General features: G+C 42.6%; 2 protein-coding genes across 2 annotated transcripts; one reads left to right on the top strand and one right to left on the bottom strand.

Annotated features, from left to right (window-relative positions):
* Positions 1-176: 176 nt before the first annotated feature.
* Positions 177-2531, bottom strand: lbx1a (ladybird homeobox 1a). Its single transcript, XM_037465974.2, has 2 exons — positions 1771-2531; positions 177-1082 (listed from the first exon to the last, which is right to left on the bottom strand). The coding sequence occupies exons 1-2, from the start codon at positions 2075-2077 to the stop codon at positions 577-579; spliced, it is 813 nt and encodes a 270-aa protein (XP_037321871.1). The 5' UTR covers positions 2078-2531; the 3' UTR covers positions 177-576.
* A 36634-nt stretch (positions 2532-39165) lies between these two features.
* Positions 39166-70457, top strand: slc2a15a (solute carrier family 2 member 15a). Its single transcript, XM_037464823.2, has 12 exons — positions 39166-39374; positions 44442-44540; positions 48616-48776; positions 49936-50060; positions 50845-50990; positions 53153-53285; positions 53591-53778; positions 57594-57704; positions 61538-61639; positions 62472-62547; positions 64514-64641; positions 69545-70457. Exons 1-12 carry the CDS (start codon positions 39330-39332, stop codon positions 69797-69799), a joined length of 1569 nt encoding a protein of 522 aa, XP_037320720.1. The 5' UTR covers positions 39166-39329; the 3' UTR covers positions 69800-70457.
* The last annotated feature ends 1632 nt before the right edge of the window (positions 70458-72089 follow it).

The raw sequence follows: 72089 nt of genomic DNA, 5'->3' as shown, positions 1-72089 counted from the left end.
GATTGTTTTACTCGCAGAGAATAAAAAATAAAAACACACGCAGAGGGTCGAAAGACAAGTTTACACAATCCTCCCGAACGGACGTAAAATATAAATATGACAGGGATTCCATTATTTAATATATTATTTAATTCCACGCAATGTAACACATATAGATATGCAAGAAGGCCATTGTTATTATTCGTATTTTACATTTGTACATTGTTTTGCGTTCTGTCCCAAAGGCACTTAAATGGTACAAAGCATTATAAATATAGAAATATCGGGTTTGTTTGCCCATGTTCTGCGTTTGGTCATTTGGGCTTATTAAAAAAAGATTTGCAATAAGATGCCCTTTGATAATTTCAACGTCAGATCCAGAGAGAATATGACTTGACGTGTCACGGAGGTTGTGAGCAGAAGGCGTCCCTTGTGAATATATCTCTTGAGCACGCGTGTGGTCCCGCAGAAAGCAGCGGGTCAAAAGCACCGAGGCGGTTGTAAGCTTTGCTCCGCGTCCGCGCTTGAAGGATGCAATTCGCTCTGTCCGCTAACATGGCGTTGTTTGACATTTCACACCGCTACGCAATTGTTTGTTTAGTCGTCCACGTCAATCTCGTCATTTTCATCCGCCGAGCAGCTGCCCAGCCGGTCTGTGCACCAGGACGACGCGGGCGAGGGAGACAACACGCGCGCTCTGCTGTAGTCGAGGCCCTTCGTGTTGTCGCACCGTGGCCGCGAGGAGACCCGGTCGGATACGGCCCCCGCGCCCAGAACGCCGGCCGCACACTTCTCCAGCTCGGCCAGCTTGGAGAGCTTCTCGATGGCCACGGTGCCCGCGACCTTGGCGGACTCCACGTCCGCCTTCATCTCCTCCAGGTCCCGCTTAAGCTTGGCCCGCCGGTTCTGGAACCAGGTGATGACCTGCGCGTTGGTCAGACCGAGCTGCTGGGCGATCTGGTCTCGGTCGGCCGGACTCAAATACTTCTGGTAAAGGAAGCGTTTCTCCAGCTCGTAGATCTGGTGGTTGGTGAACGCCGTGCGGGACTTTCGCCTTTTTTTGGGGTTGTTTCTTTGGCCGAAGACCGCCAGACCGTCCCGGCCTGGGAAGAAGAAACAGATTGTAGATCTGCGGGGCAAAAGCTGTTAGCCTCAAGCAACGCACCTGTGTTCTAAAACGGTTGAGCAAATTCTTCAGAGCTCAAGTAAAATTACTGAAGGAGAATAACTGTAATGTATATAAAATACTGAAATCAAAACGAAGCAAGCAGACCCGTTTCTTTATTAACATAATGGAGGTTATCTCAGAACATTTCAATTCAGTTTTTCTTCCAGCTCCTCCTTACCGGTGGCTTGTTGAGGATGTCCTCGATGCCGAAAGGCGTCAGAGGCTTCTTGGATGTGAATTTGATAATCAATTCATTCTTTGAAATATATTATTTATTGTATAATAAGAGCAATATATAATTTTGGCATATTTCAAGTTACTATTTTTTAAGAATGGTAATTTTGCTGTCTAGTTCCACAATAAATGAATGATCGATGCAACAGAAACGCAATTTTCCACTGTTGCTGCACCTTTCCTTTGCACAAATTACGCAATAATACATCGTTATAATAAACTGTAAATCAAAATTACGCTGATATGTTTCTTTCCAAACTATTATTTATTCTAATGGTAAATGTACTGGTAAACACTTCCGGTTCGACCCTCGGAAGCGCTGTAATTGTACATGTCAATACAGTGAGCGTGCACATTATTCCCGTTTAAATGAAATTCAAGTGTTTTACCCTCGGCTGCCTGCAGCACGCTGACTTCCAAGCCCTTGAAGGTTTTGCTGGCCAGCTCCTCCAGCGCGCAGAGCGGGGAGGTCTGGCTGAGCAGCGCCCGGCTGGACAGGCCGTGGCCTTCCGAGAGCAGCTTCTTGTCGGAGAAGTGTTGCGGCGTGCCGCTCAGGGAGAAGCTCCTCCTCACCGATGGCTTGTTGAGAATGTCCTCGATGCCGAAAGGCGTCAGCGGCTTGTTGGAGTTGGCCGGCGGCGGCAGCTGGTCCAACGGACTGCGCCTCCGCACGTTAGAGTCGTCCCCGGAGGTCATGGCAGCCTCACGCCTTATCGTGGTGACACCTGACCGATCGGTTATTTTATTGAGACGCAGTGCTGAGCCGGAGGAGGGAAAGGAGAAGCTGCGTGGGCGGTAAAGATGGTCCGCCGCTCGGATCACAGGTGCGTCTCTGGCCGCATGTCGCCCGCAGAGCTGCAGGCTGCACGGACACTTCTGACTCGCTGTCTCTCCGCGTCTCTGAGCCACTTTTCCTGGGTAACGACAGGCAAGGTGCGAACCGAACCCAATCAATTACAATCTCCTGCTCTGTTTCTGTCCCTCGCTCTCACTCTCGCGCTCCCCACCAAATAACTAGGAGCGGTAATTAGAGTTCACCGCGAAGGGGAAGGAGGAGTCCAAATAGAAAGTGCAATGGGCCCACTTAACAATTTCTCCTTCCTAAATTAGATCATTTGTCACAAAAAAACAACCTAATGTTTTCCCTACACGTGGTGTCATTCTCATTTGTATATGTATGCGGCGTATATAATTGGAACCGCGTTCGATCACAGCACATTTGGACAAACCACCTCTCTTCCACGTCAATCTTGGGCCTAATTAATTACGCTCAGAAAAGCGAATGATAGGAATGATTGATATTTGACACCTCCCAGTGAGGGTGGCTAAGAAGGGAGTGTGGTGGTGGGGAGTTCTTAAACAGTTCCACACTGCACTGCCTGTTCAGGCAGAGAATCTGATACCGCTCCATAATTTCTGATACATTATCATGGTCGTTTATTACTCATAGTAATAATGTAAACAGCCCGTTGTATAATAGATTTATTTACAATGTATTACATGACGTTAGATATCACATTTGATTTGTTCTTGTCACGTAAAGAAAAATAAATAATTTAAGTAACTAGTATCATTCTGTGACGCTATTTGTAACATTCATTAGAAACGGTACTATAATTGAAGCACAACATAACTTTTCAATCACTCATTTACAATTTTAATGATTAATAACAATCATAAGCACAAGCTATCACATAGTAACATTGATTTAACGCAAATAATGACCAATTAGAAGAACTTATAACACTATTTCAATGCATCCTAACAGATTATGATGCATTATATTATTTTATTACACAATTTTTCTTTAAAAAAACACATTTCATTGAGCGACTGTGAGTTGTAAATTATTATAATACATTTCAAATCCTTTGCATTGAATAATGATTTTTACTTATTGTGTATGTGTTGTGACAAACTCAACCCAGTCTCCAAAAAAAGCGTGAAATGGCTACGTTGGTCCACCGTGATAAACGTAGTCATGTCACGTTTTCCCCCAAAATAACGTTACTATGTTACGTTTCTTTTGGCCCATTCATTTACATTGCTTTGCAAATAGGTCACGTGACTATCAAGTTTCCCGGTAGCAAAAAGAAAAACATGGCGGACGGTCAGCATAATCTCCGTCAAAAACACAATATTTTAAGAAAGCATCAGCATTTGTATGCATTTCGATGGCATTTCTAGCGAGAAGTATGCGTTATTCTTTCATAATCTTCTATCAGAGACTGTAGAAGACCTTCCGTTTATTCGTTTCTGCGAAGATTTGAGTGTCTCTTTGGGAAAGCGTGGCTACGCAACGCCTTTAACGGCGCATTATTAAAAAAACACTTCCAGTGGGGGCGTTACCGTAAAGAAGCGTTCAGCCTTAAAGCCACTAATCGCCAAACAAAACAAACTCAAAGCACACGAATCACATTATGACTTTTTAAACATAAATTCCCTTACTTTTATGAGTTTTCAATGAAAGAATGCATAATTTCCGGGTGTAGGCAAGCCCGGGACATCCCGAATTATGGGCAATTTTGATTTGTCCAGCTTTTTGACAGCTCCAGTCCCGACTTCCAATCACAGCCTCCTAAGTCAATGACGCGCCTTAAACTCTCGGTTGTTGTGTGATTGCAACTTCCCCCCCCCCGAACATTACGTCTTGTTTACATGGAAAAGGGGGGCGGGGCTTCGCCTTCAGAGCGGAGCGTCATTTCTCGCTCCACACGTCTCCTCTTTTTACTGGCCAGGAAAACGGGCGACCTATCCCACGTGGGTCTGGCTCCATTCCATTGGCTCTGACGAATCCACGGAGAGGCGGGACTTATAATTTGCCCGGCAAACGGAGAGATTTGAACTCCATTGCTTGCCCTGTGCGTGAAGTGGCCGTGAGGCCTCCACTAAAGTCTCTCTCTATTTGTTCTGCTTTACTCAATAAAAGTAAAACCTTTACAGATATACTGTACACACACTAGGCTAACATAACGGAGATTCCAGGCTTCGTCCTTTATGTTTTATGGGGATAAAGCCTCTGTAAGTAGTTTTTTCCCAAGCAAATCTGAGTTTCTTCTGTTTTTTGTGTGTCCCATACAAATATCAAAATATATATACTGATTTTCACATCCAAACACACTCACTTATGTTCCCTTTTATCATGACAACAAGAAATTTCAAGATAAACCTTTTGCTTTCATAAATATGACAGTTTTAGTGTGTAAATGCCCAGCAGTGTACAGTCCGGGGGCCCCTATCGGGCCACTTGTTAGATGGTTCGATTAGTCTATCACTACTATACTTTGATCTGACGACTAATTTGCACATCATGCTCGTACCGGCATGGCTTCGCCCTTCCCAGGCATAGTTCATCATCTTCCGGGGTCCTATAGCCAGTGTTGGTAAAGTTTACTTTCTACATTAACTAGTTCAAAGTTTAGTTCACACATTTTAAAAATGAACTAGTTCAGTTCATAGTTCAAAATATTTGAAATAAGTTCACGGTTCCAAAAAATGAACTAGTTTAGTTCTTTTTTTCCATACGTTGCTGCGAGCTATTTTTTTTATTTTATTATTGCCACAGCCCAGAACCACAGACAGCAATTATTTGATCAGTTTTAACACTGAAGCTATGCATCAGATTTAATCTTCATATCCAATTTTGAATCCTTATCCAACCAGGGTTTACATTAGCATTGAGGGGACAGCATTTCCCCTTTGTTGCTTTAATGTTGCTGTCATTCACTCCACACTAGCAGCAGTTGCAGAGTTCACCCCTACACTACATTCTCAAACACATGCTGCTGGAATGGTCTTTTTTAAATAAGGTATTATAAAAAGAAAAACAGGACAGTAATCATTAAGGTGCAAATGTTTGCAAAGAAAGGTCAGATTCCTCCCATCCTCACCGACCTTGTCAGTAACTTCATAAAACTCTTTAAAATTATTATACGCCGCCTCTGCTACACTTATCAATGCGCGTTTACGGTGTGTTTTCTATAGAAATCTGGCACCCCATTGAACGACATTAACCTGAAAGAACGTGCCGTAGAAACCAGAATGAACGAGTTCACAGTAACGTTCATCGGGCATTAATACAGTACGTTCAGTTCACGTTCGCCCAAAATATCAACGAGTTCATGAACTATCGTTCAATGAACGCGTTCAGGCACAACACTGTCCCGAAAGGGCCGGGATCGCACTTCACCCAGCATGCCTCGGCCTTCACTTTTTTCACTACAGAGTTTTGTTGCACCCTGTGACTCCGGCGTTAGACTCCTTCGACTGAGTTTCAAGATGGGTTGGATGGGTTACTGACTAAAATGTATGCCCCCACCCCCTAACTGCCTCAGGGCAAGTTGTAAATATAATAAGTCAAATAAGTCAAACAAGCAAGTTGTATCTGGTTTAACCCTTTTATTCCTGTAGGCGTTTTTTAGGCCTCATGCTGGAAATTGCATTTACACACTAAAACTAGGATAACGCATGTCTGATAATAGTGACAGTGAGTCTGTCGATCAAGATGAGGATGGAGACATAGTAGAGGTTGAAAATCCTCCTTGTTGAACACCCCACAATACATTCTGTGCTCCCTCTGGCATAACATTTCTAATGATATCATGTCCCCCCCTTCAGTATTTTAAGACATTCTTCAGGTTATTGTAGGCCAGTTGAATGTGTATGCCATACAATTTGACACAAACAAGCCCTTTAAGTTTACATGTTTTGTATGTGGATTTTGTACATACAGTGTTGGTCATTTAATTTCTTTGTTTAATATTTTTGAATTTATGTTTGAATCCATTTGTGGTTAATGTGCTCAAAATGCACTACTTTCTTAATGCTTACATTGCTTGTTTGACCTATTATATTTACAAGTTGCCCTGAGGCAACAGACCTAAATCAAGTTAGGGGGTGGGGGCATATATTTTAGTCAGTAACCCATCAAACCCATCTAACAAGTGGCCCGATAGGGGCCCCCGGACTGTACACTGCTGGGCATTTACACACTAAAACTGTCATATTTATGAAAGCAAAAGGTTTATCTTGAAATGTCTTGTTGTCATGATAAAAGGGAACATAAGTGAGTGTGTTTGGTTGTGAAAATCAGTATATATATTTTGATATTTGTATGGGACACACAAAAAACAGAAGAAACTCAGATTTGCTTGGGAAAAAACTACTTACAGAGGCTTTATCCCCATAAAACATAAAGGACGAAGCCTGGAATCTCCGTTATGTTAGCCTAGTGTGTGTACAGTATATCTGTAAAGGTTTTACTTTTATTGAGTAAAGCAGAACAAATAGAGAGAGACTTTAGTGGAGGCCTCACGGCCACTTCACGCACAGGGCAAGCAATGGAGTTCAAATCTCTCCGTTTGCCGGGCAAATTATAAGTCCCGCCTCTCCGTGGATTCGTCAGAGCCAATGGAATGGAGCCAGACCCACGTGGGATAGATCGCCCGTTTTCCTGGCCAGTAAAAAGAGGAGACGTGTGGAGCGAGAAATGACGCTCCGCTCTGAAGGCGAAGCCCCGCCCCCCTTTTCCATGTAAACAAGACGTAATGTTCGGGGGGGGGGGAAGTTGCAATCACACAACACCCGAGAGTTTAAGGCGCGTCATTGACTTAGGAGGCTGTGATTGGAAGTCGGGACTGGAGCTGTCAAAAAGCTGGACAAATCAAAATTGCCCATAATTCGGGATGTCCCGGGCTTGCCTACACCCGGAAATTATGCATTCTTTCATTGAAAACTCATAAAAGTAAGGGAATTTATGTTTAAAAAGTCATAATGTGATTCGTGTGCTTTGAGTTTGTTTTGTTTGGCGATTAGTGGCTTTAAGGCTGAACGCTTCTTTACGGTAACGCCCCCACTGGAAGTGTTTTTTTAATAATGCGCCGTTAAAGGCGTTGCGTAGCCACGCTTTCCCAAAGAGACACTCAAATCTTCGCAGAAACGAATAAACGGAAGGTCTTCTACAGTCTCTGATAGAAGATTATGAAAGAATAACGCATACTTCTCGCTAGAAATGCCATCGAAATGCATACAAATGCTGATGCTTTCTTAAAATATTGTGTTTTTGACGGAGATTATGCTGACCGTCCGCCATGTTTTTCTTTTTGCTACCGGGAAACTTGATAGTCACGTGACCTATTTGCAAAGCAATGTAAATGAATGGGCCAAAAGAAACGTAACATAGTAACGTTATTTTGGGGGAAAACGTGACATGACTACGTTTATCACGGTGGACCAACGTAGCCATTTCACGCTTTTTTTGGAGACTGGGTTGCTTTTTTTCTCAGATATCACCATTGGCTACATTTTCTGACTATGGCAGCAAAGCAAATGATTGAGCCCAGGGGGCAAGGATAGTCATGTGATCATCCTCGCTCTAGCAGACTGCTGTCTTCACTGACTGTGGGCCGTGGCTGAAGTGATTTATTCATTACTGATGACCATTGTGCTGGGAGTTCCTTAATTGGGAGCGGTGCTACTCTGACCTCCCACCCCACGTCCAGCTGCAGACTAACAAATCGGCACTTAATGAACAGTTGTTTCCTCAGACCTCAACCTGTGCGGCTTGATATGGAAGGCAAGGACACTGTTCTTTATTTATGGTAGAATACCTCATAGGACTCTTAAAACAGCACTGGATTTGAAAATGAAAAACATTTTATCTTCATTTGAAGAAAAAGATTAAGTGAATACTGAACCTAAATTCCTGAAAATCAGTTATATTTCTAATAAAAAAATAAATACTATTAGTTTTTGTGCAACATTGAACATAAATATTTTTTGCCTGTAAATGCCTTGAAAATATTTTCATTTTGCAAACTAGTCACTTTCATTTACAGGTTTTCTAAAGTAGTGTTGTAGTAGTAGTAGTGTTTCTAGTCGTTTCCTACTTCCAAATTTCAGTTTTCCTTTTTTTCCTTTTACGTATTCATTTATCCATTCCGACTAAATTTCATATTTTCAGTCACCACAAACTGAATGACTGTCTTCCATAAGTTTGTATAACAGGCCATGCATGTTGACTTCTGATTCTGATTCACCTTTCTTTGACAGAATGTCACCAAAGTTTTGGAACGTCTCTTTGGGGGTTTGAGTTTGTACTGACCTTGACGGCCAGAGGGTAGGGGGCAAGGGAATGCATTATGTATATTAGTCTTTTTTACCCATCTTGTGGGGACATTAATGGCACATCTTATTTATCGGATCGATCCCAGTTTGTGTTTGTGAACGGTGAATCATCAAGGACCACCAATGTTGGTCACGGAGTCCCACAAGGTTCTGTGCTTGGACCGATTCTATTTACCCTGTATATGCTTCCTTTGGGCGACGTTATCAGAAAACACAGCATAAACTTCCATTGTTATGCGGACAATACTCAACTGTATCTATCGATCAAGCCAGAAGACACCAACCAGCTTGTTAGACTTCAGGATTGTCTTGGATGACCTGCAACTTCCTGATGTTATATTCGGAAAAAACAGAGGTTATCATGATAGGCCCAGAGCGCCTTCGAAGTCTGCTGTGACGTGATACAGTCGTGACAGCTGACTAGTTCATGCATTTGTTACTTCTAGACTGGATTACTGTAATTCTTCCATCCCATCAGGCTGCTCTTGTAAATCGCTTAAACCTCTCCAGTTGATTCAGAATGCTGCAGCATGTGTATTAACAAGAACTAAGAAATGGGATCATATAACTCCTGTATTAAATTCTCTCCACTGGCTTCCTGTTAAATCAAGAATAGAATTTAAGGTACTTCTCCTAACCTACAAGGCACTTGCTGGTGAGGCACCGTCTTATCTTAAAGAGCTTGTTACACCGTATTGCCCTACAAGGCATCTGCGCTCCGTAGACACTGGGCTACTTGTGGTTCCTAGAGTTTTAAAAAGTAGGATGGGGGCTAGAGCCTTCAGTTATCAAGCTCCTCTTTTGTGGAACCAGCTTCCACTTTCAGTCCGGGGGGCAGACTTGGTCAGTTCATTTAAGATAAAGCTTAAAACGTTCCTCTATGATATTGCTTATAGTTAGGGCTGGCTCAGGTTAGCCTGGACCAGCCCATAGTTAAGCTGCTCTAGGCTTAGACTGCCGGGGGACTTCTTAGGACACACCGAGCCCCTCTTTCACTCTCACTCTCTCCTTCCACAATCATTCATGTTTTATTAATGTACATTACTAATTCAGCTTCTTTCCGGGAGTTCTTTGTGCTTTCTCGCCTAGCAGGTCTCCGTGGATCATAGTTTCGTGCGGACCCTGGTTCTGACTCCTGGCATGGCTCTGGTGACACCTGCTGCTGCCATCATCATTTCTCTAAATATGATTCATATTACTATCATCATAAACCAACATCTTTCTGCTCTCCCTCCCCACAGAAGCCTCTGTGGATGGTGGTTGTCCCTGCAGTGGTCCTGCTGTACACTTGTTCTGCTACTTGCAATTACTTGTATCATTTCTGTTAGAGGAATTGAATGTATTGTAATTTTACATTGTTGATTCTGTACATATGACATCAATTGCAGTCTGTCCATCCCGGGAGAGGGATCCCTCCTCTGACGTTCTCCCTAAGGTTTCTTCCCTTTTTTCCCCATTGAAGGGTTTTTTCATATTTTGGGGAGTTTTTCCTGTGCTGATTTGAGGGATTCGGGACAGACGATGTTGCATGTGTATAGACCGTAAAGCCCTCTGAGGCAAACTTTTGCGATTTGCGATTTTGGGCTATACAAAGTTTAGTGCTCAGTCACATTTAAGGGACGGGATTTGTTGGTGGGGTGGGATAATGGGAATAATGCAAACTCCTCATAATGTAAATAATTACATTAGAAATTTAATGACGTTTAAGGTAATGGTTAGGTAGTTGTTATTATAAGTCTCCAAATTCTAAGTATGTAATGTTCCAAACAAGTCACAACAATATGGCTTGAAGGATAAATATACTGTCTTATAGGGCAATACAGCGTTACAAGCTCTCAAGATAAGACAGTGCCTCACCAGCAAGTGCCTTGTAGGAAGTACCTTATGGCGCGTTTCCACCGAGTGGTAGGGTACGGGTCGGGTCTGTTAACCATGATTTGGCGAGCGTTTCAACCGCCAACAGTACCCTTACTTGACTAATAATAAACACAAATAATTACCCACAAGTCATTAAAATGGGACGTTTTAAACGGTATAACCAGTAAATGGATGGAGACGTAAAAAAGGTAAGAGTACGGCCCATGTGTGTTTAGACCATCATATTGAAATATGTCAAGTGAAAACATTATGGATCAAATATGGAAAAAAAACACACTCAAGCTACTTTGACAAACGGTATTATTTCAAATGACCTCTTATGAGAAAATTCTGGAAGACATTCAAACTATAGAGTAAAAAATATTAAATCCCCTCAAATGTAAATCATATTGTTACGTTGTCGTGGTGAAATGTGGCAGCATAGTGCCTTCCCATTCATATCTGCGCCATTTAAAGCCATCATACTCTCACACTCTGGAATCCGGAAACGTTTATTGCCACTATACAGTATGTTAAACATACATGGAAATTGACTTGGCGGTTGGTGCATGACAGAACGTAGTGCAGCAATAAGATAAAAATAAAATAAAAGTAAAATAAAATATATGCTATGGGTTAGTACACTAAAGCTGTGGGTTAGTAAGTAAGAAGATACAATTAAAAATAAAGATAAAGTGCACCAGCTAAACAGAAAGTGACAAGTGAAAATGACAAAGTGAATGTACATGGGAGTGAGAGTCAGTCAGTGGGGGCCACGGGCTCTGTTGATGAGCCCGACTGCCAAAGGGGAGAAACTATTCGTGTGGCGGGAGGTCTTAGTCCTGATGGACCTCAGCCTCCTGCCAGATAGAATGGGCACAAACAGTTCATGTCCGGGGTGAGAGGGGTCGGCTACAATCTTTCTGGCCCGCTTCAAAGTCCTGGAAGCGAACAAGTCCTGGAGAGACGGCAGATTGCAGCCAATCACCCTCTCTGCAGAGTGGATGACACGCTGCAACCTGCCCTTGTCGTTGGCTGTGGCTGCAGCGTACCACACGGTGAATGAGGAGCAGAGAATGGACTCGATGATGGCTGTGTAGAAGTGCACCATCATCGTCCTTGGCAGGTTGAATTTCTTCAGCTGCCTCAGGAAGAACATCCTCTGCTGAGCCTTTTTGGTGATGGAGCCCACTTGAGGTCCTGGGTGATGATGGAGCCCAGGAAACGGAAGGAGTCCACAGTAGTGACGGGGGAGTCACACAAGGTGAGGGGGGAAGGTGGGGCTGCGTTCTTCCTGAAGTCCACGACCATCTCCACTGTCTTCAGAGCGTTGAGCTCCAGGTTGTTTTGGCTGCACCACGTCACCAGGTGGTCAGACTCCCACCTCTAGGCGGACTCCTCCCCACCAGAGATCAGTCCAATGAGGGTGGTGTCATCAGCAAACTTCAGGAGCTGGACGGACTGGTGACTGGAGGTGCAGTTGTTGGTGTACAGGGAGAAGAGCAGAGGGGCAAGAACGCAACCTTGGGGGGAAACGGTGCTGATGGACTGAGAGGCTGAGATGTGTTTCCCCAGCTTCACGTGCTGCTTCCTGTCGGACAGGAAGTCAGTGATCCACTTGCAAGTGGAATCGGGCACGTGCAGCTGGGAGAGTTTGTCCTGCAGCCGAGACAGGATGATGGTGTTGAAGGCAGAGCTGAAGTCCACAAAGAGGATCCTGGCGTAGGTTCCTGGGGAGTCCAGATGCTGGAGGATGAAGTGGAGGGCCATGTTGACAGCATCATCTACAGACCTGTTGGGAGTGGAGGGTAATCCAAAGGTGTGAGCTTCTGATGGGTTGGGGGAGGGAGGGGAGGTGGAGTTGTGGGGGATGGAGTCGGGACATTGGCTTTCAAATTTGCAGTAGAACTCATTCAGCTCGCCTGCCAGGCGGAGGTCATTCATGGAATGGGGGGTTTTCAGCTTTTAGTTTGTGAGGTGTTTAAAACCTCTCCAAACTGAAGCAGAGTCATTAGCTGAGAACTGATGTTGGAGTCTCTCCAGAGTACAGTCGTTTAGCGTCTCTCACCACCTTGCTAAATCTGTATTCAGACTCTGTGTACAAGGCTTTGTCCCCACTCCTAAATGCCTGATCCTTCTGCAGATATAGTTTTCTGAGTTCTGCTGTGAACCAGGGTTTGTCGTTGTTATAACTCACCCTAGTGCATGATGGTACACAGCTGTCCTCACAGAAGCTGATGTAGGAAGTTACATCCTCTGTGAACTCATCCAGATTGTCAGAAGCATTCCTGAAAACATCCCAGTCTGTGCAGTAAAAACATGCCTGAAGATCCTCTAGCGCCTCGCTGGTCCACTTCTTGGATTCCCTTACCACAGGTTTGCAGAGCTTTAGTTTCTGCCTGTATGCAGGAATCAGGTGGAACAAGACGTGGTCGGAGTGACCCAGCGCAGCATGAGGGACAGCGTGATTAGACCTGCTTGCTGTGGTGTAGCAGTGATCCAGCGTGGTGTCTTGTACAAGCCTGATAGTACACTGCCTGAATACAGTTGTTTCATGAAAACTGCTCACCTTCTGTAGCTCTGCACTCTCTACAGCAGCACTGATAACATCGTGCTTAACTTCAGATGTGCACAGGGCCATGTACTGATTTATGTCGAGTGGTAACCTGGACAGCCCATCAGCATCTGCATTACTCTTGCCCGGACGGTATCTGATGGTGAAGTTAAAGTCTGACAGTTCACCCAACAACCGATGACCTGTTCATTCAGTTTAGCTGTTGTGAGGACATACGTTAGGGGGTTATTGTTTGTGAAGACAACAAAATGCGGGGCATAACAAAGATGGTCCGGGAAATGCTCGCAAATTGACCACTTTAAGGCCAAGAATTCCATTTTTCCGGAATGCACATGATAATTCTTCTCAAAGGGTGTTAATGTCCGTGAATCATGTGCAATCACCTTCATCTCGCCTGCTTGTTTCTGGTACAGGACAGCCCCTAAGCCCTCTTGTGAGGCATCACAGTGGAGTATGAATGGCTCGGCAAAATCAGGATAGCCAAAAATAGGTGGCTCGGTTAGACAGTCAGTCAACAAATTTAAAGCATCCTGGTGACTGAGTCCAACTAATAGGTGTGTTGGGTGGTGGTCGCCCATTCTGCTTTGTACTAACCCTCTTTCCTTTTCTTTTGGGCACCGATGGTGGTGCTGTGTCTGGAGGCCGGGTAAGCAGCTGGTACAGCGGTCTTGCAACCTTTGAAAAGTTTGGAATATAGGTTCTATAGTAGGAGAGGAAACCAAGAACTCTGCTCAACACTCCTACAGTAGACGGTGGTTGATCTTTGAGTGCTTGAACTGGAGCTACTACAGCTGGATCCATAGTGTACCCCATGTCCGACACAATCCGAGAAAGCAAACTTTCCTCTTGAAGACGTCACATTTCCGTGGACTGAGTTTAACACCATGCTTTTGGTATCTCTGCAGGACACCCCGCATGTGATACACATGACTGTCAAACGAAGGAGAGTGGACCAAGTTGTCATCTAAATACGTCTGACAGGTGACATCACAAAGGCCCCTCAAACAGTCCTCCATACTCCTTTGAAACTCTGCTGGTGCTGAGCTGAGGCCAAATGGAATACAATTCCACTGATACAAGACCCACGATGTTATAAAGGCTGTCAGGGAGTGGCTTTCCTTGGTGATATGCTATGCCCTGATCAAGCACTGAAAACCAGGAGCTGCCGTGCAGGGAATCTAGCATATCCTGGATTTTGGGAATTGGGTGCCTATCTGATCGGATGACCAGACCTTCTGGTAGCTGTGACAGTTTATCTGGAACAAACAGGCTTTTTCTTGCAAACTGGTCTCCAACTAAGTGTATTCCCTTCTTCCCTCTCAGCACTGTCCCCACACTTTGGCTTGGGTCTGGTGTTTTTAGTAACGTTAGCATCGATTTGGCTGTTTTCATTGATACAGAAAAGATCCTGCTGATATTCTGTATGTCGCCTGATTTTGGCCGCTTGGTCCACTTACCCACTACTTGTTCAATGACATTGAATCCAATAATAGGTTGTGCTGCAACATTAGGGTTACTGGATACTAACATCAGGACTAGGAGTATCTTTTCTCCGTGAGTGTAACAGTCCAAATAAAACTCTATCTCTACCCATCCGCCATATGGGATTTCACTACCATTTGCAGCAAGTGCAACCAGTGGTTCTTGTCCCAGCAGCTCAGAAAGCGGCCTGACAGTGCTGTGTGGAAGATGTCGTTTCCGCCAGTCATTATTGATGAGACTTGCCTGAGCTCCCGTGTCCCACAGAGCCTCAACTGGAACATTGTCAAGGTGGCACTGGACTATACATCTGTTCCCGATGAGACTGATGAGCTTGTTTTGACGTTGTGTGGGTACATATGCAGTACAGGGTTTGCTGTTGTCTGTCGGTGGGGTGGCATAGAGAGTATTTGAAGGTGACAGGGAGTTTTGCAAGGAAACCGAATTTACTTTGGGCCTAGAGAGTGGGTGGGCTACTGTGGGTCCTGGCTCAGCAGCCCCCTCCCGTTTCCCTGAGTCACTCTGGTTTGTCTACAACCGCGAGAAAGATGGCCTTCCTGCCCACAGCGATAACAGTGTCTACATGTGTCGCTGATGTGAGCCTCTCTGCATACCCGGCACCCTCTGGCCATTCTTGCTGTAGGTGATGACCGGGGATCTATCCTGAGTCTGGGTTTGGCTTCTTCTAATGTTCTATCGAACATCTCCTTCATTTCGAGAACATCAACCTTGAGGCCTTCAAAAAGCTTAATAGTTTCAAGATCAGGGCTTTTTCCCTGTCCTTGCTCTAGTTTTTTCTTTGCGAAGACTGGCACACACCCTTTTGCCTGTGTTGCATTTACCTATCTCTCACTAGCCAGAGGCAACTGACTGGTGTTGGATTCCCTGTGTATCTCATTTACTCTTGGTGCCTTCACTGAAATGTGTCTCCGAAATGTATCGTTTATCTTTTCTATTAAAACTTCATCTGTGACTCTGGAGTTGCTAAGGTGAGGCTTCAACTGGAACTTCACTGCCTCATCAAGCAAACCAGTCTCCAATGAACTGAGGAATTTTTGCTGGATTAAATCTGAGCTGAACTGTTCCCCTTCATCCTCATCACCAGACTTCCAGAGCAGCTTCTCTCTGAGCTCTATTGCCCTGAATAAAAATCCTTGCGCAGATTCCTTAGTGTCTTGGAATAATCTCTGTAATGTCCTCTCAGTATGGTTTTTAGTGTTGGAATTGTGAGTTCTCGTTTGACTTAGAGCAAGTCTCGAAGGTGAAGGCCAGGGCTTACTGCTTTAATCACAGCCTCTATGATTTCAGTCTCGGAATAGCCCTTCTTGAGCCCAGACACAATTTGGTTTGTCAGGCTAGTGAAAGATAATTTCTCCTTCTGTCCAGACTCCCCTATCTGACCCCAGATCCGGAAATCTTTTCTCAGCATGACTTCTGGTGCTGTGAGGGTTACACGCTGCTTAATATTCCTCTCTCTTACTGCTGTTGTGCTAAACTGTGTCCCCAAAACTTCTATCTTCTCTTCTAGAACACAACGCGGTTCTGCCTGAGCCTGCTGAAGCTGTGTATACTCTTGCTTCAGTTTCTCTATTTCATTAAGATCAGTTTTATAACTTTCTACTCGGTCAGTACCATGTTCTTGTAAAGACTGAATGAATAGATGGAGATCCATGATAAACTGCAGAAATACCTGAGATTCCTCCCCCTCTTCAATTTCGTCCACAGTGCTCTCTGTCAACCGAATTAGTGCCCGACGGGACTGTCCTTTATATCCCTCCCTAGTTGGTTCACTACACTTTATATGCTGACACACCTTTCTGGAGTTCTGGTTTCTCAAGAGTCCACAGTGCTGCGTTGATCTCGTCCTGGAGTTGCTCCATCTTTGCCTTGTGCTGGTCTAGTTCTCGTTGTGTTTTTTTTCCCCTCTAGGTTCGTCTCTCAAGAAGGAACTGCATCTCTCTGTTGTCCAAAACAGTCCTCCTGGCTAGCTCGCCAAATATGTTACACACACACACAGCGACAGGCTCCGTTCAGGTACCCTGTTTTTTATTCTGCAATGATAACAGACAGACTGCAGCACTCAAAATCAGAACAACTGTCTGTACTTCCCGACGTTAGCCGGAGTCACATGCTCTGTTTAACATATGAACATACAAACAGGATACGGGAAGCGCAATGGCGCTAGCGCGCAAAAACCTCGGAATGCTAACTATTCTCGTTAATGGTCTTCCGCCGAAATGCTACAGGACATTAAAACATGCAACCACCAAAAACGGGCGAACTTAACATACATACACATTTGCTCACCTGCAATGATAACAGACAGACAGCAGCACTCAAAATCAGAACAACAACTGTCTTTTCTTCCCGAGTCACAGCGCCCGTCAGGCCTACTAACCCGCTACCGCCACCTGCTGGCGGAAACAAGTGCTGTCCCGTAGCCACACCAGGGGGAAAGAGGCAGGCTCAAAAAATTACACAAAGGGTGTTGAACACAATCAAAACAAACACAATGACAGGGGAATGGCACTAAACAATACAATTCAAACAAACAATGGCAGTCCTTAAAATGTCCAGGGTGCCATTCATTCACTTCATCTAACATACAAATATCTACTCTGTAACATCACACAAACTACAATTCTACACTAAACATTTCTATATGTAATATACTTCCCACCGCTAGGTGTGCACTTCTACTTAAATCGCTAACATGTGCCTCGTGCACGTTGCTCGCCGGCGGCATCTAAACACTGACCAGAAGCTCAAAGCTTCAGCTCAAACCCTAACCCAAAGCCAGGTCTCCGTGTAGAAAAGTCTCAGTCTCTCCTTACAAGCAGCTGAAGTTCATCCAGTCTGTTAATCAGTGAGCGCACGTTGGAGAAAAAGATGCCCGGCAGCGAGAACCACACTTGCGGAGTTGCACTAACAAGACCGATCCATTAACAGAGTTCATAAAAGGAGAACATATATTTTGCACATTTTCTGCTGTATATTGGGGGGACATGACCACCCCAAAGAATGCATGGTTACGCCCTTGTATTTAAATATATTTAATGAGAGCTAATTTTGTTTCATTTCATACAATAAGTTTGTCAAAGCATAGCGTCTAGAAAGTGCAAAAAAAGGGAATATTCTCACCAATTATAAATGAGCATGGCCCCAAGAGACTTTTTAAAGTCTCCCTGTAGTTTATATGTCACAAACGGCCCGCCGGGGCGCACTGGACAGCCTTCAACATCAGTCAACGAACCGTCGACCGTACCGTTCGCCGGTCAGATCGGCAGCGCCACCCACTCCCGTCAGCCATTTGCCGGTTGGACCGTCAGCGTACACTCCCCCCGTCAGCTGTACCGATCGCCAGTGGCCCGCGTTCGATCGAAGTGGGCAGTATCTGGCCCGAACCTGAAATAAGTTTGACACCCCTGATGTAGATCAATCGGGGTGCTTTGAAGGAAATTTGAGCCAAAACTCCACATTTTTTCTGTAATGTCATCACCTAGGAAAATGGCAGGAGTTTGACAAGGCATCAAAATATCTTCTTGAACATTCATTCATTTTCGAAAACTGCCAATATTCATTGTGAACAATTATTAAAGTCTTAAGGCTTATCTGCACACAGTTGAGGTTGATTCGATCAAAGGGCTAGGAATAGCTACTCAAAATGTAAAAAGTAAAACTTTTTTTTGCGCTCCAAGTCGGGACTGGGGACGGGACTGTAGTCAGGCGTCGTGGAGCCGGGATTGGAGTCAGGACTGGCTGAATCTGGGGCGCTAGCCTTGGAGCTTCCGTTGAAGTTCTTGGAGGCGACGGGGGCATGGGAAAAACAAGTCAAAATCTTGGTCTCATCCATTTTTGGGTGATATTTCTGACGCACAACTGAACACCCGTTATAAACTGCTACCCAAGAATAACATCACAGGAAAAGTTCGGGAAAGGATGGACAAGGGAGTTCTTTCCGTTAGTACAGGAATGACAAAGGTGGATAAAGCCCAGAAGAAGATTTGTAGCATAGGACATTGTCATTGTCATGGATCCAACTGCTCCTGGTGGGTTATGGATTATGGGAAGAAAGACCAAGACAGGGCAGTTAGAGCGGCCTATATCCAAGATTGTTCTGCTTGAAGAAGCAGTGTAAAGGTCAGGACCTAACCTTGGGTCATGTGTTGGTAACACTTGACGAAGAAAGAGGTAAATAAATTAGACCTTTTCATTTGATGAGTTGTTTATTAATTAATGTAATTGTGCATACTTTCTCCAATTAGGGGCCGGTGTGTAGGAGCCATTTGTGATGCTAACACAGATTCCAGGTCTTTTGGGGTGAAGTTCCCATTTCTTAGTTTTTTACGCTTCAGAAATCACTGTACATACACTGTACGTGCATTTGCTTCCTTATCTCCCTCTGTGTGTCTTGACTAGGGGTAAAAACAGTGCAATCTCCCCGTCACACACCTGAGATTTTGACCACAAACATCATGAATGGATAACCGGTCATTGAGAATGGCCTCTAGTTAACACAGGATTTAATGAAGGCTTTCATCCAATTTCGACACTTCAAGTCCTGTCATTACATTACACGTCATTTAGGTTTAGCTTTTATCCAAAGCGATTTACAATAAGTGCATTTCAACTGTAGAGATACAAACTCAAAACAAAAAAGGGCAATTTCATCAAATAAGCCGTTTTATATATTGTACTAAGTACAATTTAAGTGCTACAATTTGTTGATGTTTTTAGATTTTTTTTTCATTGAATCATACTGGGATGTTTACTTATGGCTGGCCCTACCAAAAAAAAAACATAACATCTTATTGCATCTTATTGCAAGGACTTGTGGGTAATTCCCTTGCGCTAAGTCAGCATCCAATGTTGACTAACGGAAGCCCGTTAGTCAACATTCATAAAGGACGGGTTCATAAAGGACTTAATATGTCTGCCTACGAGCTTCAAACAGTCAACGATTTGACAATGGGAATTTGTTCTGGTGATTGGTGTGATTTTACAAGACTAATAGAATAAAAAAATAAAAAAGGATAAAATACAATAAGATACAAATATAAGAACTGATGAAAATCAACAATTTAAACAAATACAATTTAATATGATTTTATTCAACCCAATAAACAAACTAAAGACACTGTGTTTACCAGTGAAGGACTAAAGAAGGGAACCTAATTGGAGACAAACATTGAATAAAAGCAATGAGGAGGAATTGGCAAGGAAGCCATTACAAAAGAGCAGGAGGGGGAAGCCAGACAGCGTTGAATGTAAAGAGGCCTGCCTCTACTGTACGCCATACCCGTGTCATAGGCTGCACTGCATGATGCTTGTCACAGTACTCAGTCAAGCCATTAATTACTGTTTGCAAGTCGGCGCTCATGTATGTGTGGGCGCATCTACAAGAATGGCCTCATACTCTAGGGTGTTGATTTCCAGCGATGGGATGAGTCCTTGGCATCACAGCGTGATTCATATTAAAAGTCAATTGGCCTTAAAATTTCACAAGACCCCCGAAAGTCAGTTGCGAGATGTTGGCAAATGGCAGAACAAGGCCGCGGTTGGACTGGCTGAAATTGAAACTGACCACGGAAGCCAATGGGCCAGAAAAAGAGAGTCACAAATACTGACCATTACGGTGATGACATTCTCTCTCTGAACTGGTTCGTGCTGCTGCTCTTCTTACCAATTCACTGGGGCTGTTGACCGGGTGGTCAGTTTTTCATCATGAGTGTGATACATTGAGATTAAAGGAGCTCTTGATAGAGGTCTTTACTCCATAGGTGTTTGCAGTGTTGCAAAAATATACTAGCATGTGTGTCCTCAACCTCTTGGTCTGTTACATTAGCTATCAGCATCCCCCTGTTCTTAATTTCTCGCCTGCATGCCTGCGCGGTGAGGTATGTGAACGCTGGCTGGGAAATAGAAAGAGAGGAAGGCAGAGAGGCCATCACCCTCCTGCTGCTCCTGTGATTTCACAGGAACCTCAACTATAATTACTGTGCACACCATTTGCAGTAATGCCGAACTTTTTACCACATAACTTTTCCCAAACTCCTCCATGAAGATGACATGTTACATTACATGTCATTTAGCTGACGCTTTTATCCAAAGCGACTTACAATAAGTGCATTTCCACATAGAGATACAAACTCAGAAGGACAAGTAGCAAGACAGCAATTGTTGACATTGCTACAATGAAAGATCAAACGTTTTACTCTAATTACCAGTGTCTTTTCTTTTACTGTTCCCGTTTCCAATCCCCATTGACTATATCAGTTGACATCCATCAATTTGTATTGCAACCCCTCCTTTTCCTTGCATTCATTGGATCCATCTTGATGGCAGATGCACAAGGCCCGGGGCTGCTCTTCTCACCACGTGAGGTGGAGAGCTTTTGTGGACGTTTGATTCTCCCCCCCAAACCCTACGTGATGGCATTGAACCGGCATGTTAGTGAAACGGTCTGGACTGAAATGTATCTTCGTCCCCACCTCTGCACGGCCGAAGAGCTTAGCAATGTTACATGTTAGCATGTGGCTAAAGCAAACATCATCAACTATCTAGGCACTGTGGTAGCACATACCTAATGTATTTATCATTATTATTATCACATCATTTCAAAGCTTCACAGTGATTTCCAGCATTTGATGGTATCGAAGGCAAATTGATTGTGTCGTTGTCACATCTGATCCCATTGGATGATCTCTGGATCATAGAAAACTCAATCCTCAAGTTAAAAAATACTCCAAAGAAAACAAGGAGGGGGGAATCAAAGACGAGACAGGGACCAGGAACGACAACATACACTATGGTCTACGTGGCTTGGCATGGAGCCAAGACACCCATAACATGCAATGACGCCACAAGGAACCATAGACATTCATGGCTTGAATACACTGGGGAGGTGCAGGTGATTGGACACAGGTGGTAACAATCATCGATACAGCAGACAAGACAGGAAGTGAAGTTACCCCTGTGTGTCCCTGAGCAAGACACCCAACCCCTAATTGATCCCCAGGCAAAATGTAACACATGGATTACATTGTAAGTCGCTTTGGATAAAAGCGTCAGCAAAGTGACATGTAATGTATTGTAATGTTCAGAAAAAGAAACCTACCACTGACCACTTTTTGCACCTCTGATTTGTGTCAACATCGGAGATAACCAATAAGGTGTCCAATGGTATATGTGTATATGTTTATCCTTCTCATCCAACCACAATCAAATTCACTCTATCCGGATGACGCTATTTATCTGGATAGGTTTTTCTGATAAGTGTGTTTACAAGCCAAAATGAAATAGAATTAACAAGGCTATTTTTAAAATGTAAGGAGTAGAAAGTACAGAACGGGTGAGATACAGGGGCAGGGGGAAGAATGGGTAGTCCAAGACACGCAGGGTCGGCAACATGAAATCAGTCTAAAAGCACTGCAAAATTCTGAGAGAATCGCAACAATTTCAGAGCAACAGGTATTCCGGTCTATTTAGTGATAGTGTCTATGGCTAATTAGTTTAATGTATTACAGGTGAGGATTCTCAAACAAATTTATTTTTGTTAACAAACATAATAATAATGTCTGACCAATTAATAACTCAGCCACTTATTCTATCCGATCACTAGTAGCACAAAGCTCTGACAAACTGCTGGCCTGGATCTCTAAAAAGTAAAAAGTACAAATATAACAAATGGCGATGTATCGACTCAAAGGCTTTTTAAGCAACAGATATCATAATACATGATATATTCCATCCATTCCTGATTTTGGAAAATGTTTTTATTTGCCGTCCACATTCTTGTTTATAATGCTTTCAACCATATCTCAGTGAATGATGTTCTAGCCTCTCAAACCCATCACCAGACAAGAATGTAGGGGTTGGCACCATTCTGGTTAACCGAAGACTACTTGTTAACTACTAATAAACTCAGCTGCCATATTATTCCAGAAACAACAATCTTAAAATATTTGTTGTGTCAAGTTCCGTAATATTCTTTATTTAAGTATATTGGCAAAGCTTTTGAAAAAAGAGAGTTCACTTTATTATGTGTGTGCGTGTGGGTGTGCTTGTGTGACCATACAAGTCCCAGGCAGCCGTCCTCTGTCAGCCTCCTCACTCGGTTTCTATGCAAATGCAGCAGCTTATTGTCCATGACGTGTGATGCTTTTGTTAGGGCCAGCTTGAGGTGATCACTGCTTGACAGCTTCAATGTGTGTGCGTGTATATGTGTGCATATGTGTGCGTGTGTGCAGACATTATTATTAATGTAGGGAGGACCCGGCAATAAGCCAGCCCCCATGGCTGATGAGCAGCTGAGTCTGTCAACACACACATACACACACACGGTGTGAGGCACTTCATTCATCATCCTGATGTTAATTGGTGCAGGCTTAAATAAACCTTTATTATTCCACTTTTAACACACATGACCTTCTGAGAGCTCATGTATTGTCTCTGAGTGCTACAGCAGTGAATGTATTCTTTGTCAGGTGTTTTTACATCTGATTGGACTGAATGTAGTGTGTGTTTTTCTCAGTGTGGGCTGGCAGAAATCCACCAAACACAAACACGTAATAACCACCATAACCACACCTTTGTAATGTGTACAGACATGTGTACAGACATGTGTACTAATAATACACTTGTAATCTGTTTTATGTGGACACAAAGAATGTCTGTTTGTTTTGGGACATTTAATGTACATTGATTTTTATTATTTTTATTTGACCAAAACGAGTGTCTGATGGAGGTAAAAGTTTGCCTGTGTCTATTATGTAATAGAGTGACATGGTTTTTGGAGATTTTGAAGAAGCGGTTTTATTTGTTAAAGGATGCAATGTTCAAAGGATCTTTCCACCGGAACATTAACAGAGGCTTTAGTTTTATGGTGGAAAAAGGTGGTTTAAATTTATTTTTATATTAAAGTAAATTTCCATATCTCCATCTTAGCACTCCTCCTCTACAGGTGCAATGGGCCTTCCAATGATGTGTCAAAGATCAAAACTCAACAGTCAGATTCTTCATGCATAAAAAGGTGACCTTTTCTAATCGTCAAGAGTCTGTTAAAGGTTTCAAATAGAAAGAGAACTTTCCCTCAGCTGTCACTTAAGTCAAATTTCACTAACTTTAATTCATGTCCGCTCATTTAGTTACCTAACAAATATAGTTTACCAAACCATGATGTTTTACTGAACCTAACCAAGCATTTTTGCTGCACATTTTTGTGGTTTAGCTTCACTCTTATGGAGCCAAATCTAGGTCAAAGGTTTTGTTTATTCGAAAAAGAAATGTGAACCTGAATGTTTAAGTTTATTTAAATATTTATCAAATGTTACATTTAATATTTATTTCATCAACAACATTTATTTCCTTAATTTGTGATATGTGATATTGAGAAGTACATTAAAATGTACTTGAGTAATTCTTATTTTCTACTCTTTAGGACCTTTATCACAATCTTAATTTGACATCTGTGCCTTTTAGATTTCATTTTTGGGTATGACGTCCCAGAAACAGCGACTACACCACGAATTGATATCCACTCCAGTGTGATATCAATACAACAAATATGAGCTCCCGTGGGACTTGCTGCCGGATAACTGTAATCATTCATGGTGAACGCACAACTTTGACCATTCAAGCTCATAACCTTCTTGCGAGAGTTTCACAAATTACCCGAACAGTAAATCCATTTACCCATAGGGTGTATAGGTATATGTAAAGTCTCTACATGAAGCATCTACGAACAGATAAGTGCTCCGAATCTCTGTACTCAAGCAATAATGAGATGCTATCGCTGCACTGAGGTCTGGGAGCCTCCTGATTAAAACACACACTCACACACCCACACACACTTGCAGGCTGTCTCCCAGCATAACTAATGGGAGCATTTCACGGTAGTGACAGCGAGCAGTGTGCGCTTGTCTGTCTCAGCATCATGGCTGTTACGATAATAATGAGAACAAATGAGAGCCATCCATTTCCTGCCTGGCAGCTGATTGGTCCTCATTGCCAATATAGCGCCAGGCAATCCATCTTTGAGCCCCTCCCCAAGGCGACTTGTTGGCGACCCGCTGGGAGAGCGTCAGCCAATGGAACAGCAAGTGGGTGGGTTGGGGGGTGGGCATGTGGAATGAGAGGAATATGATACCTAAAAATAGCACTGAAATTACATGATCATGGCAAAAATACATTTACTACTACTAATACTTCTGGTACAGCGAATGTAATGCACAATGAGTATAACTCAATTAAAAAAAACATATTTCTTTGTTTTGAAAATAATTAACGGGAGATTAAGGGAGATGTTGATGGAACAGATGAAAAGGGCCAGAACTAAACACTACTTTTTAAAAGAGGTCCCAAGCCAAAGAGGGGAGAAAACACTTGAAAAACATCCACAACAAATACTAAAGACTACCTTGCTACACTATATACTGCAGGCAAAATTATTTTGACATATTTTGAAGGTGGGATAATGGTCTTGGGATGTTTTTCATGGTTTAGGCTAGTCCCAATATTGTAATGGTGTCTGGAGAAGTGGATTGGTTATAATCAAACAGGTAACCCTCCAATTCTGGAGCCACAAAGTTACAGCACCTTATATAAATCCCTGACATGACAAAGTGGATAACACGTCATTCTTTCCTTGAGCAAGGAAGTTAACTAAGTTACCTAAATCCACCAGGTGTACTCATTATGGCAGCACCATGCACCTTCAAAGGGTTTGATCAAATACAACTGGCGTTTCTCATCCCTTATGTTAATTGAATTTGTAAAACAACTAGCCGCTGGATTGAATAATAATGATGTCTATAAAGACTGTTCCTGGCATCTAAATAAGGCACCGAAATGAGAGTTGCTATTCGGTCCGGTAGATAACGGCTGTTAACACACCTGTACCGCACAGGAAAAACTGGGAATCTCCATAGCTCACTGCGTAGCGCAGTGGGCTGGTTGGCATTAGGACGTTTTGACCCACGGGGTTTGAATCCCGATCGCTCCGATCTTTTGTTAAATATATTTTCTTGAATACATGTTTTCATACGTGGTTGTGATGTAGTGCTCACTTATACAATCGTGAACGCTGCAATGGATTTGTGATGCGTTTTGTAGATTTTCAGCAATATGTTTGTGAATGTGCTGCTGTTAGCTGGCAGATTGTTTGGCTTCATACACATACAGCAAGAAACGTTGACAAATGCACTCTTCTAATCATTACGTTACACTGGGTATCTAAGTTAGTTAATGCAACTTTTTATATAGGAACACCAACTCCAAATATTTTACTATAATAAGCAATTATTATGGAGATATAAACATAATCGAAGCACTTACAGCATTTTCATTAAGGATTTCACTCTTTGTGAGGCTTGGTTTTTTCCGCGTTCAACACTAACCTACGTGTGACCACAACAACAATCTGTGATGCTATCAGCTTCCCTGATTGCTGCCCAATCGCGCTAGGAAATAAATAAATTATTGTTATGAATATAAAATGTCACTAAAGACCTTTTCACTATCATTTTTAATGTTAAAAATATTTGCCGGGGACCCCCCAAAATCTAAAAATATATTCTTATAGGGGGTCCCTAATGACTTATAGGGGGTCCGGGACCCCCCCAGACCCTCCTCATTTCGAACCCTGGTTTCGACTATGTTAGCTGTCATGTGAATTTCCCTCTGAACTACAGATATGTATAAAGTAGCATGTAAAGTAGCATGTACTGGACATTGTGGCCAAAGTGCAAGTATCTGAAATCAGTGAGTAAGAATGGCTAAGCTGCTTACTTTGGCTAAGCTGCTTACTTTCCCCCATTAACTAATGCCACTACTATTACATGATGGTTCATGCATTAAAGGTTCTAAAGAAATCTAGTCAATTAATTTAATCATATTTGAAAGGCCTCTAAGTTTGACTATAACTGCTATTACCAGTACTACACACAGTTCTTTCCTTCTGCTTCCTCCTTTTTTTACAACTTGGCAATAAGCCTCCCTGTCATACAGGTCAACAGCATGGCCACCAGGGGGCCTCCATGAATCAACATAAACCCTCTTACAAATGTCATACTGTGTGTGTGTGTGTGTGTGTATGTGACAGAGACAATGAGAGAACAAATCAGTAGGGAAGTCCCACCACTGGACATACAATCGTTAGAAGCACAAGAAACAGGGTCTGCAATTTAAAATAAATCTATATAAATATTCCATAACACAGATAAAAAGAAACATTGCTGTTAAACAAAAGACAAGTCAAATTAAAGCTGCGAGCAGCGATGAATGGGCCTTCGCCCCTCCTTGCATGTCGGGGGGTCGGCGGTCAGCTGGAAACGCGGTCAAAAAATGAAAAAAGAAGAAGAAACAGTAAGTGTCTTACTGAGGAATCAAACCTGGGTCTACGGTTTATGCAAACTACATCAGCTACCACCCTGTTTCTTATATCAGCAAGACACGTGATTAAAAAGAGGAAGAAAAAAATAAAAACTTTATTGGTCGTCAATTGCACAATAAAAATGTCACTCAAATATGTTGGATCATCTCTATTCAGTCAAGGAAAGGAATGCGACCTGTGGGAGCTAGTCATTTGCAGTTATTCATTTTTAAATGTTATTGTTTAATTCTTTAGGTTGATAAAATAGTAAGACGAAGAGTTTTTGTAGTCAATTACCAATCGGTCTCAGAAATGGGACAGTCGGACCTACTGGGGGACTTCCTGCTTGAGTCATCAGCTTTACCTCTGCTGCTGTCGTTGCCTAGCAACCTTCTGCACTTGGCAGTAAAAACCCTAAAAAACATTTAAAGTACAGACAGGGAGGATAATCTCCTTATTTCACTTAATTTAGTAAGATACGCTTCTCCTCCAGGGTATTATATATTGGTAAATTCAAATTGAATCAGTTAAGCCACGTACTTTCAGCTTAAGGCAGAGGAGATTCCAGGAATGTTGTCAATGGATTGTCAATTCAGGTTGATAACTTGTCTACCTGGGCTCACTTTGTTACATTTCTGTATAAACAATAAATAAAACCACAAGAGCCTTAGTAAGATATTAGTGAACCTCTAAAGTGTGAAAGTTAAGTCATTAACCTCACCAAGGAGAGGAAACTGGCTTCCTTTGTTCTTTATATCAGCCGGACACGCAGTTAAAAAAGAAGAAAAAATAAACTATGACTATTACAAAAATCCCGGGTCTGCTAAATGGAAGGCTTATAGCTATCCACTTGGCCTGGGATCTCTTGCAATTGCGCTATCAAAACGTCACTCGAATAGCTTAAATCACCTCTATTCCGTCAGGGCAGGGAGTGCGATCGGTGGGGAATATTCATTTGCAGTTACTTAGCTGTTCGTTCTTAAATGCTATCGTTCAATTCTTTAGGTTGATATAATATTAAGACTACAAGTTTTCGTAGTCAATTTAATAACATTTTTTATCAATATAGTTTTGGTTGCAATAAACGTGAAGTGCAAAAATAGAGGGAATATTCACACCAAAAAAATTATAACTGACTTCCTGTTTGTTTTACAGCATGGTCCCATTGTTCAAAAATCACCATACTTGTAAATCAAACAGGGTGCCGGCGCTGCTTCGTTGAAAACTTCCGGGGGCGCTATGGAGGCAATTTACAACTTTTGCACCAAAACTCCACATCAGGTCTGATAAGGTCATCACTCAAAGTTTTCAAGAGTTGGCCAAGGCTCGAAAGATGTGCTTGAACTTTCGTGCGAAGATGGTGTTGTCACGGCAACAAAGTTTGTCAAAAACTCCCAATTTTCAGTGACCTATCATCAGAGTCTTAAGGCTTATTTTCACAGATTTGAAGTCGATCAGATTAAAGGGCTAGGAGATAGACATCAAACTGTAGAAACTTTGCATTGACCTAAGCCAATAGGTGGCACTATACTTTTTCAAAAATCACTGCATGGGAATACTTATAGGCCTAAACAAGCATTATGAATAAAAATTTCTAGCCAGAAATATCAATGTTCCTTGGAGTTATAACATTTTACATTTTGAAGAAAATCGTCAAAAATTGTCCAAAATGGACACAAGCTAACGCCCAGGTAGTTTTATGAAAACTCTTGATTTTAATAACTTTTAACCCCACGGGTGTCAGGATCAAGTTGCCTGATTTTTAAATCGAGCAAAAATAACAAGCAAAAATGCAGAGAATCACTAATACTTGAAGCGCCCCCAGCGCCCCGTAATTTTCAAATACTAGAACATCCCCAAAATATTTGGCCATGATGCTTCCACTTTGTGTTATTTGTACATTCATAATATTCGCCTAGCAATGGGTATGGACGCCGGGACCGTTGAGCAAACCATCTCTGCTAACAGGTTATGGGCCCAGAGTTACTCAGAGAGTTTCCATCGAGTTATCACCGAGAGAAAAGTCGCGACGTACCGCGTGTCTGGTGAGTTAGCGTACTAAGCTAGAGCCTACGAGTCAAGTGGCCGATGGTCACGGCTGGTTTTTGACGGAGATGAAAGGAACTACGAACTGTGGGAGACGAAATTTTTGGGCCATCTTCGGCTACACGGTTTAAACGTGTTATATTATTCTAAATGAGCCAGCCGATGGAGATGATGAAGAGGAAGATAAAAAAGCTGAGGCATACACAGAGCTGATTCAGTTTCTCGATGATAAAAGTTTATTGCTGGTAATGAGAGATGCAGCAGACAATGCCCGACAAGCACTGAAGATTTTGAGAGACTACTATGCTGGAAAAGGAAAACCCAGGGTAATAAGCCTGTATACCAAACTGACTTCACTTCAAAAGTTAAGTACCGAAAGTGTGACTGAATATGTTATACGTGGAGAGACCACTATCACAGCATTGAGAAACGCTGGTGAAACGTTGAGCGACGGACTACTAGTGGCAATGATTTTGAAGGGCCTGCCAGAGTCTTATGGACCTTTCGCTTTTCATGTTACACAGAGTGATGCGAATACGCCTTTTGCGGAGTTCAAAACTAAACTGCGGAGCTACGAGGCTACTGAGAAATTGCGCGCCACAGAGTCGGACGACAACGTGATTAAGGCGCGAATGCAACCTGTGTCCAGTAGACCTACAAGTGACCGTGGAACTGAGAGTGCGGACATTGTATGTTACAGATTTGGCCTGAAAGGACACAAAGCTAGATCGTGTCGTGGTATACGCAAGCAGTGGTGTAGTTACTGTAAAAGCGCCACACACCGGGATGTCAACTGCAGGCGGAGATACCAGCAGGACGACGCACACAAAGTTTCCGAGGAGGAGAGAGACAACGAGTATGCTTTCCCGGTGAGCGACACGGATGAAGTGGAACAGGGAGCTCGCAGTGCTAATAAGAAAGGACTAATGGTGGACACAGGTGCAACCTCACATATCATCACATCACATATCAAAGTTCAGGAATTTTGACGACACGTTCCAACCACTAAAACATTGTGTGGAGTTAGCCAACGGTGAAAAGACCAACGGAGTTGCGGAGCACAGAGGATATGCAGAGGTCTGCTTGATCGACAGCAGAGGACAACATCAAAACACGACGCTGAGGGCGTTGTACATCCCCTCTTACCCGCAGGACATCTTTTCTGCTAAAGCAGCAACTGCCAGTGGAGCAACTGTAGATGATGCCCTAATATGTAGAGACAGTACAAGATACAACATCCATGAATATAACAGACTGTACTACTTACATACAGTGAATGGTGAGTGTGAAGACCAATGTAAGGGAGTATACGATATGCAGACATGGCATGAAATCTTAGGGCACTGTAATTATGATGATGTTCAGAAACAACAACATATTGTTGATGGTATGACAATCAAAGGTAAAACAGACATGTCAGCCCTACATTGTGAAGTCTGCACCCAGGGAAAGTTTACCCAAACTAGGAACAGGGAGGCTGATGTAAGAACAAAAGCACCCTTAGAGCTGGTGCACACAGATGTAGCAGGACCTATAGACCCAGTGGCCAGAGACGGGTATAGGTACGCATTATCATTTACTGATGATTTTTCCAGCGCAGTATTTGTGTACTTTCTGAAAAATAAGAGTGACACAGTGCAGGCAACAGAAAAGTTTCGTGCCGACACAGCGCCATATGGCAAGATAAAGTGTATCAGGTCTGACAACGGTACTCAGTTTACGGGGAAACATTACCAAGCACTACTCGGCATAAATGGCGTTTGGCATGAGATTTCAGCCCCAGACTCGCCACATCAAAATGACACTGCTGAACGAAACTGGCGCACACTATTTGACATGGCCAGGTGTTTGTTTATTGGACAGTAAGCTACCGAAAGAGCTATGGACGTACGCAGTCCAGACAGCTGCTGTAGTGAGGAACAGACGTTTTAACAACAGCACAAAGCAGACACCTCACTCACTGCTTAACCCTCCTGCTATGTTCGTTTCTTAGGTACAGCAATGATGTTCCCGGGTCAATTTGACCCGGGGCACGTTAAATCTTCCAAATGTTGTCAGAAACCAAAAAAACCTATGAAATATAGTTTTTACCTCATCATCAACACCTTAACTAACAATTCAATCAGTTTTTAATGGAATGAAATTATTTGCTCCTCCATAATTCATTGTTAAATTAGAATAACTCACTCGTTTTAATGAAAAATAGTCTGCTCAGACATTATTTTAGGTACATTTGAAAAACCTAGACATAATTTGCATTAGTCTACCATAACATGTATTTTTTGCTATATTTTATTATTTTTTTGAAGAAAAAAAAATGTCATGGGGTGATGTAGATAAATAGAGATGAGACACCTATGCTGTTCAGGGTCATATTGACCCGCTTACTCAAAATCAAGCCAAATGAGTAAATAAGAATTTCTATTGAAAGTAAACTTCATTCATAGTGTTAAGAAACAGACATTTACAAAAATGAACAAGAGATGAGCAAAATTAACGAGGTGTGTGTATGCGCGTGTATGCGTGGGTGTGTGTGTGTGTGTGTCTACACAGCACATGAGTGACATGTCGTCACGGTGTGCTTTGTGCAAATAAATTTTGCACATGTCACACATGTTGTGCTTGTCTTGTTGTCATATCGCCCTGCCTGTCTCTGCATCCCACAGGCTGGCTACCGATTCATCTTTTGACCTATAGACCCCAGCAAGGACGAGAAGCCGCAAATATGCATGAAAATGCATTTCGTCCAGCTCCTTCCAATCCTCCCCCAAAACACGTCTCCCTTCTAGATTAGTCATCTTGAGAATTACTTTTTGTAATGACTTTGGGAGGACCAGCTCAAAAGCTGACTTGATGTCTGTGACACGAGTCACTGCCATCCTGGTGGGCCTGGCACAGTCTTTATAATATTTTTGGCAGTCAGTCTCAGCTGACTTGCGTTAGGTGAGGATGACCATTGTATTTCCCGATTTTTTGAAAGGAATGTTTCGCTTGGAACAGATATTATACTTTCCTCATCCGATGTTTTAGAATCCGAATTTCATCTCAAGATGGTCTTCATCTTCGGACACATCCTCCTCTATTTCGCTGTTGCGATCAAAGATGAGCTCCAGAGCCTCCAGGGCCGTCATTCTTTTTTTGCTCATAGTTTTTTACTGAGCTGCTGAGTTGTATGCATGCTCTTCAGAGTGTAATGTTTGTAAGATTCCACAGCAACCCTTTTGTATGTGGCCGGGGTTTTCCCACCAAAATAGTATATTTATTTCTTGTACAGGTGGGGGCCGTTAGAAAGAGAGTGCATCTGAGACGCACGTCTGGTTCACGTGGGGGGATGGGCACATAAGTGCAGGACAGAGATCGGTTCCAATAACAAACACTTGATTTCTTTGTTTGAAGTTTGAAATGTGGACAACTTTATATGTGGAGCTGTGTGTGTGTGTGTGTGTGTGTGTGTGTGTGTGTGTGTGTGTGTGTGTGTGTGGTGTTAGAGAGAGAAATGTGGTGAAGAGTGAATAAGAAAGATAGTCTCACATTTTCAAAGAAAGAAATGGTCTAAACTTGACACTTCTGACCCCCTATAGCCTCCACGTTCACTGCCGGGTCAAATTGACCCGAACATCATCTCTGTAATATAAACCTGCATGGGGGGGTTTCAAATGCATGATATATATATATATTTTTTTTTTACGTTGGTTACACTAATTAAGCCAAGCAGAAGAAGTTTCATACAAAAAAAGTACTTTCAAATATTTTTCCTAGATTTTTAAATTTTGAAACGGGTCAATTTGACCCGCAACATGACAGGAGGGTTAAAGGGAAACGACCTAACTTGTCCAGAATGCAGAAGTTTGGTTCAGAGTGTTATGCTTACAAACCGGACAAGAGAAAATTGGACGCAAGGTGTGAAAAGGGGATTTTGTTGGATACGACAAGAACAGTCCGGCCTATATGGTTTATTTTTCTGGAAAAGTGCAGAAGCATAGACTGGTGAAGTTTATCAACAAAACAAACACGGAGAGACAGACACAGACTAACATGACACCTGCCAATGATGATTTTGAGCCACAGCATAGAGTTATCAATACCAGTAAAAATACTGATGTGAGTCCAGCCCATACACAAGACCAGGTGCCTTGTTCCTATGATTGAAGTACACAACCACAGACACTTGAGCAAAAGAGATACCCTTCAAGAGAGAGGAAGAAACTAGAGTACTTGAGTGAATATGTGTCAGGAGACAAAGAAAGTGATGATCAAGTACTCACTAACATAGACTATTGTTATAGAGTAGCGTCTAACATTCCTTTAACATTCCGAGAAGCTGTAACCTCACCCCAATCAAAGGAATGGGTTAATGCAATGGATGAGGAGTTGAATCATTAAAAGAAAATGAGACATTACCCTTACAAACTTACCAGAGGACAGGAAAGGAGTGGGGGGTAGATGGGTGTATGCTATTAAAAACAATGCAGATGGGTCAAAAAAGTACAAGGCACGCTTTGTTGCCAAGGGATAGTCAGAGGGAAGGCGTGGATTATGAGGAGACTTTTTTCTCCGATGGCCAACCTGACTAGTATCAGTCTTGATGCAAAAAGCGGTGCAAGAAAACTTGATCTTACATCAGAGGGATGTCAAAACAGCCTACCTGCATGCACCAATAGATTTTGATGTATATATGGAACAGCCAGAAGGTTATGAGGTAAAATCTGGCACATATACAAAGTTGGTATACAAGCTGAAGAGGTTGCTAACTGCTGACTCAAACAATCAGGCAGAAAAAGTTACTGCACGAGTATTTGAGTGAAAACAACTTTGTGCAAAATCCTTCTGATCATTGTGTTAAACAAAGGAGACAGAAAAAAAAGGTGATCATACTAATATGGGTTGATGACATAATCATATGTGCCAGTGATGAAAACACACTGAAGGTTGTGAGGGAGATGCTCTCAGCACGATTCAAAATTAAAGACTTGGGAAAACTCAGACATTTTCTGGGTATTGTTTTTGACTAAAGTGATGGATGTGTTAAGATGTCACAAAAGAGATATGTGGAAAACATACTAGAAAGGTTTAATATGCAAGACTGTAAACCTAGGGCGACACCTTGCGAACAAAAGTTAAACTACACTAATGATGCCCAAGTGATGAGTGACGTCAAACAATACAGAGAGGCTGTTGGAAGCCTGATTTATTTGGCTACATGCACAAGACCCGACCTGAGTTTTGTTGTGAGTAAACTGTCACAGTACTTTACTGAGCCGACAGAAGAGCAGTGGACTACTGTTAAACATGTAATGAGATATCTGAAAGGCACAAGTGAAAAAGAAATGTGCTTCACAAAAAGCCCCGATGAAAAACTGCAGCTACACGCCTACAGTGATGCAGATTGGGCAGCCGACACAACTGACAGGCGTAGTACCACAGGGTATTGTGTAAGCCTAGATGAAAATGGAACTTTGATCTCATGGAAAACCAAAAAGCAGCCCACTGTCGCATTGTCGACTTGTGAGGCGGAGTATATGGCGTTAGCGTCTACTACACAAGAAGTAGTGTACCTAGTTCAGCTGCTAGACGGCATTGACAGACATCAAAACCCAGCGCCTAAATGTATGTGTAATGTGTATGAGGATAACCAAGGTGCAATAGCGTTAGCAAAAAAGCCTGTGAACAGACAGAGGTGTAAGCATGTTGACATGAAAGATCATTTTGTGAGGTCAACTGTTAGCGATGGGAAGATAAGGTTGACTTTCTGTAAAATCATAGAATGGACTACACATTTCTGAGATAGTAGCAGATGTGATGACAAAACCTGTAACACAGTTTAAGTTGACTAAGTTTGCAAAGTTCATGTTTGGAAATTAACCACGTATGTGAAGTAATGTGCATGATGAAGGCAGAAAGGCCATAATGTTTTTTTTGTTTGTTAATGTCATGATCCGGATTCCTCCTTGTTTTGTTTTTTTACACACACACACACACACACACACACACACACACACACACACACACACACACACACACACACACACACACACACACACACACACACACACACACACACACACACACACACACACACACACACACACACACCCAGCTGATACTCATTAACACACCTCCTCATTCCCATTCATGCTTTCACTCGCCCTAAACGCCCACAGCCGCTTTCCATAGCAATCAACTCTCACACTGATTCTCAACTCACCTGTTTCTGCTCACTGCTTAATTTGTTTGACTATTTCTAACCACTGTTTCTCTACTCCCCTGTCAGACTGTTGTTGCACGCTGAGCTGCCGCCTGTCCCTGTGTTACCAAGCCAGCATTGTCTTTTTTGAGATCGACTTTAAGTTTTGTCCCGGACTGCGTCTGTTGACAGCAGCCCCCTTAGTTCAAGTTTTGAAGAATAAAAGACATTTTCCGCACCTCTGCATCTGGGTCCTCTGTTCTCCACGTAACAGTTAAAGTATGTACCAATGTGAGAGCAAGTGGAGGTGTTAACATATAAGAGTATATGCCATCTATTGTCACAATCTGTTGTATTTACTTTTCTATAAATTATATGCTGTATGCATTGTTGTGTGTTAAGCGGCAGCCAATAAGATGCCCCTGAATGTGATCTATGTACATTCATAATATTCGGCCAAGCATTGGGTATGGACGCCGGGACCGTTGAGCGAACCATCTCTGCTAACACGGACCAATTCTCTGGGAGAAGACATTTTGACCAATGGATATCCATGACTTTTCCATGACTTCAAGCTCAATTTCCATGACCAAAAAGTTTGTGAAATCTCAGTGTATACATAAAAAAGTGATAAAATATTTAAACTAAAAATGAGAATTCCCAAAGGTATACAGTGTTTCGCCTACATTCAACATACATTAGGCCACAAAAAGTGTTTTTTATGATTATAATTACCCCCTATGGATGGGGTTTTCCTGATACCAGTGCTAAAACAATACTTTTACAATACGATACTTACCGTACCGGTGCCTAAAGAGTGCCTGAACCAACACAATCGTTTTTTTACTTCAAATTATAGACAATATATGAACTGTTATCATTACGTATGTGTATGTATTACTTCGTTGGAATATTGGGAGTATTAATGATTTAATGTATGCTCATTGTGCAGGAACTAAAGATATGTAACATATATTAAAAGCATTATGTTGGTTTGACGCTGCTTGTGTCGTCATGAATGCAGCAGGTGCAACATAGACAAGCACATGAGGCACTAGAGCATATTATTTTTCTACCGGTCCTCGATACTCACGTCGGGGCTCTGGCTGGACGGTTACAAATGCGGCCGAGGACGCCTGCAGCTGTCGGACGAAGCGTTCTCAAGTCAGTGGTCGTTAACCGCGTGGTGTAACGCCAGGTATGCCACTTTGCAAACTTTATCTTTAACATTATCATAGTCTTAGGCCTTTATGCCAACATATAACCAGGACCTTTTGAAAAATTAAAGCCTCTCAGAATACCATACATGAGCCAATTTCCTTCAAAATCTTTCACAAGACTACTTCTGGTCAATTCCAGTTTACATTTAAAAAAAAACTATTGATAGTTACATGATGAATTCACTTCAGATTGATAGTACACATCCCCAAGGTGTCACTTTGTGAACATTCCAAAAATTACCTGGTTGGTTTCCTTAAAAAAAGACTACTTTGGATAAATATTAAGTTATAAATAAAAGGTAACTAAAAGTAGTTACACAGTATTTCCACTCCAGGCAGAGAGTACACATCACCAAGGTGTGACTTGGTGACAACCAAGACATTCTAATGTATCAGTCCAAGCCAATTTCCTTCAATATCTCAATCACAAGACTACATATGGTCAATTTGAGATTGAATTTAAAAGAAAACAATAGTTACATGATAATTTCACTTCAGATTGATAGTACACATCCCCAGGGTGTCACTCAGGGATAACCAGGACATTTAAATGTACCATTCCAAAATAAAAACCTCTCAAAATACCATTAATGAGCACATTTCCTTTCATATTTTAAAACTACATTTGGTCAATTTCAGATTAGATTTAAATGTAAACAATCAACGGTTACAGAGTACTTCCACTTAAGGCAGAGACTCCACATCCCCAAGGTGTGACTTGGTGACAACCAGGACCTTCTGATCTTTCGTTTTAAAATTAAAAGTATTTTGCCTCTCAAAATACCATTCATGAGCTGTATGGTTTCCTTCAAAATCTCTCACAAGACTATTTTTGGTGAATTTCAGGTTATAAATAAAAGGTAACTATCAATAGTTACATGGTAATTCCACTTTAGAGCCCAAGGTGTCAAGATTACACTGCACGAATTTGAAAAGAATTGGGTTTAATCCCCGGGAGGGGTTCGTTCTTTTAAAATTGTAAAAAGTCATTAAAATAGGCCAAAAACAGGCCAAAAAAGCAAGTTTTCAACATTAATGCCAGCGCCCCCTATTCTTCACATATAATGAAAAAAAACGTGGTTATGTTCATGTTGACACATGTTACAATTTTGGTGAGGGCAGGCAAAGTCATTTTGAATTTAAAAATCCGCCAGATCAAGCCACACCCCTTGCGAAGTTAATTAGCCCATATCTCATCAAAACAATGAGTTATCAGCACTATTCTTATATATCAATGGCACATTGAAACAATAATAATCCACCTAAGGTTTCGTGACAAACTCAGCGTTCAGGGGAAATTGCCAAAAATTTGTTTTTCACAAAATTCAAAATGGCGGGAAATCTAGCGAGGTGCATTTGCATACCATAGTTGACTTTTTTGTAGAGCATGTCCAAGAGCACATGTGTGCCAACTTTCAAGTTAATTGGACATCGGGGGCAGAAACTGGCCTAGTCTGGTCTTTTTTAAATTTCTAGAGGGCGCTATAGAGACACACATCTTTATACCAAATTGTGAGACCCAAAAATTATAAAATTTTTGAACAGTCCAGATATCCATGCCAAATTTATCAACTTTTTGAATATGGTAAAGGCCCCAAAAAGCAGTTTGTGAAAATAATAATAATTCCTTGAAATACAATAGGTTCCTCTATGACTAGTTGTAGCAAGGACCCTAATAATTCTATGAAATACAATAGGTTCCTCTACAACTAGTCTCTGTTCCTGTCTCTGTTCCCCCAATGCATCCAGCTCACCCAATTAAGTACAAGTTGGGCTCAATCAAAGTTGGTGCGATGGATGTCAGCAGCATGCCCCTCCTAGCTTAATAGAAGTCACAACACTTTCAATTGAATCGGTCTACTACTAATCATGGAGCTGAACTCGTGGGACGGAGGAGGATGTGGTGTAAAGGGCAAGTGGTAGACTGGGAGTGATAACATTATTTCTCCAGATGCTTTTCCAGTCTGAGGCTGTCAAGCCTGATATGTTGGCATGGAAACAGTTAAATCTTGGGATTAGTATTGCACAATCCAAAGAAGTCAATTTCCTAGATAGATAGATACTAAACGTGGGGGGGCGCATACGGTCGCCGGGGGGGGGGTGGTCATTTTCAGGCGGGTGCTTTTGTCGGAAGAAATCAGTAGTATGACCACTCATCCAACCCATCATTGGCGGACTAAAAGGACGTGCAGATGGCCTACAATTCTTGGAGGGAGATCTCCACAAGGTTGCGGAGGAAAATACGGGACAAATATGTTTGTGAAATAAAAGGCGATGAAAAGCAGCAGTGGCGATGCAGGGGCCAAAAGTCTGGCCTTTTTATGTATCCCTATCGTGGTTGGGCCCACACATAAAAAATAATTAAATAACAAACCAACAACTTCCACACACAAAGACGTCATTCTCTGGTTCGTCTTTGACAAAAAACGTTACTCTACTTATTTTTCTGGTGGTGACTTGCTTTGCAACACGCGCAATGGCAGGTGATCTACCGGTACTGCTTTGGTGAACAACCTGGTCCCTTTGGTCTAACGCATGCAGTGCGCATCCAGTTTAACTTTCAAGAATAGCAGCTACTTTTATAGAAATGCAATTTATGTCTTTCTGTAACTCTCACAATAGCAAAGTTATCTGGCGATCCTCTTCTCTCGTTTCCTTTTCTTGTTTCTTCCTCTCATGTATCCTCATCTCCTTTCCTCTGCTCTCCTCTCTTCTCCTAAGCTCCCCCTCTCATTTATTCTGTGCTCCCTTCTCCTCCCTCCCTCCCTTCTCTTCTCCCCCCGTAACCCCCCTCACCTCCCTGCCCTTTCCTCTCCTCTCTCTTTGTAAATTCACTTAGAGTTAATTGCTTCCAGCAGTAGGGGCTGTCACGCTGCCCTCCGTCATGTGATGACACTGTGTGGTCTTGTTATCGTGGCCCGTGGATTACTGCCGGGCGGAGAAGCCTGGCACACAGCACTGCCACTGGAATCCACTTGCACTCCAGTAGACCCTGCGTGACCAGGCTCGCTGCTGCCATGAGATCCTCTGCAGTGTAGAAAGAACCCCTTTTGCTGTTTACCACGAGGGACTAGAGTTAAGACTTCCAAAATATGGCCGGGGAGGTTTTAATTCCATCGTCTGGGAAAATCACATCGGTAAGTTCAGACCACTTTCATGACTCTCGTCAGATCCGCATGCTTTTAGACACACAAAGCCAGCAGCTAATAGGATTTACTACCTGTTTACAATCTTGAGTGGGTGCGCTCAAGTAAACCATGCAAGTTATTCAATGAAGACCACAAACCGTAAAATCATAGAATGGACTACACATGTAATAACTGTTGATTTATGGAAAGTAAAAGGAGTGAAGGTTCAGATCAATAGATGTTATGTCGTTTTTAGGGTTAGTTAGAACTAAAGAAATGTGCAATAGAAAACTCTCTTTCTATGAAAGTATTTGACATTGAAAAAGTTTGCTGGTGAGCAAGTTTCCTTTTAGCTACAACAGCGTGCATGGCGCACGTTTTTACTTAAAGTTCACACAAGTAGGAGTGAAATGACCATTAATCTAATTTTGATCAAATAATTCAGTAATAACTCATCGATCATCAGAGATGTCTGGGTCAGGGTTCAATTCCTGTAAAGGAATGCTACGAGGATATCGCTGTATGTAACCAAGTATGTCCCAATCTTTACATAGATGTAACTAAGATTTCATGAAGCTGATGTGGAAATGTCTAAAACTTCTCTCTACTGATGCACTTTGTAGGAGAAGGCATAAAACGTGTGAAATAACTTCTTTGAGGACGCGTTCCACCACGTATTTGTTTGTGTGTGTATATAGTGTCATAATGAGAGGGTGAATAATAAAATATGTGTAACTCATTTCCATTTCCTTCTTGAGATGAATATTTTCACTTAGAATGTTCTTCGGATCATTGTTGGAATGCATTGATACAAGTATTGTTCTTCGAATCTTTATTCCGACATCTTATTGTTGGACTGCAGTTATGCATTCCAAGTATTGTTCTTTAAATCTTTATTCCACTTCTTCACACTTTCAGCTATTTAAACCGTTCAAATATTAAAATTTTCAGTTCATTCAGTAGAGGGGTGCTATGAGTTTTCAGCTTTCTTGCGGTTATAATTTAATTCATATTAATTAAAATCATCAACTTTTTAAACATCCAATGGAGTTCCTTTTCAAATCCTCTCAAAACTTTTTCAGCTTTTCCAATCTTTCAGCTATAGACACCATTTAAACTTTAAAATGTTGAAAGTCTAAACTATTTTATTTAAAAAACAGCTTGTTGATATCTATTATACTTTTTTGATACTGACTCATTCGTTAGCTTTAGCTCCTTGATGTCTATTGCGTTTCTTAGAGTGGAGCAGAGTGAAACCCTGTCAGAGTTCAGTAAAAATAAAGGCACTTTTGCACTTTAAGGGCACAATATTTCACTTTTCTTTTCAAAACGATGCAGTGCTTGTGCTGGTTGGACTCATAAGGGTATGGTATTTACTTTTTGCATGAGGAGCCCAAGAGTGAGAAAAAGTCTGTCCCAAGTCCCATAAGCTTCAAATCTGCCGACATATTTATAAGAAAAAAAACCCAGAAGGTACATGTTTTGTAAACTGCAAGTTAAATAGAAATGAGAACCGGCTAGTTTTGCTCCAGGGGACATTTGTTTGAGGTGTGGATTCTGAGTAAATCCCTATGTGTCTCTGCCCCTGTGAACTCGTTAGTGACCGCAGCTGCTCTGTTGTCACGGCAAATCGCTCAGGCTCTGTCTGTGACTCACAGCTGATCCATATTAGCTAATTAGTGCAGCCTGACATGACCTCCTCTCCACCCCCCACTCTCCCTAGCTGCTCCGTTGGCGTAGATACTTACACAAGCGCGCTGCACTCTGGCCCTTTCTCAATACCTGAGACGGCTAGAATGAACTTGCGTTCCCGCGAGAATAGACTCGAGAGACAGACTTGGGAGTTCTGACTCACGGGTTCGGGAGAACGGTCATTTCCGCAATTGGAACGGAAGCTGACTTGCTAATACGTTTTAATATAGTTTTTGACTTAAGTATTTTACTATTAACATTTTCATTTAAAATTAGTAATGGTATATAAAATATTGAGCACCAGATATATATAATCAGTCATAAAATAATTAACAAAACATCTCAATGGATCAGATCAGAGTTGTTATACAGTCCAAAATCTTTTTAAAACAGATGAAGCAGCTGCTGTTTCTAGTGCTCCTGAACTTAACTGGATTACACTGACAGGTGTATATCTAATTTGTATTCATATTGGTTGGAAGATACACAAAACATTACTGAGGTAAACATTTCATTCAGGGCTTTTGTATTACATCACACTGCATTAGCTTTATTATTTTAGGAGGAGGAGTTTGGATACAGTAACAAAAAATAAACAGTAAATATTTTACTGGATAGTAACACATTCCGCACACACCTACCGTTTGTCTTCTTGTTACTCAAACACCAAGAGGCTGATAATCAGTGTAGTGGTCATGGTACAGTTAAAAGGCACAAACATCACTATTAATTAAATTGGTGATGTACCTGAACCTCTTCTGTGTCTTTACATGAATAGTGATTAACCTCATAGTATTGTATGTATATAATATAGTGATCAATGTGGCTACATACCATAAGATAGATGACATGCTCATTAGTGATTAACATAGTATTTAATATCAATGGTGCTACAGTTATATTTACATTTTCACACAATGCAATAAATAGAAACATTTTCAAGCATATACAAGCAGCTGAGAAATATACAATAATTCATATGTGGCATTTTTTAAATGTATTATTATTACAATTCAGAGTTTCTTTGAAGCTGAAGTTCTATCGGTCTCCTCGTGTCCTTTTAATGAAAACATCGTTAGTTTTGATGCACAATAATGGACAAAAAGAAGCTGCACTCTGTGGATACAGACAAGAAGTTAAAGTTACATTTATATATGAAGTTATGAATCTAAACTCTGTCCTCAAACACGTTACCGGCACAACATCAGTCACCACATTAAAAGTTATGAAGACTCATTATAGTACAGTTATATCTCATATATAACCGCTACGGAGACGTGAAAACCAGCGAAGCATTTCACAGAAGACTTGCCGAAAACAGGCTGCTCTCTCCGGGCTGAGATGAACTGACCCCCCGGTGCTGGAGGGTCTGACGGTTCGTTAACTACACCTCAAATCTCCCATATACATGGAGTAAATTGTTTACGAAGGCTGAATGTTTACAAACCAACAGCAGAAAGGTTGCTTTAACAACTAAATTCTCATCTGAAAAAGTTCTAAAATTACGTTCCGATACTTAAATATCGTAGTGTATATATAAACTTCAACATACAGTGTGTTTATTTTGCTGCCTGTTGCTGAGGTAAAATGCATTCTGGGATAAGTGCCTCTCAAAAGAACAGACGAGCCTGCTCCGATGCATGCCCGGTTAAATGGGCGAGGCGAGTCACATCTGGGTATTATGACCATTCTGGGCCAGATGCGGACTTCAGAATTGGAACAGTACTTGGGCTGCGACTGATGACATTTCAAAAGTCCTCACAAGGACGCATATTGAGAAAGGGCCCCTGTCTCACACAGCTAAACCATAGCAGCTGATTAGTGAAGTCACATGAGGCAGCTATGCTTTCAGTCAATAGACATCTCTCATTTCCTTACCCTCTTCCCAGTTTTCTCTTTCTCTCCCCCCATCCCATAATTTCAAAACTACCCCCCATGGAGGGAATTCTTAATGTAATGTTTAATGAGGCCAATCAATTAAAATCTTCTTAGTTTAAAAAACAAATATTCTGTCTCTCAACCCCCCCCCCCACCCCACCCATCCTTACCCAATCTGTAAATTAACCACGCAGCTTAGGATAAAGCTGTTTTGTTGAATACTTATTGCTCTTTCAAATAGTACTACAAGTACTACTAATATTTCTAGTACTACTGGTATTAATACTAAAATAACTTTTACTACTACTACTAATATTACTAGTACTTCTAGTAGTACTACTAGTATTTCAACCCCACATGGAGGAAAATATTACTGTAATGTTTGATGAGGCACATCAATTAATAACTTCTTAGTTTTCTTAAATTAGGGCGACTGTGGGTGAGTGCGGAGTGCGGCCGCCTTCGGTTGGCGGTCTGATCCCAGGCCTGGCTAACCTGCATGTCAATGTGTCCTTGGGCAAGACACTTAACCCCATTATTGCTCCTCTAGCTGTGACTACAGTGTGTGAATGTTAGTTACTGATTGGCAGATGCCACTGTGTATAGTAGGTCCTGTCAGTAGTGTGTGAATGATGTCATGTAGTGTTAAAGCACTTTGAGTGGTCAGAAGACTACAAAAGTGCCGTACAAGTCCACCATAGGTACACCACAATTGCTTTCAAATACTAGTACCACAGTTACAACTTTAAACTATTATTATCATAACTAAATTCTCAGCTTTTCCTATTTCTATTCATTCAGCAATGTTTAAATTCATTTCAGCTTTTATTTTTTCAAATTCATAGAAGCTTCTCTCATTTTAGTTTTTTTGCAATTCTTTCAAGTTCATTTCAGCTTTTCTCATTTCTGTATTTTCAGCTATTTTTAAATTCATTTCAGCTTTCCTATTTCTATTGTTTCAGAAATGTTTACAAATAATTAGCTCTTTTCACTACTGTATTTTAAGAAACCTTCTGAAATTAATTTCATTATATGCATAATTTTATGCATTTCAACGCATTTTCAGCAGGAAATGCATTTTTTAGTTTTAGTATAGCGTCCCCATTTAGCCTTTTTCATGCCATACATCCCATTTATGTGTCTATAAGAACAAACATGGTAGCTTAGGAGTTTCTCATCAGAGAACTGAACATAACTAGCAGATGTGAGCCAATCATTGTGAATCTAATTGCCGATAGCTGAGTTGGTGCTAAGCTCAGAGATGCAGCAGATACATTATGAGCAAGTCTCGTCATTGTCAGCCATTAGTAATTGTAAACAAACGAATGATGGAATGTAGTATTTTAATAAATAATGACACTAATTGAAATGATTGATTATGCAAACGTCTAGAGCTGTAGATATGTCATATTCTTATTTTGTAAAGGTGAATAAATGCCGTTGTGTGCTCCCCCCACCACTGTTTGCATTAAACTTCCCTAACATCTCCCTTTCTGCCATCTATAGCAACTAACTGGCTCCTTGTTGGCGGTGGCGTTCCTCACCTCCTTCGGGAGCTCCATGCTTTATGGCTATAACCTGGCTGTGGTCAACTCTCCTGCTGTGGTAGGATGCACTCTCTCACACACACACATGTGTACACAAAGACCCTGATGACCCTGATTATTTTTGAAAACCTATTTTCTGAATTCTGGCACCCAACAATGTTTTGCACACTGTTCATTTCTAGATAAAAGCCACTTGAAGTAACTAGTAATAGTCAGGATATGGGATGTGAAACTAGTACCATGGCCACACTACTATTTTACTTTATTACGTTATGCCAAATGTTTTGTTGAGAGAAACCCAATGAGTCAAAGGAGAGAGATTTCTTCTTCTGCATGTCATTGGATGGTGATAGTTAGGAGTTCTGTTTCAATCTATGCAAGGCCTCTGAAAGAGTCCTGAGTTTAGAGAGAAACCGTGAAATTAGAGCCTCCTGGCAGTGGTCATGTGATGAGGCCCAAAATACTTTATCCCATAGACTTAAATTGGCAAAGGAGTGTCCATTTTACACAGTACATTAAACTGACAGTACAAACCCATTTAGCCTGTTTTGTTTATTCATTTATATTCAATTCATTTTATTTTGTTTAGCTCAATTTCGCAAATTACAAAATCGCCTCAGAGGGCTTTACAGTCCGTACACATGCAACATCCTCTGTTCCAAAACCCTCACAATTCACGGCACAGGAAAAACCCTTCCATGGGGAGAAAAGGGAAAAAACCTTAGGGAGAACGTCAGAGGAGAGATCCCTCTTCTGGGATGGACAGACTACAATGGATGTCATGTGTATAGAATGAACAATGTAAAGAATGTACAATAGATTCAATTCCTCTAACTGAAATTATATAAATAATTAGTAGTAGGCCAAATGTACAGCAGGACCAGTGCAGGGGCAACCAGCATCAGATAGAACCACCATCCACAGAAGCTTCTGTGGGGAAGGGGGAGCAAAGACTTTAGGAAAGGGTAATGTTGGCTTATGATGACAGTAATATGAATCATGTTTAAAATAATGCTAATGAGGATGGCAGCAGGTGTTAGGAGGGCCACTGCAGGAGTCAGTCCAGACAGAACTATGATCTACGGAGACCTGCTAGGCGAGAAAACACAAAAAACTCCCGGAAAGAAGCTGAATTAGTGATGTGCATTAATAAAATGTGGATAATTGTAGAAGGAGTGAGAGTGAGAGAGGGGCTCGGTGTGTCCTAAGAAGTCCCTGGGCAGTCTAGGCCTATAGCAGCTTAACTAACGGGCTGGTCCAGGGTAACCTGAGCCAGCCCTAACTAAAAGCGATATCAAAGAGGAAAGTTTTAAGCTTTATCTTAAATGAGCTGACCGAATCTGGACTGCAAGTGGAAGCTGGTTCAAAAGAGGAGCTTGATAAGTGAAGTAGTTGCACTAGTAATGCACTAGTTTTTCTGCATCACTTTGAGTAGGGAAGTTCCTGATTTTCGATTATATGTAGATGAAAAAAGGCAGTCCTTGAAGTCTTCTTTATATAACAGTTGAAGGACATATGCTGGTCGAAGAGAACCCCAAAGATCTTGCTGGATACCAGAGCAATTCCATCCATTGGGGCTTTACCATGTGAAAGCTGACTTCGAAGGTGCTCAATTTTTTCCGAGTTTAGCATCAGGAAGTTGCAGGTCATCCAAGTTTTGATGTCTCCAAGACATTCTTGAAGTTTAACAAGATGGTGTTTTCTGGCTTGATCGACGGATACAGTTGATTATCGTCTGCATAACTAGAACATTATGCGGTGTTTTCTGATAACGTCGCACAAAAGAAGCACATACTGGGTATATAAAATCGGTCCAAGCAAAGAACCTTGTGGGACTCCGTGACCAACCTTGGTGGTCTTCGAGGATTCACCGTTTACAAGCACAAACTGGGATTGAGCCGATAAATAGGATTTAAACCAGCTGAGTGCAGTTCCTTTGATACCAATCAAATGTTCTAGTCTCTGCAGCAGGATACAATGATCGATGGTGTCAAATGCGGTACTGAGGTCCAGCAAGACAAGAAAAGAGACAAGTGCTTGGTCGGATGCGAGTAGAAGATAATTCGTTTTTCATTTTCACCAGTGATGTTTCTATGCTATGATGCACTCAATCCTAACTGGAAATCCTCGAACAAAGCATTGTTTTTGTAGAAAGTCATATAATTGATTTGAGACAGATTTCTCAAGGATCATAACGAGGAAGGGAAGATTAGAGATAGTTCGGTAGTTAGCCAACACCTTTGGAGCTAAAGTAGGTTTCTTAAGAAGAGGTTTACTTACAGCTACCTTGAAGGACTGTGATACATGTCCTGTCAGCAAAGACAGATTCATAATATCCAGTAAAGACGTGCTAATTAAAGTAAAAACCTCCTTAAGCAGCTTGGTCAGAATTGGATCCAAGACACAAGTAGAAGAGTTAGATTTTGAAATTGTAGAAGTCAGTCGATCAAGGTTGATGGAAGAGAAGCCATTCAAGTAGGTCAGGGACCACTGCTTCAGCCAAGGTTCCTACATCCGAGGACGGGTCGGAACCGGTTGGAGGCAGGAGACAATCAATTTTCTCTTTGATAGTCAGAATCTTCTCATTCAAGTTCATGAAGTCGCTACTACTGAGGTCCACAGGAATACACGGCTCGATAGCGCTGTGACTCTGTCAGTCTGGCCACAGTGCTGAAGAGAAACCGGGAGTTGTTTTTATTTTTCTCCATTACTGATGAGTAATATGATGCTCTTGCGTTACATAGAGCCTTCTCATATTTTTTTTTACGCTGTCTTGCCAAAGTAGCCTAGATTCTTCCGATTTGGTGGAATAACCGTTCAAGTTTGCTTGAACAGTTGAACAGTTTGCTTTAAGTTCTGGGTTTGAGGGTTATACCAAGGAGCAAGCTTCCTTCTTGTTGCCATTCTTCTTTCCAGAGGAGCAATAGCGTCCAACGTCACTCTCAAAGAGCCTGTGGCGGTATTAACAAGATTGGGACGGACTGAGTCTTCTGATATCTTGACACAGGACACTGAACTTAGAGCAGAGGGAAGGGCTTCTTTGAATGAGGCTACAGCGGTATTCGATAAACATTGACTGTAGAAACCCTTGGCAGGAGGAGGAGATTCCGGTAGTAGAAATTCAAAGGTTATCAGACAATGGTCCGATGGGAGAGGGTTCTGTGGAAAGATTGTTAAATGTTCTATCCCAATACCATACACAATAACCAAGTAGAGGGTGTGATTAAAACAATGAGTTGGTTTATTTACACTCTGACAGAAACCAGATTTGTAATTTGCGATTTTGGGCTATACAATATGAAATGAATTGAATTAAATCCATGAGAGAAATGAAGTTAAATTCAGTTAAAAATTCTGAATAAGGACCTGGGTGTCAGGTATTCCCCCACCCGAACAGACCCAAACGCAGATCGAGTCGGTGAATAACCAAGGATTTATTCCTTTTGGGGACAAGCACGGAACAAATAAGTGACAGGGTGGTGATGGCGGTCCCGGATTCCAGGTGAGTCCTGGGATTCTGCCAATCTGCCAATCACTCCTAACAGCTTGTCGAAGGATCTCAGCATTATTAAATGAATTCAAAACTTGAAGGGGCGTAATCTGACCGGCTGCACGCTCTCGTTTAACTTCCGCTTAGTTCACGTCCAATACAGTCCGTTAATGTACAAATGTCAGCTGTCTATAATCTTACAGACACAAACCATACGGATGGCATAAAGAAGAGTTAAAGCCCCATTATTATTGGACATGGCTAAAATCCGGTCACCATGCTGGCCGACAAGCCGAAGTTGTATTGGGTGCTCGCTCCTTTTACTTGACGCTCGCTCCCGATCTTGAATCTAGAATCGATTGCTCTTCCTTGAGGTCCCGGTTGAATTTTTTTTCAGTATTTTAACGTTGAAAAACATTAAGATACATAATTTCAATGAATACATTTTCAGTGTTAGAATTTCAATCACCTTTTCCTTTCATAACCCGATGACACAGATTTACTTCCATACGCATATTAATTGATATATACTGTATTTAATAATGATCTTGTAAGATCATGGATTTTTCAGTATTTTTTCACACCACTTTCCCTTCTCCTGACCTCTCCTACTTCCTACATCTGCCATCCCTTGACCTCTCAGTACATAAAGGACTTCTATAACCAGTCGGTGGTTAATCGTAATGGAACCGGACTCAGCGAGGAGACCCTGACCCTCATGTACTCTCTCACCGTGTCTGTCTTTGCTATTGGAGGTCTGCTGGGCTCCGTCATTGTGGGCATGCTGGTCACTCGCTTTGGCAGGTAAGGAGAAGATTTCACATTCCAGGCGAGTTTTCTTTTATTATTACATTATTTAATTACATTACATGTCATTTAGCTGATGCTTTTTATCCAAAGAAACTTTTAAGCATTTTAACCCATGGTTTTTACATTTTGCCTAGAGAGCAATTAGGGGTGAGGTGTCTTGCTCAGGAACACTTCGACATGGCGCATTGAGCATCTGGGATTCCACCAATCTGGCGGTTTCCAGATCACCACGCTACTCCATGCCCTTCTGTTTTTACATGAAACAAGTGGAGTCCTTCATTTCAAAAAGCTTGACTCTTTTCCTTTGGTCCTGAGCTGTGCTTCTTTCCAAAGTGTTAAAAGCGCTGGAACAGAAATGCTCCACTCTTGCCATGTAAAGAAACACCAAAAGCAAGCAACCTACTTGTTTCACATGGAAAGCGGTGTCCTGGGTGAAGGGATTGTGAGTTCTTTTCACGTCAGCCACCACCCTGAACTCCCCCCTATGCTGACTTCTTTGTGAAAGGTCAAAAGCAAACCTAATCCACGCAAAAATACAACTGCCTTAAGAACTTTTCTTTTCATGCAAACATAATTTTAGGACACAAGGCTGAACAAGTAGGTTTCAATGTCAAGCAAGGGACATTCATCCTCAAAAGCCCTCAGACCTGTATTTCGTTCTTGGCTCTACTCTTGTCCTGACCAATAGGGGTGAATAGTGGCCAATTGGCAATGCCAGCCAGAGAGACACTCAGCAGCATCTGGTGCTGCAGAACAAACATCCGAACACGCACCATTAGCGCACCGTCAGAGTGCGCAACATACACAAGAAATAACACAAGTTTAGGAAACAAGGTCCCTAGAGACAGAGAGAACCAAACACTGAAGGCACTGGATTAGGGTCTTTTATCAATCACAACTCTCTTCTCTGCATTCAAAGCTGCTGGTGACCTCGTCCCGGTTTATCGCCAACCATGAGGGCTGCAATAATGTTTTACAGCTAATTGGGATTCGTCCACGAATACATGTCCATTATTTTAACCGTGTACATCAGGCAAGAGGGACAGGGATTGATTAATGCCAATCGACCACATACCACTGCGCTCCTCACTTTTTCATAAACCTCTGGGTCATGTGTGTGTGTGTGTGTGTGTTTGTATGTGCATACTTTCAGGAAAGGGACTGTGGTAAACACAACAGTGCTGGTGTTTATTGCCAGTTTACTCATGGGCTTCAGCAGGAATTGTGGGTCACCTGAAATGATCATCGTCGGCCGCTTCATCACAGGAATTCACTCAGGTACACAACGGCTAAATCCAAAAGAGCGATAAACCTCCGAACTCAAAGCTTCAGAATGGAAGTTCACAAAAACGATTGGGGACGCCACAATTAATACGTACAATTCCAATTTCCAATAATTTCAGCAATAATTTAATAGAAGTTGAAATGGCTTTATAGTTTTAAATGACCTAATCAGTATATGATCATTCTTTTAATAATTTTATTTACAATTACCAATGTCAAAGTAACACTGCCGAGAGATGTTCATGATGTATCTGTCATCTCTGAGCATAACATAAACTCAGCTGTTAGCTGTTGGCAACTAGCTTCACAATGAATGTTTCATTAATGTATGGAAGTTATCTTCAGTTCTTTGGTGAGAAAATTAAAAGCTACCATGTTTGTTCTAGACTAGAGCGGTTCTACCGTCTGATTGACAGGTAACTGTGGCTGTAAACCAGAGCTGTATGTTGTGTCTTCAATAGAATCCAAATGATCACAGTTTCCATTTTTTGAGGGCAGATGTTCAAGCAACTTTTATAAGATACCCTAGGAGGGAGTCCTGCATGTCAAATATTAATTACTATAAACATTGATATCGTCAGGCCACATTAAAAAATCCTAGTTTTGTTATTTGTTTACGGTTAGGCATCTACATGCTTTAATTGGAGTGTCAACATACTTTTGTATGTCGGCCCCTTTCTTGGCTTTGTTTGCTCAACCATTCCATATTTGTTTAAGCATAATTGTCATTCAACTATAGTGTAGACAGTTAACAGATGGAGCATTTATTTCATTGCAGGCATCTCTTTAAGTGTTGTACCGATGTACCTGGGTGAGATAGCGCCAAAAAACCTGCGAGGCTTTCTGGGTCTCGTGCCGAGTATCTTTATTGGAACCGGAGTCTTCACTGCCCAAATCCTGGGACTACATGAGCTTCTGGGAAAGGTAGGCAGTAATTCCTTTTCAGTATTATTTGTTTGACAAAAGCACATCTTGTATGAATTAAAGCTAACTCTTGATGTCCTGGGGCCTGTTTCAGAAAGGAGGTTAAGTGAAAACTCTGAGTATGTTAACCCTGAAATGAGGGAAACTCTGAGTTTTCTGTTTCAGAATGGGAGGTATGTTAAACCTGAGAAAGCAGAGTAAGTCAAGCCTGTTTCAGAAAGAGAGGTAACTTATACTCAGAGTCAGTTACCATGGCAACTTACTCTGTGAACCTAACCTGGTCGGGAGCAGGTTTTCTTCGGGAAACCCCGAGTTTATTTCGTCTCCTCCCCTTTTTTAAAGAGGAAGTGGTATTTAATCACCTCATTCATTCTTTCGGTATTCATTCATTGCGCACATTTCAGTCACGCAGAGCGCATCAAATCAAGTGAATGAAATGGCATGTCCTTTTATGGACGATCCTGTGGATGAAGAGGCTGCATTAATCCGTAGGGAGTTGCATTTACGTCGGGAGAGGATTTTGAGACCCAGAGTGGATTTTTTGTCATATCCATATTCATTTTTATTTGAGCGGTACCGTTTTTCTTTACAGTCAATAAGATACATCCATAATCTCATCCATCCTTACATCAGAAACATCAGCCATCGCGGCCGTGCTCTAACATCCGAGCAGATGCTTTGCGTTGCATTACGTTTCTTTGCAAATGGTAGTTTTCTGTATAACATTGGGAATGCAGAACATATCAGTAAGGCTACTGTTTGCAGAGTTGTAAGGAAAGTGTGCCTCGCTCTTAAGCGCTTTCTCCAAATTTTTGTGCTGTTTCCTGGGCACAAACCCGTGAAAGCCATCAAAGAGGAGTTTCACAGGATTGCAGGTCAGTGATGTATAAATCGGTTTAAATGAGGCTAACCTGATAAATGACGTTCAGTTAAGAGCATATTGCTGCGACCCCTGGAAGTAAACTAATAATAGAATTCCTTTTAGGATTTCCGAATGTGGTTGGATGCATTGATGGCACACATATTCCCATCATTGCACCTTCCGAAAATGAAGCGGACTATGTCAACAGGAGGTCCATCCACAGTATTAATGTGCAAGATTGCACCTACATGAAAATTAAAATTAGGTTGAATAACACACTCTTCTTCCAGTTTCACTTCTGATATTATAACAGTTGGGCAAGTCACTTATATTACTAACTACAACTGGCTTCTTCAACAGTGTAATTAGATTAATGTAATAATGACTATCTCTAGAAAGTATTGGTCTACTTATTACTAATTACTTTCTAAATCCCATATCAACTTCAACCACTTGAACAATACAAGGAGAGACAAGAAACTGCACTTTTAATGCTTTCAAATAAACATTATACAATTGCATGAATTATTCTTGAAAAAATATATCTTTTAAAATTTGATGTTAAATCCACTATTGTTTTATACAGAATTGCTTTATAGTTTATGCAGCATTTAATGCAATTACATCAGATTTTACTTTAAATTACGGAATTAAATTACAGTTTTTAGATTACATAGAAATTAATTACACACAACACTGTATAACAGTAAATCAAATGTAAACTTACGCATTGACTCGAGCAGCTATTTTCTCCTAACTCTCTGTCCTTCGCCGCTGCAGCCGTGTTGCTTTTTTTTTAAAATATATGTTCGTACTCTCCATATGCTTGCATAAGCACATCCAGTTCTGCTGGTGAAAAATATGAAGACCTCTTTTTGTCTGGCGCTGTTGCCATGGTGACTCGTAATATCTGCGCTCCATTGATAATGGCTTTTTATAGTTGTGGTCCACGCGCTTAACTCAGAGTAGGTCAACTCAGAGTTGATTGAACTAACTCATTTCAGCTGTTCTGTAACCGAAAACTCAGAGTTTCCCATCTCAGGGTAAGTCAACTCAGAGTTCAAGTTTTAACTCAGAGTTGGTTGAACCTCCTTATTGAAACAGGCCCCAGGCCAACGTTGACTATGTTTTTTTCCCAAGACAATAAATACATCTAACGATATAGCTTTTGAATCACCGACTGGCAGACATTGTTAAATAAAATGGAATACAATTTTGTCATCTCATCACCTGTTCTGTCATTTTGCAGCTGACCCTGATAAGAGTATCAGCATGTATGTCTGTTGTATAACTCTTACAGGAGGAACACTGGCCCCTCTTTCTCTCAGTGGTGGCGGTGCCCACCTTCATCCAGTTGATGTTGTTGCCATGGTTCCCAGAAAGTCCAAGGTACCTGTTGATTGAGAAGCACAACGTCCATGCCACCATTACAGGTCAGTGTCCTCGCGACGCTGCAGATTAAGAAGGAAAGATAAAAAATTACAGTAATATTGCCTAAGCCATGCAAACTTTTTTTGAGACATCCAGAATTTTATGAAGTTATTAATTGTATTTACCTTCACATGGTTATTTTGTTTTATTCTTTAAAGATATAACTGTGTTCCATCACAGTACAACTATAAAGGTTCACAAATTATCCAACCTACTAAGAATAGCATACTTGATGATGCTGCAATGACTTATGTCTCAGATGTGTTCATTTTGCTGTCCATGCTGCCACCTGTCCCCTTCCTCGCAGCCCTAAAGTGGTATAGAGCCAAGTGCGACATACAGGCCGAGATCGAGGAGATGCAGGAGGAGCAGCGCTCCCTGTCGTCAGTGGAGACTCTGTCGGTGTGGAAGCTGTTCCAGGATGACACAGTCCGCTGGCAGGTGCTCAGTGTGATGGTCATAAACATTGGCATGCAGTTGTCCGGCATCGATGCTGTAAGGACTTTTAAAAAACTAAGTAATAGAAGAGGCTGTTTTCATGCTGTGCTGTCTGTACAATATATTTTGTGATATTAACCAAAAGCCTACTATCTTCCAAGTCCAAGCTTTCACAATGTCTAAAGTGCTTGCCCATGGAGCAAATACTCTTTAATTACACACATTTAGCGACCTATAGTTCTAAGAAGGATTAATTCAAAGCAAAAAGTCCAAGTGAAGACCTAAGTCATTGAAATTTCACATTAAGTCTACAAATGAATTATTTTCCACACCAGGACCGCATAGTTCATCTTAAATCGTACCAGGTTTAAAAATAAATACAAACTCATGTTGTGTCAATTGTGATTGCACAACAGCTAATAAACCTTTAAAACCTTTTCTTGAATTACAGATTTTATAAACACATACAAAATAAAATGTTCTCTGTTACCAGCAAACTTAATTCATGTGAATTAACTAACATTGAGCTCTGCCATCTCTGCTAACATAGCTACTAAACACATACATTGCAACTTGTAATTACTTTGGCATTTACCTAAAAAAAACAAGGCCACAACAAGGTTTAGCAGGTGTTTGCTGCAGAACAAAATCAACAAACATGTTCTGTTTCTATATTCTGTCTCTCAGCTTGTTTACCATCAACTGTTGGTTGCCAAATGGTGTCTGGTAAAAGGAGTCTTTGGGCTACAATGACGAGCTGATGTAGATGTATTCTGGTGCCTTTTCTCTTCGAACGTTATCTCCCTAACATGTTAGTTAGTAATGGTTAACTTTTTCTCTTTTCCTTCTTTTATCCGCCTAGAACACTCCCCCATGTTTCCGCCGCTCCCTCATCTAATTGATCTAGCTTATTATTCAAAGATACTGAGATGAGAGCAGGTCTAAATTATCCCTCATTGTTTTATAGGCCTTGTGTGGTTTTCTGATTAAAGCCAAAAGCTTGTGTCATCATTTCTCTGCCTGTACGATTAGCCAAATTCTCCCTCTGCCTCAAAGATTAAGATTGATTAATAATTACACTAAATCCTGCGGTGCCCAGCCCAGAAACTGTACACAGGAACAACTGGAGCTGAACTCATTAACACGCCCCTTCTCCAGGCTGTGATTTTAGCTGCTTATTAGCCCTGTCGAAGGAGCACTGCTGAGGCATGCAAATATAGACATCAGCATTGAAGATTACAGTATGTTGCTGTTGGTGGCGGTGACGAAAGCAACACTACTAGAATTAGAATGAAATGAATCAATCGATTTTGCCAGTGAAGGGCGGCACGGTGGTTTGGTGGTTAGCACTGTCGCCTCACAACAAGAAGCTCCTGGGTTTTTCATGTCTATGTCTAGAGTCTGACTGTTCTCACACGTGTTTGGTGGGTTCCCTCTGGGTATTGCGACTTCCTCCCACAGCCCAAAGACATTCGTTGGGGATTAGTATAATTGGCGACTGGAATTGGTGTGTGTCAACCCTGCAATAGGCAAATGACAAATCCATGGTGTACCCCATCTCTCGCCCATTGTTGGCTGTGATTGAGTCCAGAACCTGTATGGAGGATGACGATGATAATACATATTTTAATGGTGACCATCAAGAGGAGGATAGTGATTATTATGGTTAACCCTCGTGATGATGTCAGGATGATTGTGTACTGATGATTATTTCATGGTTAAAGTGATTTTAACCCAAACAGCAAAATTTTCTTCAATATAACTAAGTAGGTTATGTTGCCGGTAATTAACAAAGTATCTCACGTTATGTAAAGATATTTCCCTAAACCTAAAGAAATATCTCACATTAATTTCTCAAACCCCTCTAAATATCTAACAAACTTTTCAGAAACCTAACCATAGATTTTGTTTACTTAACCGTTGAATTAGAGTACATTGCAGTGATTGAGGTGATGTTGGTTATATTTGAGAATGAAGCTGACAAACATGACTACAAATCCTTTCCGATGATTGTAATGATGATAGTGATGACGATGACAATGACAGGTACCACGATGATGATGGTGAATCAGTGAGTGGCAGATGCCCGGAGGGATCTTCAGTCCTAAGTGCATGTGACAGTTGGAAAACCTTGGCACAGTTCCTGGCACACCACAGGATGTGTGTGTGTAAAACCGTTAATTCCAGTCATGCGTATGTGTGTTTGTCTAACCAGCGGCCTCTGCTCCTCCAACCATCGTCGTCTGCTGCCTCTCGTTTTTACACCTCACATCCCATCCTGCTCCCCCTAAAGCCTCAAATTGAGTTCAATTGAACGTGAGCCACCTGTGCAGAAGGGGCTAAATGTCTATCTCCAGCGTCTGGATGGTTGTATATTCTTTTCTTAAAGCATCTGTCTGTCACACTATGGGGTGCAGCATTTTTCTGCCTTTGCTTCTCTGCCAAACTGCTCAGGTAGAAAAATTATGCTCCCCATAGTGTGACAGACTTGTGACTATCTCAGTCACAAGCGAAGAGGTTCACTCAGATCCAAACTTTGTTGTTTGCACATAGCAGCTGGTCTACAAGGCTGCAGAATAAAAAATGTTTGCGCAGGTCCCAAAAATCATTTCAATTGCTCTAAAGTTGGTAAGAATGTTTTTCCTTACGTTGTCATTCATAAACACACAATTTTAGTGATCGTAAAAGATTTCTATTTCTATGGATTGAAAAAAACCTGGTTATCGGTAGTTTTGATGATGTATTGTACTCCGCTTTACGGTTTTGTAAAGGTCATGTTTCAACTTTAATATCTATTTATTTTGCTGTTAAAATGGAAAATGTCTTCTTCAACCATCCAAATTCATTCATGTTCATAATCAACAGTTTACTTTATGCAATTACATGTGACAAATTATCGCATTTTCAAACTTTGCAGTTTCAAATGCAGGACTTTGCAGAAAGTGCACTTTAATTCCCCAAACAAGGCAGATGTACACCAACCCCAGCATGTAACGTAGACAATGACGCGACAGCGGACAACAGGCACACAGGGCTTAAATACACTAGGGAGATGCAGGTGATTGGACACAGACAATCACAGGACAAGGCAGGAAGTGAAGCTAACCCAGGGACACAAGAGACATGAAACTACAAAATAAAACAGGATAAAGAACCAAACCGTGACATACTTATTCTTATCAAACAGCCGCATCATAACGTCACTGAAGATAACTGTTATAGGCTGTTGACGTATAATTATCATCATCTCTATTTGATGGTAGTTTATTTTTTTAATTAAACAAATTGACACATGTAAGATCGAAACTAGAAGTCTACGTAAGTGCGGCTGACCAAACCATGAGTTGAGAGTGAGTCTGTGCTTGTTATTTTGGTTCAATGTAGCATATGCCCCATAACACAGACCTATGCTGTTAAATCAGAATAATAATAATAATAAGCATTTAGAATGGTTCATTAAACGGAACTTCCTCTGCTGATGGACTGAGTTCAAAGCTGTTTGTTTAGTGTTAAAGCACGTCTGAACTTAGCACTTCCATTGGTGTTGTCAAAGAAGGTAAGATGTGTCATAGAGCGGCAAGTGTTGCGAGGCCACCCCACGAACATGCGTTAAAGCTGCAGTTTTGTTATTTCAACCTTTCCCGTTTTATTTTTGTTTAATGGGAATAACAGAGACAGATTCTAGATATTTGATTTTTGTCACACCCTTATGAACCTGTCTTAAAACCGTCAAGCACCTTTACATTTTTTTCTACATTTTTTAACCAACTTAAATGTGGTCATCCGGAAACATTGTGTAGATCTTTCATTACAGCATGAATTATATTTCAATTCACTTCACCTTTTTTCAATTTGCTTATTCTCAACCACAGATCTGGTTCTATACCAATGATATCTTTGAAGATGCGGGTATCCCAGCATCAGAGATCCCGTACACCACAGCAGGAACAGGAATTATAGAGATCATCGCTGGACTTGTTGGGGTAATAATCTGACTATTTGAGATTGCCAATTATGTCAATGTTATTGTGTTGTTTTGTTATTTTTTTTTAAAAACGTGTTATTTTGAGACAAGAGAAGATAATTCAACACAGATTTTTCCGACCAGTCAAGGGTGTTGCTATGATGGTTTTTGGTATATGTGCCAAAGAGAAACGTCTCCGGTTAAGTATGTAACCTTAGTTCCCTGAAGGGAACGAGACGCTGCATGGAAACACTGTGGGAACACCCCTGCGTCATGAAGCACGTGTGAAATCTAACCAATGGCGAGCTGGTACGTCATAGGCGGGCGACGCCAGGACCAGGAAGCTATAAAGGGACCCAAAGGGCAAGCCCATTCATCTCTGAACGGCCATATCAAGTGCCACGGGCATGCGAGGAGGATGGCATAGACACGCAGCATCTCGTTCCCTTCAGGGAACTAAGCTAACATACGTAACCGGAGACGTTCCCTATTAGGGAACTCGAGCTGCGTGGAAACGCTGTGGGAACGCCAATACCCACTCCGCCATATGAGCCAGTGACCGTAGTGTGAAGTCAGGGCGCACACTCAGACGAGAGCACCTGTGCTCCAGGAGTGGAGTTAAGGTCTAGACGATAAAACCTCACAAACGTGTGGGGAGAGGACCAGCCTTCCGCCATACAAACGTCATGCAGCGACAATTTACCCGACTAAAGGGCTTTAGAAGCCGCCATAACCCTGGTAGAATGGGCACGGACAGCCAAAGATGCGGACTGACCGGCCGATTCGTAGACAAGTGAGATGGCCTCAACCATCCACTTGCTCATCCTCTGCTTGGACACCGGGCCCCTCGGTATTGGGTGGTCCGAAACCCACGAACAACTGTTCGGAGAGCCTACACAGGGGCGGTCCTGCGGACGTAGGAGTCTAAGGCCCTAACTGGGCAGAGGAGGTTGAGCTTTGCTTGGTCCGACGTCAGGAACGGAGTAGGACAGAACGCCTGCAGCACAATAGGCACGACCGTGGTGGACGGAGCCTTAGGAATATAGCCGGGGGAAGGAAGTAAAAACACCTTCACCATGCCAGGTGCAAACTCCAAGCACGAGGGGGCCACAGAGTGGGCTTGCATATCTCCAATTCTTTTGAGAAAAGAAATAGCAAGCAGGAAGAGGGTCTTAAGAGCCACGTACTTCACTGCAACCTCTGCGATGGGCTCGAACGGAGCACTGGAGAGACCTTCTAGTACGACGGCCAGGTCCCAGGACGGTACTCTTGTGCTGGCTGCTGGCCTCAGCCTGAGGGTGCCACGGAGGAAGCGGGATACCAGTGGGTGTCTCCACAGAGAACGCCCATTCAGTGGGGCGTGAGTTGCCGACAGGGCTGGCACATATAGTAGACGGGGATAAACCTGTGGAGAATCGTTCCTGCAGGAACTCCAGTACTAAACCGACCGGGCAGTTAACTGGGTCTAGCTGTCGTTCCCCACACCAAGTGGCAAAGAGCCTCCACCTACCGGCAATACGCCTTCCTTGTAGCGGGGGCTCTGGAGTGGAGGATGGTCTCCACGTCCTCGGTCGAGAGACCAGATTCTAAGAGGCGGGCCCCCTCAGGGGCCACGGCCATAGTTTCCATAGCTCCGGGCGGGGGTGAACGATGGAACCCGACGCCTGCGACAGTAAGTCCGCCCTGATGGGAATCTCCAAGGGAGGATCTGCGAGGAGGGATATAAGGTCCACGAACCATTCTCGGGCCGGCCAGAACGGGACTACTAAAAGACTGACGCCGTCCTGACGGACCCTCTCCAGAACCCCTGGGAGAAGAGCAAACGGGGGAATGGCGAGGTGACCTCGGCCACGCCTGCACCATCGCGTCTACCTCCAGCGGGGCGGGATGCGTGAGGGAGAACCACAGAAGACAGTGAGTTGTCTCTCTGGAGGCAAACAGGTCTACCTCGGCACGACCGAAGTGTCTCCACTGGAGCTTCACCACCTCGGGGTGGAGTCTCCAGTCCCCGGGCCTCGGCCCCGGTCTCGACACGGTTTCTCCCCCTGGTTTAGGTACCCTGGGATATAACCCGCTCTCAATGAGCGGAGTTTCCCGATGGACCACAGGAGGATCTGGCGGAATAGCTTGTAAAGCGGCCGTGATGGATGTACGAGACCACCGATGTGTTGTCTGACCGGACAAGAACATGCTGGTCCGTCAAGGCTGGGCGGAAGTGTTTCAATGCCTGAAATACCGCCAACATCTCCAGACATTTTATATGCCAGGACCGGAGTGAGCGGCTGAGTGACCACTCATGATCACTCCCCCAGCCAGCGTCTGTCAGAGTGACTGATCGCTCATAGCACAGGGTCCCTCCATATGGCCAGAGCCTGCAGTCAACGCCGAGTGACCTTGATCAGACGGCGCTGGTTTCCCCTCGGGGAGAGCCCCTTGGCTCTGAGCCATCACTGCAACGATCTCAAGTGCATCAGGCCGCAAGGGATCACGTTGGATGCCGCTGCCAGCAGACCTACCAGTCTCTGAAACTGTTTCACAGTGTCACAGTGAGTGGCCTGCATGACTGCAGAGAGGATCGAAGCTACTCGAGCGGGAGACAGACGTGCCCGCATCATGGTCGAATCCCAAATCACACCCAGGAAGGTGGTCCTTTGCAATGGGGACAGTACACTCTTCCTGGCATTGAGTCTCAACTCCAGACGGTTGATGTGGGCGAGCACAACATCTCGATGTGGGCCGCCAGCCGCTCGGATGGCGTTAAACTCAACCAGTCGTCGATGTAGTTCAAGATGCGGATGCCCTGGAGACGCAATGGTGCCAGAGCTGCATCCACGCACTTGGTAAACGTACGGGGTGAGAGGGCTAGGCCAAACGGAAGAACCCGGCACTGGTAAGCTTTGTCCCCAAAAGTTAACCTCAGGAACTTCCTGTGTTGTGGGAGGATGGGTATATGAAAGTAGGCGTCCTGAAGATCTATCGTGATAAACCAGTCCTCAGACCTGTTCTGTGAGCGATCTGTTTGAGTGTGAGCATTTTGAAGCTCAACTTCTCGACTGCGCAGTTCAACTGGCGTAGATCTATCGGACGCAAACACTCATCTTTCTTCGGAACAATGAAGTAGCGGCTGTAATAGCCCGACTCCCTGCATGGAGATAGAACTCGTTCTATAGCTGCTTTCTGCAGCAGAGGCTGCATCTCCTGCTGCATTACCAGAGCCTGCTGGGGGTCCACCACTGTGGGTAGCACCCCTCCAAATCGAGGCAGCCGCCTCCTGAACTGGACGGCGTAACCCCTGTCGATTGTACGCAGGACCCATTGAGATACATTGCGGAGGGCTCGCCACTCTCCCAGAAACTCTCTCAGGGGAACCAGCCCCTCGAGGCTGGCCTCTGGAAGTCTTGGGAAAAACTAGATGAAGGCACAGAGATGAATGGTCTTGCCCTTCGGGTCCCTTTATAGCGCCCTGGTCCCGGCGTCGCCCGCCTATGACGTACCAGCTCGCCATTGGTTAGATTTCACACGTGCTTCATGACGCGGTCACGCAGAGGCGTTCCCCAGCGTTTTTACGCAGCTCGAGTTCCCTCAGAGGCAACTAAAAACGGGACTTTGTTTCCTATAAACTCAACTGTTGCTTTGGTTACCTCACCCTAATTTTACACATAATTTCAATCCGAAAGAGAAGAAAAAAAAGCTGGCAAATCCTGTACTTAATTCATGAATGTTTTGCATTTTGTGACCAGTTCACAACCTGCATGAGACTTTGTTCCTTTAGACACATTACAGCCCACTGAGGTTTACTGTATGTTGTCTACATGCATCTATATAGTGTATTCACAATGTCTCCTCCTATAGTGTTTCTCCATAGAGAAACTGGGCAGGAGGCCTCTGATGATCGGGGGTTTTACCATGATGGGAATCTGCTGTGGTGGAATCACAGTGTCCCTCATTTTACAGGTGTGTGTTTGTTTCTCTATAGGACCCAAATCACTGCACTACAGCCTGAGTAGAATGTAGTTTTTCTCCCTTTGAGCGTTCAAAAGTCTAAATTGGATGTAAATTACAAAGTTTATATACATAGTTTATGTTCCAGCAATACAATAAGCAACTTTTTACAGCCAAGTACATTACTGTGGTGAAAAATATTTTTAAGCTGAAATAAGGAATATTATATTTTTTCTTTCCTTATTTTCGTTTTATTATTCTTGAGAGCACATCACATTCAAAGTCCCAAGGAGTCCATAGAAGTGAGCGCTCCAGAGATAAAGTTACATTGAGTTATATAATGATTTATCAACAGTGGGGACTGTGTACTGGGACATCAGGCTGACATGCTGCAAGCCATGAAGTAAAAATGCCCCTTTAAGTAGGATTACGTGTGCAGGTAGTCATCTGCTGCATTGATTAATGTTAACGTAGTACTTCAAGTCTGTTTAACACAGTTTAACATTGTTTTAGATCACCATCCTATGCTTCCTCATGTTACCCAAGTTACATCTTGATAGGAGACAAATGAAAGTGAAAGCAGAGAGGAGAGGAGAAACACATCCCAGGGTGTTTAAGAGGGGAATTGGTGTGGGCAGGAATTGGTGTGGGCAGGAACAGCTGCGTCGGTTTCACTTGGTACCTTATTCCTGCTTTGCTCGCTTGGAACATCAGCATTACTTAGCATTACTCCCAGGCATTGTGCAGCAGCAGCAGACAAAGAAGGGGATGGGGAAAGGGTGGATTAAAGTTTCCCCATCATAGGAAATAACTAAAATGTCCTTCTGCTTCTTCTCCCCTGCAGGCTCACTTACCATTCATGCGCTACGTTGGTGTCACCTGCGTGGTCGGCATCATCGCAGGTTTCTGTATCGGCCCAGGCAAGTTGTTCTATAACATAATAATGTTAAAAGGCTTTCTTTCAAAAGTGGAAACTCCTGTATGGTTGTGCTCTACTCTTGTCCTTCCATCCTGCCATGGAATGACACTCCATTAAACATAAAAAAAGTAAAAGAAGATGTAATTTTTTTCTGTCCGACCAACAGATCACATTTGTTTATATTGATAAGTTATTTTCTTATAATCTTGAGAAAAAGTGGCAATTGCCAGTTGCTCTGTCCAAATAAAAGAGGCACGAGACGTAGGCTCACATGGGAACCTGTTCAAAAAGTCTGAAGAGGATGAAGAATGGAAAATAAATTGTTCAGTGTTGGTACTACAGGAAGATAATGGCAAATGAGCGTTTTTAACAGCAACATCTATAGTTGATGTAAAATAACAGAAAAACAATATACGGGATGCTATTTCTCATTTTGGAGGGTAAAATGTATGTACATACAAAATATCACACCCGCCCCCCCTCCCAAAAAAAAACAACAACAACTGATAATGGACAAACTGAAAATAAGAAAAAGATGAAAGAAAACTAATTGAAAAGTAATGAAGCTCGTTTTATCTTTCAGCTGTGAAAGAGCCCATCACTGTTCAGCAAATTGTAGTCTGCTGTTTCCTGTTAGCCATGGAAGGCACATCTTAGGCGCTCCCCCTGAACACCATTTTTATGTGAATGTCTTAAGTGATAAATGGATTTGAATGGACTTATTCTTGGTGTGCAGACAATTTGCAAGGCAAGAATGACAAAAATACATTTTTGAAAACTTGCTGTGTTTAAAAAAAATCAAAGCAAAGCTTCAGGATGTTTTGTGTTATTAAATTGCTCCCTCTGGAGGTCATACCCTAAAATTTGTGATGGTTTTTTCTAATTTGAACAGATATAAGAGTCACAGAGTGTCTCAATCTTTTCATCTCCATATAACATGTAGTTTGTTAAATCTCTAATGACGACATTCATGAAAATTGTTGCCTGTTGTTCCACAGCATCCTACACTTAGTGATAATTCTGCGTCTTTATTCACCTTAAGCAATTATTCTTATATACTAATCCACGTTTAATGGCCTCTTGTAAGAGAGATTAATAGTGCAGTGTTAATATTAGAATACAGTCCTAAACATATGTAATATGCATTCTTTGATGTATGACTCTCTTGTCCAAACACTGGCTCTCGCCCTGTCAGCCGGTTCAGTCTTCTAATTAGCCTTTCATGAGCCTTATTGGTATGAGAGATGATGAATGAACATGAATTATATTTTCCAGAGACAGCTCAGTACAACTATTTTCCAACATTATTAAAAGGTACCTGCAGCTTTTAAGGCAGGATACCACAGTGTGAATATTGTTTTTTCTCTAGGAGTGGTCCGTGTTCGCATTTTGAACTTTATTCCGCCTCTTGATTCCGCCCTATGAGTTACAATTAGACCGTGCTTCATTTGAGTATTTTAAACATTACTTTTAAGAAAAAATATTGGGTACGTTTCATGGTTACATTTGTTAGTTACATTTTCCAACCGATTCATTTGTGGTGTTTTTTTTTTACAATGCGTATCAGCAAAAGTAGTTGCATCTCAGACAAAAACAGATTTTTTTTCCTTCAACTAACTGTAATTCATCTCCAAAATGAAATAATTAATTCTGAAGGATAAGGTGTGATTTAATCAGAAAACTTATTTTACATGTTTTAAACTAATAAATTAAGAGAAAATCTGGGATTTGAGATTGCAAATGTATTAAAGGAGGCTTGCACAATGTGTGCACAATTATGCACATTGACAGGTACATCACATGGCATTGTGGGATATGTAGTTTTAACATTTTTGGGGAATTTTACTCATGCAAGGGACCAAAAGTCCCCGTGATGAACTGATATTACGTTAAATTATCAAATGGTATTTCAGTAAGCAGACAATCAACGTGTGTGATCCATGCGTTTTTCTTTGTTATTGTTTCAGCTGGTGTTCCCTTTCTGATCACAGCAGAGCTGTTTAAACAGTCCCACCGGCCGGCTGCTTATATTGTTGGAGGATCACTAAACTGGCTGTCTAACTTCACTGTGGGCTTCGTCTTCCCCTTTTTACAGGTGAGAGCTGTATGATACACTGCCCGGTTAAGCCTCTTAGCCCCTTAATGTTAATGTCGATGCTCCGGCTTTTCAATATCTTAAAATGCTTTGTGATCTCAACTGGTTTACTTCCAACGTTAGAAAATGTTTTTGAAAGCTCCATTTAGAAACTGGGCATCCCCGCTGTAAGGTTTCCCTTAAACTCTCTTTGAGGGATCACACAGCAGCTTGGAACAACAATATCACAAACTGCAACACAGTTTGTGAATAAAGCGTTTAATTTAGTGAAAGATTGCACTGGATTGTTATGAAGTTATTAAATGAGTGTTATGACCGTGTGATTTTCCCACTATTTGAATGTATTCTTTAATCTCTTTACAAGTGTTTTCCATGTTCCCTTCAATTGTGAAAGATGAATAGTCAGACCATTCAAAGCGGTCACCATTTGTCCTTGTCCCTGAACACCAGGGACATTACAGCAACATGGTTATATACAGTTGCGGTCAAAAGTTTACATACACTTGTAAAGAACATAATGTCATGGCTCTCGAGTTTCCCGTTATTTCTACATGTCAGATTTTTCTCTGAGAGTGATTGGAACAGATACCTTGTCACAAAAAACAGTCATGAAGTTTGGTTCTTTTATGACTTTATAATGGGTTAACAGAAAAAGTGATCAAATCTGCTGGGTCAAAAATATACATACAGCAGTGCTAATATTTGGTTTCATGTCCCCTGGCCATTTTCACTTCAACTAGGTGCTATTGGTAGCCATCCACAAGCTTCTGGCAAGCTTTTTGTTAAATCTTTGACCACTTCTCTTGAAAGAATTAGTGCAGTTCAGTTAAATTTCATAGCTTTCTGACATGGACTTGTTTCTTCAGCATTGTCCACATGTTCTCAATGGGATTTAAGTCAGGACTTTGGGAAGGCCATTCTAAAACCCCAAGTCAGCCATTCCATAACCACTTTTGATGTGTGTTTGGGGTCATTGTCCTGTTGGAACACCAAACTGTACCCAAGACCCAACCTTCGGGCTGATGATTTTAGATTATTTTGAAGAATTTGAAAGTAATCCTCCTTCTTCGTTATCCCATTTACTCTCTGTAAAGCACCAGGTCCATTGGCAGCAAAACCGCCCCACAGCATAATACATCACCACCGTGCTTGACAGTGGGCATGGTGTTCTTGGGGTTAAAGGCTTCACCTTTTCTCCCCCTTAAAAGCTCTTTGTCCATGTGATCTTTGTCCATGTGATCAGCAGCAAACTTCAGTCGAGGCTTAAGGTGCCGCTTTTAGAGAAAGGGCTTCCTTCTTGCACGGCAGCCTCTCAGTCCATGGCAATGCAAAACACGCTTGACTGTTGACACTGACACCTGTGTTACAGATGTAGCTTCTAATTCTTGGCATATCTCTTTTTTGTGATTCTCGGTTAGCTCTTCACCCTCCTAACCAATTTTCTCAGCAGCAGGTGATAGCTTGCGTTTTCTTCCTGAAAACAGTGCCATGCACTTTATACATACAAACAGTTGTTTGCACTGTTACTCTTGGGACCTACAGCTGCTTTGAAATTGCTCTAAGTGACTTTCCTCAATGATTTGCTTTTTCAGATCCATGCTTAGCTCCTTTTGTCACTTTTACTGTTAACCCATAATAAAGTCATGAAAGAACCAAACATCATGAATGTTTTTTGTGACAAAGAAGTATCTGTTCCAATCACTCTATCAGAGAAAAATCAGACTTGTAGAAATAACTGGAAACTCAAGAGAGCAGACATGATGTTCCTCTCAGGGAACTCGAGCTGCGTAAAAACGCTGTGGGAACGGCTCTGCATGACTGCGTCATGAAGCACGTGTGAACTCTAGACTTTTTGGGAGAGTGGCGAGCCCGCCCCAATGTATCTCAATGGGTCCTGCGCACAGTCGACGAAGGCTACGCCACCCAGTTCAGGTGGCGGCCGCCTCGATTTCCCGGGGTACTACCCACTTTGGTAGAACCCCAGAAAGCTCGGATTTCGGAGCGAGAAGTACAGACCCTGCTGCGGATGGGAGCCTCAGAACAAGTTCTTCCTCCAGAGAGTCAGGCTATTACAGCCGCTACTTCACCGTTCCAAAGGAGGATGGGGGTTTGCGTCCGATACTAGATCTCCGCCGTTTGAACCGTGCTGTTGCGGAGTTGCACTTCAAGGTGCTCACTCTCAAACTGATCGGGGCACAGATCAGGTCCGATGACTGGTTTGTCACGGTAGGTCTTTAGGACGCTTACTTTCATATTCCCATCCTCCCACGACACAGGAAGTTCCTGAGGTATCTCTATGTGGAAATGCACTTATTGTAAGTCGCTTTGGATAAAAGCGTCAGCTAAATGACATGTAATGTAATGTGTTGTGCTTGCCCACATCAACCGTCTGGGCTTGAGACTCAACGCCAGGGAAAGCGTGCTGTCCCCAGTGCATTGGACCACCTTCATGGGCGTTGTTTGGGATTCGACCACGATGCGGGCACATCTGTCTCCCGCTCGAGTAGTTTCGATCCTCTCTGCAGTCAAGCAGGCCAAGCTAGGCCAGCCACTCACTGTGAAACAGTTTGAGACTGTTAGGTCTCCTGGCAGCGGTATCCTACCTGATCCTTTGCGGCCTGTTACACTTGAGACGTTGCAGTGGTGGCTCAGGGCCAAGGGGTTCTCCCTGAGGGGAATCCAGCGCCGTCTGATCAAGGTCACTCGGCGTTGCCTGCGGGCTCTGGCCATATGGGGGCAGACGCCCTGTCGAGACAGGGGCCGAGGCCCGGGGACTGGAGACTCCACCCCGAGGTGGTGGAGCTCCTGTGGAAAGGCGGTCTTACCGAGGTAGACCTGTTTGCCTTCAGAGAGACCACTCACTGAGACGACTCACTGTCCTGTGTGCCCAGGGGCAGGATGCGTGAGGGAGATGCAGTGCAGGTCAGGTCATGTCTGTACGCCTTTTCCCCGGTTGCTCTGCTCCCAGGGGTTCTGGAGAAGGTCCGTCACGGTGGTGGCCTAATGCTTGTAGCCCCGCTCTGGCCGGCCCTAGTATGGTTCGCGGACCTTTTGTCGCTCCTCGCAGGTCCTCCGTTGGAGACCCCCATCAGGGTGAACCTGCTGTCTCAGGCGTCGGGGTCCATTGTTTACCCTCGCCCCGAGCTATGGAAACCGTCGGCGTGGCCCTCGAGGGGACCCGCCTCCTAGGAGCCAGTCTCTCGACCGAAGTCGTGGAGACCATCCTCCACTCCAGAGCCCCCGCCACGAGGAAGGCGTATGCTGGTAGATGGAAGCTCTTTGCCACTGGTGTGGGCAACGACAGCTGGACCCAGTTAACTGCCCAGTCGGTTCAGTACTGGAGTTCCTGCAGGAGCGTTTTGCCACAGGTTTATCTCCATCCACCATCAAGGTATACGTGGCGGCCCTGTCAGCATCCCATGTCCCACTAGACGGGCGCTCTCTGGGGAGACACCCACTAGTATCCCGCTTCCTTCGTGGCACCCTGAGGCTGAGGCCAGCAGCCAGCACTACAGTTCCGTCCTGGGACTTGGCCATCGTACTAGAGGGTCTCTCCGGTGCTCCCTTCGAGCCCATGGCGGAGGTCGCAGTGAAGTATGTGGCTCTTAAGACCCTCTTCCTGCTTGCTATTTCTTCCCTCAAAAGAGTTGGACATATGCAAGCCCTCTCGGTGGCCCCATCGTGCTTGGAATTTGCACCCGGTATGGTGAAGGCATTCTTCTCCCTTCCCCCGGCTACATTCCTACGGTCCCGTCCGCTACGGTCGGGCCTATTGTGCTGCAGGCTTTCTGTCCTCCGCCGTTCCTGACGTCGGACAAGGCAAAGCTTAACCTCCTCTGCCCAGTCAGAGCCCTAGACCTGTACGTCTGCAGGACCTCCCTGTGTAGGCTCTCCGAACAGCTGTTTGTGTGCTTCGGACCACCCAATACTGGCGGCCCGGTGACGAAGCAGAGGATGAGCAAGTGGGTGGTTGAGGCCATCACACTTGCTTATGAATCGGCCGGCCAGCCCGCACCTTTGGCTGTCCGGGCCCATTCTACTAGGGGTATGGCAGCTTCTAAAGCCCGGCTGTCGGGAAAAGTATCGATACACGACGTTTGCATGGCGACAGGCTGGTCCTCTCCCCACACGTTCGTGAGGTTTTACCGCCTTGACCTTAACTCTACGCCTGGAGCACAGGTGCTCTCGTCTGAGTGTGCGTCTTAACTTCACACCACAGTCACTTGCTCATATGGTGAGTGGGTATTGGTTTCCCACAGCGTTTTTACGCAGCTCGAGTTCCCTGAAAGGGAACGTCTCTTGGTTACGCATGTAACCTTCGTTCCCTGAAGGGAACGAAACGCTGCGTAAACTTTTTGCCATAATCCCGGCCTGCCCGTGGCACTTGATTCGGCCTTTCAGAGATCAATGGTCCTACCCTTCGGGTCCCTTTATAGCGCCCTGGTCCCGGCGTCGCCCGCCTATGACGTACCAGCTCGCCATTGGTTAGATTTCACACGTGCTTCATGACGCGGTCGTGCAGAGGAGTTCCCACAGCGTTTTTACGCAGGGTCTCGTTCCCTTCAGGGAACGAAGGTTACATACGTAACCGAGAGACGTTCTTTACAAGTGTATGTAAACTTTTGACCACAACTGTAGCATGTTCTTTAACCTCTAGGCCACCAGATGCCCCTCTCTCTTTTTTCCAAACATTTGGCTGTCTTGTTGGTATTTGATGAGCTGAGGGTGAACGTTGTGCTGCATCATCATTGACCTGAGAAAAGAGTTAGCAACCCTTTCCTTCAGTTTTTCTGCCTCTATTGAGTCCCCTCTAGTTTTGTCCAAATTAACTCTTTACCCTTTGGATATATCACATAGTACATTGCATTTTTCTCAAGTCATCTCTCCATCCTTCTGTCATCAGAAGTCAGCGGGGTCTTACAGCTACTTGGTATTCGGCAGCATTTGTCTGTCTGTGGCCGTCTACGTTTATGTGGTGATACCAGAGACCAAGAACAAGACCTTCATGGAGATAAGCCAGATGTTCACTAAGAAAGAGTCGGTTCCAGAGACCCAGGGCCTGATCCACGTGGACCAGCTGAAACTAAAGAAGATGAACGGCTACGGTGGCATGGAGCATGCTTCACTGGAGTTTGACAGCTCTTCGTCTGTACCTTAAACAAGCTCCAGTTTCTCACTGTGACTATAAAACCATCAACAGCTTCTTCTTCTTTCCCATTGTACGTACTGTATATGTGGACATAAACCAATCCCCACCTCACAACGACTCAATGGGGTCTGGTTTAGTGTACGTTATAGACAACAAACAATTGTATCCAGTTGTGGTATTTTAAACTTAACTTATATTCTGATTAAAGTTGTCGCGTTACTAACTTATTTCTTCAGGATGGGGAGAACAACTTCCTACACTAGCCAGCAAGCTACATCTGCAAAAGAATTGCTGATAGCTTGTAAATATTCACTCACGAATCTTTAATTGATGTCTGCAATGGTCGGCTGGTGGTCCAATAACGACGGGTGATCGGGAGACTAATGTTTTTAGTTTTAGTTTATGATAAAATGGCCATCGCTGTACGACGTGCCTTTGTCCATTGTTTGAATCCTCACAGTGCTTACGTCTCACATCAGTGTCACATAAATGAATTTTTACCGGAGTTTGTGAACCTTTTGAAATTATGTTTATCTTTTGTATATTGCAGTAAAACAATAATTTTTGATGTGGAACCCCAATAGGTTTGCATGTTTTGACTGACCATCTATAAGACCATATCTCTTGCTACCTACTGTCTGAGCTGTACATTAAAATGTGCTGAAATGATTATTGTACAAACGGAAAATGTGTTTGTTAGAATAATTGGAGTTATATGTAAGACATTTTGAATTGTTTAATGACGAAAACATGAATGAAATATAGTTACACTGTGTCTTTGTCTGTTTTAACAACTAGTGGCTTAGGATCCCTCCAGTAGCAGTATATTTGGGAGTAATATTCAGCTCTGGCTATTCTGTACAGTTGCAAGATAACTCTGAACTTGAAAATGCATTTCCTGCTGAAAATGCGTTGGAATGCAGAAAGCTGAAATGAATTTCAAAAAGTTGCTTAAAGTACAGAAATGAAAAAAGCTGAAATTATTCTAAACATTGCGGAAAGAATAGAAAAAGCTGAAATACATTTAAAAATGACTGAAAATACAGAAATAATAAAAGCTGAAATTAATTTAAATGTTGCTGAAATAATAGAAATAGGAACAGCTGAGAATTAAAATATATATTGTAGTAATATACGGTTTAGTACTTGGTACTAGTGGTACTAGCAGGAGTAAAAGTATTAAATACTAGTTTCACTAGTATTTGAAAGCAATTGTAGTGTACCTATTGTTGAGGTACAGATAATCATTGAGGCTTTTATTTTGAAATAATGGAAATGGGTGGCGGGGTTTGGGAGACAGAATGTTTGTTATTCAAACCAAATGGACTTGGTAAAATAGATTTGTACAGCGCTCTTCTAGTCTTCTGACCACTCAAAGCACCTTAACACTACATAACATCATTCACCCATTCATACACCAATGACAGAACCTACCATACACAGTGGCACCTGCCCAACCAGTAACTAATATTCACACACTGTAGTCACAGCTAGAGGAGCAATGCTGGGGTTAAGTCTCTTGTACAAGGACACATTGACATGCAGGTTAGCCGGGCCTGGGATCAGACAGCCAACCCTCTGATTGGAGGACGTCCGCGCTCCCCACTCACCCACAGTCGCCCCAAGCTAAGAAATCTATAAAGTTATTAATTGATGGGCCTCATCAAACATTACAGTAAGAATTCCCTCCATGGCGGCTAAAATACTAGTAGTACTAGTAATATTAGTAGTGGTTGTAGTACTATTTGAATTTACTGAGAGCTTTGTGCTGGTCCCATAAAAGACGCCCCTGGATACTTCCGGTTAAGTTAACCGTCATGTGTTGATGATGTCATAGAGGTGCGCCGTTTTGTAAAATAAAGATGGACGCATACAGCACCAATGACTAATATTAGTACTACGTGTTTTACTTGGGCAATTAAATGTCAGTGGACACACACAAATACTACAACCCCCATCACGATTACAATTGTTCACTCCTCAGTGCGCAGTTTCCCCCAACAGCGGAACCCCCTCCCCCCCCCCCCCACCTAACCCCGGCGGTCCGCCCGCAACTTTCAACGTGCTTATTATCAGACAGAGCTTCTTGCGGTCCGCGAAAAAGGTTATTAATAGTATTTTAAGTTGACGCTTTGTTGCGTAAAATTATTTTGATGCAGGGCATACAGATGACGTGATACGTTGTCCATATCAACATCAATATGAGCAGGGGCGGATGGTGTTTAACAAATTCTGTCACAGCAAAAGTAGTTTTCAGTGTTCTAGACATATTATCTGTCATTGTCCAATCAGATACTTC

The sequence above is a fragment of the Pungitius pungitius genome, chromosome 13 (genome assembly GCF_949316345.1).
Source record: "Pungitius pungitius chromosome 13, fPunPun2.1, whole genome shotgun sequence".
Classification (NCBI taxonomy): Eukaryota; Metazoa; Chordata; class Actinopteri; order Perciformes; family Gasterosteidae; genus Pungitius; species Pungitius pungitius.
The sequence above is the reverse complement of the archived record's forward strand: the minus strand, read 5'-3'. Positions and strand labels throughout refer to the sequence as shown.

Excerpts from the sequence above, each read along its gene's own strand:
- slc2a15a (XM_037464823.2), top strand. The coding sequence starts at position 39,330 with ATGGCCGGGGAGGTTTTAATTCCATCGTCTGGGAAAATCACATCG. Across the intron at positions 48,777-49,935 it reads CTGGTCACTCGCTTTGGCAG|GAAAGGGACTGTGGTAAACA; the intron begins GTAAGGAGAAGA and ends GCATACTTTCAG. Across the intron at positions 62,548-64,513 it reads AGGTTTCTGTATCGGCCCAG|CTGGTGTTCCCTTTCTGATC; the intron begins GCAAGTTGTTCT and ends TTATTGTTTCAG.
- lbx1a (XM_037465974.2), bottom strand. The coding sequence starts at position 2,077 with ATGACCTCCGGGGACGACTCTAACGTGCGGAGGCGCAGTCCGTTGGAC. Across the intron at positions 1,083-1,770 it reads CGTGCTGCAGGCAGCCGAGG|GCCGGGACGGTCTGGCGGTC; the intron begins GTAAAACACTTG and ends TCTTCTTCCCAG.